Source organism: Spinacia oleracea, chromosome 3 (assembly GCF_020520425.1).
Source record: "Spinacia oleracea cultivar Varoflay chromosome 3, BTI_SOV_V1, whole genome shotgun sequence".
Taxonomy (NCBI): Eukaryota; Viridiplantae; Streptophyta; class Magnoliopsida; order Caryophyllales; family Amaranthaceae; genus Spinacia; species Spinacia oleracea.
Genome location: NC_079489.1, coordinates 133,221,973 through 133,294,061, shown reverse-complemented (window position 1 = coordinate 133,294,061; position 72,089 = coordinate 133,221,973). Strand labels below are relative to the sequence as shown.

The window sequence follows — 72,089 nt, the reverse complement described above, 5'->3', positions numbered from 1 at the left end:
TTCCTCTACGAACTCAAGTTCCTAAGAGTTGTTCCCTCAAATAACTACACTCTCACTGACTTCCCTAGAAGTCTATCTTGACTCTTTGGCTTCACTCAAAGCCTTCCTGTTTCTCTATTATAGACTTCACTCAAAGCCTAACCAAATACAACAAGAACTCACTCAAGTTCCTACCCCATACACATCAGGAACTCACTCAAGTTCCTACCCCGTACACATCAGGAACTCACTCAAGTTCCTGCTCAAAACATGATATAAGAATTCACTCAAACCCTTGACCAATTCCCATTTACAATAGCTCACTCAAACCCTTTACCAACTCTTAAAATAAACACTTAAAGATTGGTATCCCTCTAATATGTAGAACATGAAAGAACAATGAGGAACAAGGAACTTTAAGGAACTTGGAACTAATAAACTAACTCAAGCACGTGGAAACCAAAACATATTGCTTTTAAAACTATTTTCCTTTTAAAACAGACTTACTAGAATGACTGCAAGAGTTAGACAATTTGGAATAAATAAGGAAACAACCTTTTTATTGTTTTAAAACCTAAACCAATTCTTCCACATTTTCATCAACTAGCTGTTAGTGTTCCTAAAACTTAGGAACCCACTAAGACCAAGTTGAAAGAGAAACGCGGGGAAGAAGGGAAAACGTTTATTGGGCAAGTAACGTGAAGTAGTTGCCTAGAAAAAGTGTGAGTATTTTTAGGAGGTGGTTAAATAAAATATTTGGAGAGAGAAAGATTTTATAAAATAAGAATCCAAGGTTTTATTTTCCAAAACTTCTTTTTAATTTAATTTAACACTTATAATTAAGACATCATTCTTTTCAAGTAAAACAAATTTCTAGTTTTAGCGTAATAAAAGTCTTGTTCCAATTAATCCATTATTATGTGCCTTTGTGTTCCTTTCAATACCTTGTTCCAATTATTTCAAATTACTACATACTTACATGAATCCTAGAAAATAACCTCTTATTTTATGTCTTCATGTTCTATGCTGCTCCGCGTATTGGTTGTTCTTCAAGAACTCAGATGTTGGTTGTTCCTCAGGAACTCAACATGTTGGTTGTTCCTCAAGAACTAGACATGTTGGTTGTTCCTCGAGAACTAGACATGTTGGTTGTTCCTCGAGAACTCAACATGTTGGTTGTTCCTCTGGAACTCGGCATGTTGGTTGTTCTTCAAGAACTCGGCATATTGGTTTTTCCTCAAGAACTCGACATGATGGTTGTTCCTCAGGAACTCAACATGTTGGTTGTTTCTCTGGAACTCGGCATGTTGGTTGTTCCTCAAAAACTCCGCATATTGGTTGTTCCTCAGGAACTCGGATGTTGGTTGTTCCTCAGGAACTCAACATGTTGGTTGTTCCTCAAGAACTAGACATGTTGGTTGTTCCTCGAGAACTCAACATGTTAGTTGTTCCTCTGGAACTCGGCATGTTGGTTGTTCCTCAAGAACTCGACATATTGGTTGTTCCTCAAGAACTCGACATGAGGGTTGTTCCTCAGAAACTCGGCATATTGGTTGCTCCTCAGGCACTAGACATGTTAATTGTTCCTCAGGAACTCGACATATTGGTTGTTCTTCAGGAACTCCCAATATTGGTTGTTCTTCAAGAACTCCCAATATTGGTTGTTCCTAAGGAACTCGGCAGTGTTCCCTTCAGGAACTTTCCTATCTTTGTTCCTCAGGAACGCGGTAGTGTTCCCTTCAGGAACTTTCATGTCTTTGTTCCTTAGGAACCCGACAGTGTTCCCTTCAGGAACTTTCTTGTGCTCCAACTTGTATGGAGTTCCTCCATAGGAACTTTTAGACCCTACCAAAAGGCGGGTTGGGCTGGGTTCGTTCTGGGCCGAGGGCATACAAATATTTGTTAGGTTATGATACATATGACAATTCATAAATCATGCGGAAAAACCATATAGCCAGGAAAGCATATTATTTACACATAATCATTTACCATAGTATAGATGCATACATGTTGTAGCGTGCCTTCCCTAGCCGCGCCCGAACCGAACAAGAATAAGTCTTTAGGACTCCAAATGTCGTCCCTCCGTAGATAGTCCACAGTACGTCCGGATCCGCCTCAAGTTAGACCAACTAGAATCGCCCTTAAGGTGCTTAGGAATTTCGGCTATGTGTTTGCAAGTGTATGGCTGATTTTTCTTTCAAAAACTTACCCTTTGAATACTTCAATCGTGCCTGCAAATAATGACCCTAGGCCTTTATTTATAGAGGTATGGAAAAGGAACTGAATCCTTTTAGAATACCAATTAGTTAAACTAGAATCCTCGTAGGACTCTAACTAATTAATTTTATCCTTTTAGGATTAGGAATTTAATCATCAAACAAATCCTATACAATTTAGGTTTCGTATGTGAACACAAACTCTACACGAGCATGACCCACGAGCGTGCAGGCCATGCCCGCACACAGCCCACACGGCCGCTCAGCCCACGCGAGCCGCAAGCCCACGCGAGCAGCAGCACAGCTCGCAGCCCATTGCTGCGCGCGCTGCCATGGCCTGCTGGGCCTGGCCTTGCGCTGGGCCAGGCGTGGCCTTGGCTGTACGTGTGGCGCGCTTGGCTTGCTGGGCGATGGCCTAGCTTCGTGCTGGGCCCTCGTCCGGCAGGCCTCGTCTGATGCTTATTCGTACGATACGCTTCCGATTAAATTCCCGGTTCCGGAATTCATTTCCGATACGAACAATATTTAATATTTCCGATTCCAGAATTAATTTCCGTTTCGAACAAATATTTAATATTTCCGTTTCCGGAATTATTTTCCGATTCCGATAATATTTCCGATTCTGACAATATTTCCGTTTCCGGCAATATTTCCGATTCCGGCAATATTTCCATTTCCGATAATATTTTCCGATACGTACCATGTTTCCGTTTCCGGCAACATCTTCGACTTGGATAATATTTATATTTTCGATACGATCCATATTTCCGTTTCCGGCAATATCATCGTTTCCGGAGTATTCATTTCTTGCTTGTGACGATCTCAGCTCCCACTGAAACCAAGATCCGTCGATTCCGAATATCCATAGATAGAGTATTTAATGCCATTAAATACTTGATCCGTTTACGTACTATTTGTGTGACCCTACGGGTTCAGTCAAGAGTAAGCTGTGGATTAATATCATTAATTCCACTTGAACTGAAGCGGCCTCTAGCTAGGCATTCAGCTCACTTGATCTCACTGATTTATTAACTTGTTAATTAATACTGAACCGCATTTATTAGACTTAACATTGAATGCATACTTGGACCAAGGGCATTATTTCCTTCAGTCTCCCACTTGTCCTTAGGGGCAAGTGTGCATTTCCTAATTCCTTCGTCGCTCGATGCTTGCTCTTGAACATAAGGTAAGAGTTGTCATCCTTATTATGTCCAGAGGTGTTTCTCGGTTTCAGAGTTCAACTGATCAAACAAGCAGATAATCATAGCCTATGATTCATCTGAGCACGGCCATGCATTTCACAGTTTCTAGCTCTCCGAGTGGCCTTGTACAACTTTTAAGCATCTCATCCCGATTTATGGGAGGATAATCCCAATCTTGCGATCTTGATATTAGACTTCGTTTGATAGGTGATTACCTGAGCGTTGCCTTTATAGCCTTCTTTTACGGTGCGACGGTTGGTCAACGTCAAAGCAACCAGTTCTCAAACAAGTAATCTCAAATCACTCAGGTATTGAGGATTTAGTGTCTAATAATTTTAATGAAATTTACTTATGACAGATTTTCATCTCTTACAGTAAAGTTTCATAGGTCTGTCCGATACTAGTCTTCCCAAAGTAAGTATCTATGCAAATGATTATGACATTGCAATGTCCACATAGTTCAAGAAACAGAACTACTAGTCATCTTGCATTCTAGTCGTCTAACGTTTTCTATTCGCCCAATTTTATAGAAAACTCCGACCAGGGACCATTCTCAACCTTTGACATTCAAGTTCACTTGATAGACATTTCTTAGTCACAGGATTGGTCCTGACAGTCTATCTTGAATATTTCGTCAAATTGAAGGGACTCATCATTTAATACTAAACCAAGATTAAATGGAATATGAAAATACATTTCATATATGATAAATGTTTAACCCTTATGTTTTACAACTATGGGCCTCAAAACCCATCTTTAAAACAGTTTATGGAATTCAAAGCTATGCTTGATTTCCAGTGCTACAATGTGAGTGTTGCTTCTCACTTGTTGCATAAGTTTAGTTATCATGCTTTGCCAATCTTAATATCCTTTTCATCGAATGTTCTTCGAGATATGATGATAAGATCTTTTGAGTTTGTTTATTATGTGATCTAGTCTCTCTCACTTCAATATTGGTTCTACGCATTTTGCAATGAAGAACCATCAAGTTAGCAGACATGTGATCCACCCAAGTTCAGTGAAGAACCTTTTAATGTAAACAACTCAGTTTTATTGCTTCTTAGGTAATAAGTACTTCTACTTCAACTGTATAGGTTGCTAGTGATGCTTTGGTTTGGATTTACTTATCCAAGCAGTTCACGGATATGTGGAAGACTTTCTTGCTGTATCTTAGATTATAGAAATTATTATTTTAATTTCCCACGCAACAACTCATGGTCTCCAATCCATGTTGCCATTTCGAAACACGATGCTCTTCAGCTCGTCCTTGTCAATGGTTAACTCCAAAGGGTCTTGCTTGATCCTTTGCCAGTGTTTATGCGTGTAGCATCAATATTTAGCATATCTTTGTTTCCTTGAATCAAGAACTATTCCTATGTACCTTTTCAAGTGCCATAAGTATTCTTGATCTCAATCTAGTTGATCTTCACTTAGATCAATAGAGACTGGTATATGTTCGTCATGCCTAAAGCCATACGATACGTTTTTGGCGATCCTCATATTATATCATACATGATAAATTCTTTTGCAGAATAATTCCCAATTAAATTCTATTCATGTAATTTTTAGCTTATCTAGTTTCAGTAGATACTAATTCCAGCTAAATTCTTTGACATATAATATTGGATAAGAATCTCATTTGGACTCTTTGATGTTTAACTTAGTAAATACTTATACATAGTTCAAACATTCTTTACTTATATTTATTCATATGGGCCGAATATCTCCAATGGAGTCTTTCGTGTTTGATTTAGTAAATGCCATTACTTAATCCAGAACAATATTATAAGATCTTTGTAAATAAATCTTAATACCCAGTATGTACTAAGTTTCGCCTTGGTCCATCATTGATGAATAATTTCAAACCTAACTTATTAGCATTTGAATGTTATTTCACAATAGAGAGATATGTGTTTGATACACATAGGACCAATTAAGTTTTATGTACTCCCACTAAACTTCTTATATATCTATAAGAATCATGTATATTTTATGAAACTAAAATATTTATTAGCTTCACTAAAATACAATTCCAATTCCCAATTGCTTGCTTAAATCTGTACTTAGATTTTATAAGCTAGCTTCCTTTTCAAGCATTACTTGGATCCACAAATCCTATGACATGTCATGTGCATAGTTTCTTCCAACATTTGATTGAGGAATACGTTTTGTCATCCAATTTCCATATGTACCAATATGCAATTATCGCTTGAATTATAGACTTGAGCATTACGATTATGCATGAGGTTTCAACACAATCCATGCCATGAATTTGCTTGTAACCTTTAGCAACTGATCTAGCTTTGTGTGTGAACACAATTCCATGTTTGATGGTTTTTATCCTTAAAACCAATTTTCAACCAACAGGTGTTGACCTGTTCTTGCAAATCAACAAAATTTCAATTTTGTCATCAAAACATTGGTTATGTTTTATGGCCTCTAACCATTTAAAACATTGAGTCTATTATGGCCTCTAACCATTTTAGGGAATCTGGGTTTCGTCATAGCTTTCTTACAAGTCACAAACTCATTAATCTACATGATAATAGTTTGACTGCAAGTTGTAGGTTTCTTCACTATCTAATAGAAGAATCGCATAGCTTCAGTGACCTGATCTCCATGATTCTTTACTATCTAATAGAAGAATCTCATAGTTTCAGTGACTTGAACTCTATGCCTACTTGGGTATAGAACATCAAACAATAGAATATCAATAGCCACTTGAAAGTCCTTTGAATATTCTGTTCTCCTTGAAGCACTTATAAAGTCTTCTAAGAGATGTCTATTCTTTAAAGCTACTACTAAAGTCTTTAAAGAATAAGTTCGGATTTTCTGAAGCACTTCGAAAAGCCTCCGGAATGTCCGTTTATGTTTGTTGTTCGCCTCGAAAACTTTCGAGGTCTATTTTCTCCCACTTGTCATTTTGGAAACGAATCTCCAAAAGGACATTATTTCGAGCAAACAAACATTATGTTCTCCAAAATTCGTGGTAGAAACAATACCCTTGTGTCTCATTTGAATAAATCACAATGAAACATATATCTATACTTGGGCCTTAGTTTGTCGAATGACAAACACTAAGCTCCCACTGAGTTTTGCAACTCTCTAGATATATTTTATGAAAAGATATTCTGAAATTACTTTTCAATAGCTTTGACGAATTTGGTTTAGTTTGGTGGTAGTTGAGCATTTTGTTGTAGAAATTATAGGAAAAGTCTTTATGATCCACCATTGATCGAATCAAGTACTAATCGACTTCGATCATTCCAACTTAGATATACCATATCTTATGGAGCTAGATTGTGAAATTACAACACACAATCATTGCTGATCATTCTTTGTATAAGTAATCAACAACATGATCTAACCTAGATCTTTATGATTTCTTGCCAAGTGAATTTTACACTTCGGAATCTTTGAACTAGCCAAACAGATTCAACTTATATCACATTTTAGTAAATAAACCTATATTCACTCAAATCCATTTGAAATAATAACGTCATAAAATCTTTCTTTAGCTTTGAACTCTATTGTCTAGGCGTTCTAACAATAGTTCATATCTTTTGTTACTTTCAACAAGTAAGACTAGTTGTCTTAAATTGATCTAGAAATCAATCAACTTTCAAAAGTCCATCAAAATAAAGCTTTTGAATGTTAACTTGTTGATATGGTCTAAGCAACAATGCTAAAGGTTAGTGAAACTCAAATCAAGAGATTGATTTGAACCTAGTAAAGTTTTATTGTTAAAGAGTTGTTTGTTTTTAATCAAGCATATTGACTCAACCCGTAAATGACCATTTCATTCAAATAAACAAACAAACAAGCATTGGTTTCGTTCTTCTGAATGTGAGTCTTTCTGTGTTTGAAGCAGAAATTTAGGTATGTTGATTATGGAACAAAATAGCTATTAAGTTCCAGCCTTTGAAAGGACTTTAAAAACAAACTAGATGACCCTACAACTAATGTAGCATTGCCATGCTTCATTTCCCACTTGTAGGCCATTAGTGTAGCCTAGCTTCCATTGTTTGAGTTATTACCGAAGTAAGAACCTCAAGCGGTATATGATACCAAGGAAGTTTGATTGCTAGGTCACTTCTCTTTAAACATAAACTTATAGGTAGAAACGGAATCGTAAATTCCTTTCATTTGTTCCTTGTTTTCCTATTTCTTGTACCCTTTCTTATAGTCTTAATAATTGAATTCTTTAGTGTTGACTTTTATACTTTGTTAGACATGTCCAATGTCACTCCAACAAGGTTCTTATAATTTAATTTATGTTGAATATTTTGTTTCAACTAGATGATCTTACCAGAAGCTTCTAAAGTTCTCTAAGCATCGATCTATTCGAATGTCTAGGGACTAGACTCATTCGAGAATTAAATGGACAAAGATTTTAGGTTGTTAACCATTGGTAAAGCTGAGCGTTTAAACTCAATGCTTTATGATCTCAAAACTACATTGTATTTTGAATCCACAAGCACCAATCGGTTCGCCATTCGATTTTGATACTCGAAAACAACCATAAAAGTCACTAAAAGAAACGTACATTTAAATTGCTCATTTTCTCTCATTTCCGTGAATCGTTCTTGGATTCATTACCAATCGAGGAAATTTACTGTTACCTTTCTAAAAGGATTTACCGCAGTGCAAGATTTTTAATTATAAACAATAATTAAAAAATACATTGAAGCATGCAAAGTCTAAACATTTATCATGAATAATAAATTGAAAATTAAAGCAATCATGCAATTCAAACAAGTTATTACATTTTATTCGAATTTATTGTTCCGGCAGGTGTGAATAAAATGATTCCAAGATCCTAAAATCATTGAAGAATTAAGCACAGTTTGTCGACTTAATCCTAAAACATCTTAGGTAAGCAAAAACCTTTTGCTAATAGTCTAGAAACTATTCTTGGTTGATAGGCACGTCTAAGAACTTATTAGGTAAACCTATCGATTTTGCCACGACATAAAAGGACTCCTTACTTATATCGTTGAGTTTCACCAAAACTAACATGTACTCACAATTATTTGTGTACCTTGCCCCTTTAGGACCAATAAGTAACACCTCGCTGAGCGAGAACTATTACTAGATTGATGTAAAGGATATCCAAGCAAGTGTATATTTTGGCATGGCACCTTTTAACTCAATTTTTAAGTTTGGAACTTAAGGCTCTTACTATGTTGGTTAGATTTTAAGTGAACTAAAATCCTTAATCATGCAACATAATCAAGCCACAATCTCATGCATATTTAAGACATATTTAAAGCAATAAATAACTTAAAGCATGCATAAGATAAATGTGATCTAGTATGGCCCGACTTCATCTTGAAGCTTCAACTTCAAAGTCCGTCTTGAAAATCTCCGTGGGAAGCACCATTTTCTTCAAATAGGATAAGCTATAATTAAAAATAATTACAACTATTTGATGGCACGCAGACCATATTTGAATTGAAAAACAATTTTGGTACTTTAGACCAATTACATTCAAATTAATGGTACGCAGACCATATTTTCTATCCTATTTGGGCCATACTAGTCACTTCATAACCTGCAAAACAGTACATATAAAATATATACCATTCACCCATTCATTATCATGAATAGCCCACATAGCTGGTTAGTAAAACACATTATGCATCACATAAACATTTGCAGCAATTAATTTAGGGCACCAATAATCTACAAATTATTCAGTCCTTATTAATTCTAATCAAGTTGTTTTAACCTTAAGGATTTGTAGACCTAATCAAGAGTTTATGACTAAAAGGTCTCCCACTTAAACCAATAAATTCATATGCTTTACTAATTTTAAACATAAAAATGTATTTCTAGTCTAACCGGAAACATACAAATTTAATTAAAATTTAAAGCTCATATAAATTTATAATTGAATCCACAAATTTAATTTATTTTCAGTCGTATTTAAATTAATTCATGATTTTAATTTTAGTAAAATAATTAGAATAAATAAAATTTATTATAATTATAATATTCAAAATTAAAATCCAAGAAAACAATTTAAATTATTAATTTTAAAATTAATTAAAATTACGTAAACTGAAAATTTCAAATTAAAATTTTAAAACGATCTAATCGTGACGCAACATCACCACGCAACGCACAGCCATAGGCCACACGCACACAGCCATCGCTGGCCATGTGCGCGCAGCCCATGCGCTGCGTCGCATCGTTGCTGCATTCCATCGCAAGGCATCCGAGGCACGCTTGGCCTCTGGCTCGCTGCGCGCCTGCCCTCGTCGCACGCGAGCTTGCGCTCATCGCAGGAGGCAGTGGCATGCGAGCAGGCGCTCGCTGCGCGCGAGCGATCGATGCTGGGCGTAGCGCTCGTGGCACGCGAGCTTGCGCTCGTTGCGCGCGAGGCAGTGCGCGCTGTGGCGCAGCTCGCTTGCTGCCCACACGCGACTGCTCGTGCCTTGCTTTTGCCCTTGCCCATGCGCCCATTGCACACAGCCCACGACACAAGGCAGGGCTGTTGCCTTGTTCTCGTGCACCATGCCCTTGCTCGCTGCATTCGTACCGCATGGGCGACGAGCTCCCTTGCTCGTCGTCGCATGCCCGCACTATACAACACCCCTTAAGGGTAACACATAGCGTCCATTGCTTTGTGCGTGCAAGTTATATTAGCGAATCGCATAAAAATTAAAAATTTTTATTTTCAAAATTTATGACAAATTAATAAATCATATTAATTTCTTAATTTTAGGGCGAAAAATCGAAAATTTATTATTTAATTGATTTCCGATTGACATGGATTCAAGTCTAGGTCATAAAAAAATTTAAAATTTAACACAAATTTTCAATTTTTATGGTGGTTTTTAATCATGAAAATCAAATTAATTCTAAATTATTCCAATTTTCAACAAATTAATCATAATTACAAATTAGATTGCATAATTAACAAGGCTAGGCATTCAAATTTGTTAAACATATACATTAGGTCAATCAAAAATTCAAGATTTATCAACAAGAATCGCAAATATTTAATTTAACATCTTAAATTTACGAAATTTTGCATTCGAAAAACTAAAACCTCCGAAAAGTCATAGTTAGGCTTCGAATTTGAGAATTCTGGGTTAGGCCGAAAAATACTCTTTTTGTCAAAATTTTAGAATGCCTTTTACATGCGGAATTGACACAAAAATCACTCGATTTGGATGAGTAACGAAGAAACTGCCGAAAAACTGCGTACGTATAATTAAATAAAAGCAATTTGCAATTAATTAACTATTACGAAAATTAATCACCCCTTTTAATTCTTGCAAATTTGTAATATTTAACCATGTTTATGCAATTTAGATTATGAAAATAATAAGAGGCTCGTGATACCACTGTTAGGTTATGATACATATGACAATTCATAAATCATGCGGAAAAACCATATAGCCAGGAAAGCATATTATTTACACATAATCATTTAGCATAGTATAGATGCATACATGTTGTAGCGTGCCTTCCCTAGCTGCGCCCGAACCGAACAAGAACAAGTCTTTAGGACTCCAAATGTCGTCCCTCCGTAGATAGTCCACAGTACGTCCGGATCCGCCTCAAGTTAGACCAACTAGAATCGCCCTTAAGGTGCTTAGGAATTTCGGCTATGTGTTTGCAAGTGTATGGCTGATTTTTCTTTCAAAAACTTACCCTTTGAGTACTTCAATCGTGCCTGCAAATAATGACCCTAGGCCTTTATTTATAGAGGTATGGAAAAGGAACTGGAATCCTATTAGAATACCAATTAGTTAAACTAGAATCCTCGTAGGACTCTAACTAATTAATTTTATCCTTTTAGGATTAGGAATTTAATCATCAAACAAATCCTATACAATTTAGGTTTCGTATGTGAACACAAACTCTACACGAGCATGACCCACGAGCGTGCAGGCCATGCCCGCGCACAGCCCACACGACCGCTCAGCCCACGCGAGCCGCAAGCCCACGCGAGCAGCAGCACAGCTTGCAGCCCATTGCTGCGCGCGCTGCCATGGCCTGCTGGGCCTGGCCTTACGCTGGGCCAGGCGTGGCCTTGGCTGTTCGTGTGGCGCGCTTGGCTTGCTGGGCGATGGCCTGGCTTCGTGCTGGGCCCTCGTCCGGCAGGCCTCGTTCGATGCTTATTCGTAAGATACGCTTCAGATTAAATTCCCGGTTCCGGAATTCATTTCCGATACGAACAATATTTAATATTTCCGATTCCGGAATTAATTTCCGTTTCGAACAAATATTTAATATTTCCGTTTCCGGAATTATTTTCCGAATCCGATAATATTTCTGATTCTGACAATATTTCCGTTTCCGGCAATAGTTCCGATTCCGGCAATATTTCCATTTCCGATAATATTTTCCGATACGTACCATGTTTCCGTTTCCGGCAACATCTACGACTTGGATAATATTTATATTTCTGATACAATCCATATTTCCGTTTCCGGCAATATCATCGTTTCCGGAGTATTCATTTCTTGCTTGTGACGATCTCAGCTCCCACTGAAACCAAGATCCGTCGATTCCGAATATCCATAGATAGAGTATTTAATGCCATTAAATACTTGATCCATTTACGTACTATTTGTGTGACCCTACGGGTTCAGTCAAGAGTAAGCTGTGGATTAATATCATTAATTCCACTTGAACTGAAGCGGCCTCTAGCTAGGCATTCAGCTCACTTGATCTCACTGATTTATTAACTTGTTAATTAATACTGAACCGCATTTATTAGACATAACATTGAATGCATACTTGGACCAAGGGCATTATTTCCTTCAATATTCCCATTACGTCGGTGCCAGGCCTGGCCGGGCCGGGTCAAACTTAGGGCCATTTTTCTGTGCCCAAAAACCGCTACTTCGGGCCATTTTCGGGCTGGGCCAAATTTGTAACTAAAATCGTTGTTTTACGTTTCCCAAAGCCCGCATTTTTTTTAAAAAAAGTTCGGACTGGGCCAGAAAATCGGGTCGAAGCCCATAACCCGGTATTTTTCGGGCCCGGCCAGCGGGCCGTGCCCATGTTGATCAGCTCTAGGAATTGTTGTGCAGTTCCTGCTCTAGAAGTTTATGTGTTATTTAGATGGAACACTACAAGAGGGGTGGTGAATTGTAATATGGAGCTTGCTAGACAATTTTGCGGAATTATAACGGAACTTAAAGCAATTAGAGAACCAATGCAAGAGAGATTTTACGAGGAAAATTTCTAGGCCCAACTAGCTAGAAAGAAAACTTCGACCTACTAGGGATTTCAACTCAAACTCTATTCACTATAGGGCAACAACTCAGTTACAAACATGTAAGGAACTTGGGCATTACTTGAGTTCCTCTACGAACTCAAGTTCCGAATAGTTGTTCCCTCAAACAACTACGCTCTCTCTGACTTCCCTAGAAGTCTATCTTGACTCTTTGGCTTCACTCAAAGCCTCTCTGTTTCTCTCTTATAAACTTCACTCAAATCCTACCCAAATACTCTTAAAATAAACACTTAAAGATTGGTATCCCTCTAATATGTAGAACATGAAAGAACAATGAGGAACAGGGAACTTTAAGGAACTTGGATCTAATAAACTAACTCAAGAACATGGAAACCAAAACATATTGCTTTTTAAACATTTTTCCTTTTAAAACAGACTTACTGGAATGACTGCAAGAGTTAGACAATTTGGAATGAATAAGGAAAAAACCTTTTATATTGTTTTAAAACCTAAACCAATTCTTCCACATTTTCATCAACTAGCTGTTAGTGTTCCTAAAACTTAGGAACCCACTAAGACTAAGTTGACAGAGAAACGTGGGGAAGAAGGGAACATGTTTACTGGGCAAGTAACGTGAAGTAGTTGCCTAGAAAAAGTGTGAGTATTTTTAGGAGGTGGTTAAATCAAATATTTGGAGAAAGAAAGATTTTATAAAATAAGAAACCAAGGTTTTATTTTCCAAAACTTCTTTTTAATTTAATTTAACACTTTAATTAAGAAATCATTCTTTTCAAGTAAAACAATTTTCTAGTTTTAGCGTAATAAAAGTCTTGTTCCAATTAATCCATTATTATGTTCCTTTGTGTTCCTTTTAATACCTTGTTCCCAATTATTTCAAATTACTACATACTTACATGAATCCTAGAAAACAAACTCTTATTTTATGTCTTCATGTTCTATGCTGCTCCGCATATTGGTTGTTCTTCAGGAACTCGGATGTTTGTTGTTCCTCAGGAACTCTACATGTTGGTTGTTCCTCATGAACTAGACCTGTTGGTTGTTTCTCGAGAACTCAACATGTTGATTGTTCCTCTGGAACTCGGCATGTTGGTTGTTCCTCAAGAACTCGAAATGATGGTTGCTCCTCAGGAACTCGGCATATTGGTTTCTCCTCAGGCACTAGACATGTTAATTGTTCCTCAGGAACTCGACATATTGGTTGTTCTTCAGGAACTCCCAATATTGGATATTCTTTAGGAACTCCCAATATTGGTTGTTCCTCAAGATCTCGGCAGTGTTCCCTTCAGGAACTTTCCTATCTTTGTTCCTCAGGAACACGGTAGTGTTCCCTTCAGGAACTTTCATGTCTTTGTTCCTCAAGAACTCGACAGTTTTCCCTTTAGGAACTTTCTTGTGCTCCAGCTTGTATGGAGTTCCGCCTCAGGAACTGTTAGACCTGATCAAAAGGCGGGCCAGGCAGGGTTCGGGTCGGGCCGATGGCATACAAATTTTCCCATTATGTTGGTGTCGGGTCGGGCCGAGCCAAACTTTGTTCCTTTTTTTTGTATCCAAAAACCGCTATTTCGGGCAATTTTCGTGCCCGGCCAAATTTATAACTAAAATCATTGTTTTACGTTGCCCAAAGCCCGCATTGTTTTTAAAAAAGTTCGGACTCGGCCCAAAAATCGGGCTGAAGCCCAAAACCCGGTATTTTTCGGGTCGGGCTAGCGCCGTGCCCATGTTGATCAACTCTAGGAATTGTTGTGCAGTTCCTGCTGTAGACACCTAATTTGTGTCTCCCCTTTGGGATGATGACGATACCATTATTCTTGTTAGGCGATTGGAGTAACTCCAGGCGGAAATCCCAATTGCTAAAAACACCTCCAAAATCCAAGGTCCAAAATCAAATCCCCGAGACCGTTCCCCTCCCGGAACTCGGTACAAAATACAACTTTCAAAATCCAATTTCAAAATCCAAGTTCAATCTCAATTAGTGGACCTTTCCATTGGTCTTACTAGGCCTTTTCCACTCAAAATCATATAAGGCAAGTCAAATTCGGGCGCCAACCCACAAAACCGAGCATGCTGGGCCCCGCCCCGTAAAACCGGAATTCAAAAACCCGAGAAAGGTTTCTTTTTAGACGCAAATTCAAGCCTTAACCTCCAAGCAAACACTACATGCCAAACATCGTACTATTCGTACGAAGGTACACCCATACAAGACAAATCAAGGACGACATCTTTCCGTCCTTTTTGGCGGCATTCAGCCCACGTCAGCAGCGCCCAGCGCTGGCCTGGCGCCAGGCACTGGCGTGTGCTGGCGTTTTGCACCATTTCCCTCCTATAAATACCCCTCATTTCCATCGAAAAAGGGGAGAGCACAACACATACAACGTCGTAATTTCGACATTACTCCTCGCAATACAAACCTCAAAACTCTTCAAATACACATACAAAAATTCCAAAATTCAAGAGCAATTGGGAGCTCGTGCCTAAGCCTAACGAGGTAAATCCGAATCCCATTTCAATCAATCATGCTATTTTGATTTCAAATTATTAGCAAGTTGGTGTTTTTTGCCATAAAAAACACCACTTGCAACAATCATACATGCTTTTTCAAAAATACAAACTTTTTCAAAACAAAATACAAACTTTCAAAATTCAAGGATGTTCAAAATTGTTTACATTCATCTCTTTGGACTAGAATCATCTTCAAGTGTGGAGTAATCAAAGATGACACCTTTTCGCATTTAAAGGTTTAGTCTTTTGAGGTTCAAGACTCCATTTTTCAATATACAAGTTCAAGTTTTCAAATTTCAAAGATCCCACCATGTTTAGGGTTGTTCATAACTACCTCTCTAAACTAGGATCATTTCAAGTTCAAATTTCAATCATTTCAAGTTCAAGATTCAATCTTTTCAAGTTCAAACCTTTCAATATTCAAGCTTTCAATTTCAAGTTCAATATGCAAAATCTAGGACATTTGGGTTGAGCAACCTCTCCCATGTTGAGATTTTTGGCTTTAAATTCGTGTCGGGCGCACTTATTTTTAAGGAGCCGCTTGGCGTTCGAATCTCATGTGCCCAAGTACAAATTTCAATTATGCACCTTTCAATATCGCAATTTCAATATCGCACCTTTCAATATCGCACATTCAATATCGCATTTTCAATACCGCAATTTCAATACCGCAATTTCAATACCGCAATTTCAATTTCGCACTTTCAATTCCGCACCTTTACTTGCCTAGTCCATTTCTATGCAATGTGGACCTACTCCCTAGTCCTTTTCTAGGGGATCTTGTATTTACTAATTCCGCACTTTATTTAGTATTGTGATGTTGCTTTATGTGCTTTATTGCTTTCATCACCAACATGCTAAATACAACAAAATACAAAGGTTACATCACGCTTAACGAAGATATTTTTGGACAAACCGGCCTTAGGTTCCTTAAATCAATATTTAAAGCAAAGTGACCACCGTACAATTAGAAATTCTATTTTGTTCTAAATTTCAAACCCACATAGTCTAATCTTAGGGTTTATTTTCGAAACAATGTTGTGCCGACGTACTTGAATATTTCTAAAGCTCGCCGAATAAGCATTTTCGTTCCTGGCTCGGATCTCACCCATCCGTTTCAAGGATTCAAGGCCTTATCCAAAAATAGAGTCACTGTGCCGTCTTCCCGAACGAGACCTAAAATAAATTTTGGTGGCGACTCCTTCGAGGTGCAAAAACAATTCAACGGTTCTCTAAACGAACCGCCGCGTGCCAACCCCCCATTGTAGGAAACGGGGAAGATAAAAAAAAAAACCCCTACACCTGCTCTGGAAGTTTATGTGTTACTTAGATGGAACACTACAGGAGGGGTGGTGAATTGTAATATGGAGCTTGCTAGACAATTTTGCGGAATTGTAAAGGAACTTAAAGCAATTAGAGAACCAATGCAAGAGAGATTTACGAGGAAAATTTCTTGGCCCAACTAGCTATAAAAGAAAACTTCGACCCACTGGGGATTTCAACTCAAACTCTTTTCACTATAGGGCAACAACTCAGTTACAAACATGTAAGGAACTCGGGCATTACTTGAGTTCCTCTATGAACTCAAGTTCCTAATAGTTGTTTCCTCAAACAACTACGCTCTCACTGACTTCCCTAGAAGTCTATCTTGACTCTTTGACTTCACTCAAAGCCTCCCTTTTAAAACAGACTTACTGGAATGACTGCAAGAATCAGACAATTTGGAATGAATAAGGAAACAACCTTTTATATTGTTTTAAAACCTAAACCAATTCTTTCACATTTTCATCAACTAGCTGTTAGTGTTCCTAAAACTTAGGAACCCACTAAGACCAAGTTGACAAAGAAACGTGGGGAAGAAGGGAACATGTTTACTGGGCAAGTAACGTGAAGTAGTTGCCTAGAAAACGTGTGAGTATTTTTAGGAGGTGGTTAAATCAAATATTTGGAGAAAGAAAGATTTTATAAACTAAGAATCCAAGGTTTTATTTTCCAAAACTTTTTTTTAATTTAATTTAACACTTATAATTAAGACATCATTCTTTTCAAGTAAAACAATTTTCTAGTTTTAGCGTAATAAAAGTCTTGTTCCAATTAATCCATTATTATGTTTCTTTGTGTTCCTTTCAATACCTTGTTCCCAATTATTTCAAATTACTACATACTTATATGAATCCTAGAAAACAAACTCTTATTTTATGTCTTCATGTTCTATGCTGCTCCGCATATTGGTTGTTCTTCAGGAACTCGGATGTTTGTTGTTCCTCAGGAACTCTACATGTTGGTTGTTCCTCAAGTACTAGACTTGTTGGTTGTTCCTCGAGAACTCAACATGTTGGTTGTTCCTCTAGAACTCGGCATGTTGGTTGTTCCTCAAGAACTCGGCATGATGGTTGTTCCTCAGGAACTCGGCATATTGGTTGCTCCTCAGGCACTAGACATGTTAATTGTTCCTCAGGAACTCGACATATTGGTTGTTCTTCAGGAACTTCCAATATTGGTTGTTCTTCAGGAACTCCCAATATTGGTTGTTCTTCAGGAACTCCCAATATTGGTTGTTCCTCAAGATCTCGGCAATGTTCCCTTCAGGAAACTTTCCTGTCTTTGTTCCTCAGGAACACGGTAGTGTTCCCTTCAAGAACTTTCATGTCTTTGTTCCTCAAGAACTCGACAGTGTTCCCTTCTGGAACTTTCTTGTGCTCCAGCTTGTATAGAGTTCTGCCTTAGGAACTGTTAGACCTGATGAAAAGGCGGGCCAGGCCGGGTTCGGGTCGGGCCGAGGGCATACAAATTTTCCCATTATGTTGGTGTCGGGTCGGGCCGAGCCAAACTTTGGTCCATTTTTTTGTACCCAAAAACTGCTATTTCGGCAATTTTCGTGCCCGGCCAAATTTATAACTAAAATCGTTGTTTACGTTGCCCAAAGCCCGCATTGTTTTTAATAAAGTTCGGACTCGGCCCAAAAATCGGGTTGAAGCCCAAACCCCGGTATTTTTCGGGCCGGGCCAGCGCCGTGCCCATGTTGATCAACTCTAGGAATTGGTGTGCAGTTCCTGCTCTGGAAGTTTATGTGTTACTTAGATGAAACACTACAGGAGGGGTGGTGAATTGTAATATGGATCTTGCTAGACAATTTTGCGGAATTATAAAGGAACTTAAAGCAATTAGAGAACTAATGCAAGAGAGATTGTACGAGGAAAATTTCTTGGCCCAACTAGCTAGAAAGAAAACTTCGACCCACTGGGGATTTCAACTCAAACTCTTTTCACTATAGGGAAACAACTCAGTTACAAACATGTAAGGAACTCGGGCATTACTTGAGTTCCTCTATGAACTCAAGTTCCTAATAGTTGTTTCCTCAAACAACTACGCTCTCACTGACTTCCCTAGAAGTCTATCTTGACTCTTTGGCTTCACTCAAAGCCTCCCTATTTCTCTCTTATAAACTTCACTCAAATCCTACCCAAATACTCTTAAAATAAACACTTAAAGATTGGTATCCCGCTAATATGTAGAACATGAAAGAACCATGAGGGACAGGGAAATTTAAGGAACTTGGAACTAATAAACTAACTCAAGAACATGGAAACCAAAACATATTGCTTTTAAAACATTTTTCCTTTTAAAACAGACTTACTGGAATGACTGCAAGAGTCAGACAATTTGGAATGAATAAGGAAAAAACCTTTTATATTGTTTTAAAATCTAAACCAATTCTTCCACATTTTCATCAACTAGCTGTTAGTGTTCCTAAAACTTAGGAACCCACTAAGACCAAGTTGACATAGAAACGTGGGGAAGAAGGGAACATGTTTACTGGGCAAGTAACGTGAAGTAGTTGCCTAGAAAAAGTGTGAGTATTTTTAGGAGGTGGTTAAATCAAATATTTGGAGAAAGAAAGATTTTGTAAACTAAGAATCCAAGGTTTTATTTTCCAAAACTTATTTTAAATTTAATTTAACACTTATAATTAAGACTTCATTCTTTTCAAGTAAAACAATTTTCTAGTTTTAGCGTAATAAAAGTCTTGTTCCAATTAATCCATTATTATGTTCCTTTGTGTTCCTTTCAATACATTGTTCCCAATTATTTCAAATTACTACATACTTACATGAATCCTAGAAAACAAACTATTATATTATGTCTTCATGTTCTATGCTGCTCCGCATATTGGTTGTTCTTCAGGAACTCGGATGTTTGTTGTTCATCAGGAACTCTACATGTTGGTTGTTCCTCAAGAACTAGACCTGTTGGTTGTTCCTCGAGAACTCAACATGTTGGTTGTTCCTCTGGAACTCGACATGTTGGTTGTTCCTCAATAACTCGACATGATGGTTGTTCCTCAGGAACTCGGCATATTGGTTGCTTCTCAGGCACTCCTTCCCTCAAATCAGTCCACATTCATTTGCTTGAGCCCCAAGGCCTTCCCCCTTCTAGAATCCTACCTAAATTACAAATTCCATTCAATTTCAGATGAAATTCAATACCAAAATCAAATTACAAAACTGAAAATAAACTCCCCTTGTTCTTCCTTAATTCGAACCAACGACCACCATCTTCCACCACCATAAACCATACTGTCGACCACCACCAACCGCCCAGCATCACCTGACTGCCACTTTCCACCACCTCACACCCACCGTATCCCTTCCCTGCTCCCTTTTCTCTTCGAACTCCCCTGCTTCTCCCTCTCTTTGCCCCGCTGCACACCAACTCCACACACACCACCACCACCGTCCACCCTCACCAGCTTATTCACCGACCTCCGCCGACCACTTTCCCCGTCGAGCCACGTTGACTCCGCCCAGAACACACCGAAAAACACCCCTCAAACTTCCCCTGCCCCTCGTCTTTTTCCTCTGCCGCACCACCGTACCGCAGCCACCACCACTTCCAGCCACCTCACCACCTCCCAAATAAAATTCCGCCTCCACCCTCACCGTCGGACAATCGCCGCACCTCCCTCAGCCACCCCACTCACACATCCCCTTCTTCTCCTTTTAGTGCACACAACCCCTCCCCTCTCGCTGCTGCACTGCCCAGAAACAACCACCACCGAATTTCTCGGCGCGGTTTCACATCTTTGTGCCGCCCAATCCCAGACCCCGGCCACCTCCGTCCCCTCTCCCCTCTCCTTCCTCTTCGCTGCTTCCCCTGTTCCTTCGAGCCTCCCCTGCTTCGTGCCTCAGTTTCGAAAGAACCAGGTTCCAGTATTGGAACTTTGTTTCTTTTATTCCTCAAATTAAACCGAACCCATTTGTTCTGGCCCAATATCCCAAAGTAAGCTCTTTTTATTTATTTATTTATTTATTTATTTAAACACTCATATTAATCAATTGTTATCATATAAATTCAATGATAATTTCAGATTTATATTTTGACTGAAAATTGGATTTAAATAATATTTTCGTTAATTGATGAAATTAAATAATGTTTCATGTAAATCGATTTATGAAATTTTGATTGAAATTTCATTTAATAATGTTTTCAATAATTTATAAAATTATACTTTTATTAAATTCATTATTTCAAAATTCACTATCTATAAATTTATTATTTATAAAATATTGGTTTTTAAGTATTTATCAATTTAATACTAATTCAATAATTTAATATTTTAAAAGAAATTGGACTCGGGGCTCAGGAAGGACGATCCATCAGACAGGGAGTATAAAAACTACGGTTGAGGTAACGGTTATTGCTAGTACCCGCAATCCCTTCGAAATGTATTTATGAATGATGTTATAAACGATTGATGTTTTATAATGATGTTTTATGATCTGCGGGATTACAAGTATGATTTGATTGAATTGTTTTACGATATTGCAGCTTTATGCAAAGTATTGATATCATGAATTATTATTCCTGAAAGAAATGATTTTATGAAATAACGAGATTTTATGGTTTTATTGAACTATCCTGAATGAATGAGATTTTCCCGATTAATGTTCAACTAAAAGAAATGTAAACATGATAAAGGAAAGTGTAAGAACTGGTCAAGTTCCCCTGATATGGAGCCCAGGCTCCCCCTGATAAGAAGCACTAGCTTCCCCTGAGATGGAACCAAGGTTCCCCCTGATAAGAAGCACTGGCTTCCCCTGTTATGGAGCACTGACTCCCCCTGTTATGAAGCACTGGCTTCCCCTGTTCATAGGAGACGTCCTACCATGTTTTCCTGTAAAGTCCTGACGACCAGAATAATACTATTAAAAGGAAAAAGATTAATGAAATGATATTCCTGAAATGATATTCCTGAAATAATGTTCCTGAAATGATTTCCTGAAATGATGTTTCTAAAATGACGTTTCTAAAATTATGTTTTTGAAATGATGATGCTTCTGAAATGATGATTTATTAAATGTTTTACTATATTCTATTCTCCCTGTTTATTAAATGAAATGAATTGAAATGATGTTACGATTCTAGGGTAACTCATTACTGAGTCTTCAGCTCACCGTTTTGTTTTCCGTTTTAGGTACTGCTGGGGACCACGGAAACGAGTAGTGGCGAGGATTTCACTATTACAATGTTCACTTAAGTTAATGTTAAGTTGTAACAAGTTTAAGTAAAGATTCTTGATTAAGTTACGTACTTTTATTAAGGAATTAAAAACGATTATTATGTTAATTTTGGAGTTTAATGGCTTATGATTGATGGTTGCCTTGTAATTCCCAAGAGGGAGTTACGGCAGGTAATGTCCCGACCGAATTAAGATGTTTCCGCTGCTAAGTATGTTTTAATACTTGAATTAGAGGTCGGGGCGTTACAGTTTGGTATCAGAGCAAAGGTTATGGACCATAAGTGCTAAACCTTACGGGTTTCGCACGAAATAGAATTCATTAGGCTTTAAGAAAAGAGTTTTAAGGAATTAGTTAAAAAGAATATGTTAAAATCAAGTCAAGTTAAAATGAAATGAGTGAGAGCGTAGGAGCGCACGGGATAAAAGGGATTTAATTCTTCTGTTATTTATGTTTTCTTGATTGAATATGTTATGAGAAATACCGACTATCGAGGTTACTAACGATGCCACGAACGAAGCTCACAAGCACAACATTCACGATGGCGCCAACGCTAATATTATTTTAATTTTTCTCTTTCGCTTTGGATCCGAACTCCCCTTGTTATCATGTTATCATGTCATGTTATGAGTTTCCTACCCTAGACAGACTAGGAAAAGTTTAAGCATTACTGTTTTCTTTGAAGAAGTTAAGTTAAGCACAGTTTAAACTCAAAGATTTTGTGGATATGAATTGTTTTGAGGAATTTTTATGGTTATGAAATCTTTAAGGATGGTATAAATGTTAGAGTATCAAACGAGCATAAGGTTGTATTTCATGAGTGGTTGATCACTAATTAAGTTGAGGTTATTCTAGGTTTAAAATGTTCAAATTATGAATGAAATTGATTCTAGGGTTACCTTTCCGTGTTATCCATGATGAATATTTTGGTGTTTATAAGTCCAAAAGTCTAGTACCTAAAAGATGATTAATATGCCTCTATTAAGGAAGCTAAGAAGTTATACATAAATGTTATGAACCACATGAGTTATGATAAAAGACCCATTTGAGTTGACACACGAATAATATCTTGGGAATTTTACCCAAAATAAGTTATCAAGAATTAGTCTGTAGATAAGGTTGAATGATAGAGTACCGAAAGAGCATGAGTTTGTATTTTAAGTGGTGAATCACCGAGTAAATCAAGGTTAATCAAGGCTTAAAGAGTGTGAGTATTATTGATGTTTGGGTTACTATTCCGCACCCTTTATAATGATTGTTTTGTAAGTACCCGAGTGTATTTTCAAATATGTTAAGGAAGCTAAGCTAAATTTTTAAAAGTTATGCAAGAATATGATTTATGGTGAAAATATGGGATTGAGTTTGCATATAAAGCTTTGAGGAACTTACCAAAATAAGTTATCGAGAATTAGTCTGTCTATGAGGTTGATGATATCAATTAATGTTATGAAGTTCGAAAAGAATTATGAATGATTGAGGAATGCAATCACTACTAGAAAAAGGGTTTATAACGACAAACTTTTTCGTCGTTATAAGTCTCAAAAGTCGTCGTTAAAACCTTTAACGAGGAACAAAGTTCGTCGTGAGTTTTGTCGTAATAGCTTCCGACGTTATTAGTAGTAACGTCAACGTTCGTCGTGAATTTTACACGACGAATTTATTGTTCGTCGTTATTTATTAACGACAAAAAGGTTGTTCGTCGTTATTATGTGTTCAATGACGTCGAACAAACAGCAAAATCGCGACCAACAAACTTGACGTAAAAAGAGAATCAAATGGACACAATAATTTTAATTATCGTCCAACGACAAAATATTTCAACGTTAATGTGACTATAAAATAAATATAGTTTGTCGTAAATATGAAAAATATATATAACCTACAATTCATTCAAAACCATAAAAAGTATATAGAATAATACACTAAATTTATATTAATTAAACGTAATCAATCACAAAAAATTTATAATAAACAAATTCAATGTGAGTCAAAACAACCAAACTAATAAGTCACTCATCTACAAGCTGTAATCTCTAAAATTGCTAGTGTTGAAGAAAAAAAAGAACAATATCCCAAACTAACATTCTCCAGCACGCTTGCATCTATGTTTGATGCATCAATAAATTGTTGCTCGAGGGAGCATGCCAAATTAATTGCATTCAACGCAACCTCAGACGTAACAACAGTCACTCTACGAATTCCTTTGGCAATCCCCTGCTAAGATAAAAGAGCAAATGCCTTGGCTTCTCTTAAATTAGATATATGGGTTCCTACATGATCCACAAAGCACGTTTTAGAACAAAGTTAATCAGAAATTCGAAAATGAACAGTTAGAATATCAAGGAGAAATGATACCTCCACAAAGTTCAGCAGAGTATTCTGTCCATTCTTATCTTGATGAGCCAGGACATCTTCCACCTTTTTTCCAACTGATTATATACAGTATAAAAATTAGTAAATTAACAACTCACACAATTAGCAACTTTGATTCTCAGTAAGTGCTAAAGAAAACTTCATATAATGTAAAATTTACTGACCTCTATAGCTCGCTTCCCTCTCCTTCGAGCCTGGACACTAGTAAGCTCAAGAAGCACACTCTTGTATTATACAATGGCACAAGAAGAATGCAGAAGAGACCTCTGGAAAATCTTGGCTACCACACAGCTAAATCATTCATAAGAGAATTAATGATACGACTTTAAAGATTCAAAGATAAGAAAAACCACAAGGTAATCAGTGATCTGCAGATGAAGGAGAAAACAAGGCACAGAGAAAACTGCCTTTCTCAAGCAAATCCTTGCATGTATTTATTTCAAAAGTATTCCTTAGGATATGCTCGGTAACCTTGCCAATGCCTCCAATCTGTTCATAAATCATAAAGAAATTAATTGATGAACACAAGTTAGCATACACCAGACTATTTAATTGGTTTTACATTTCTCAATTACTACCAAACTTGAGGAACCCCTTCTTAGCCTTCTATACAAAAGCAAAGAACAAAGACAAGACTCATAACAGAGGTACCTTTCTTACCGGGAGGGAGGATATGAATGTCATCACAGCCAATCGATCATTTGGCAAAATAAATTGTCCATTTGGCTTGTTTATATCTGACCAAACCTAATTCATACAATCAATATAATACCAAGAATTTAAAGTTTGTAAGTGTGTTATCTACTAGAATCAGGTTATTTCCTGATGGGCAATAAATTCCTGTATCTTTAAACACATCAATGGCTATCAAATAAGGATGGAAGGAGTATCATGGATAAGAATGTCAAGAGGAAAAATAAGCATTGTTCACACAATGACAAATTTGATTTCTCTCATAGACCTATGCCCCACTAGAGCATTGCATTAGTTGCATTTTTATCAGACAAGAGATTTATCCTAGTCCCAAACAAGGATTTATCCTACTGCAAACCCTACCCATACAAGTTTTATTGTCTGTCCACGATTTGATAAAGTTGTTTTCTATTTCAAAGCCCTTCTCTGCTTCTAATCTTCTGAAAAATCTATTACACTATCAATTGCCTAATACTATGGCCTTGAAGAAATGCTTATCACGCCAAAGTTGAATTAATTTCATATGTATGCCAAGAGTTATCATCGATGAGATTTTATCAGTTATTCAGTCTCACTCTCATGGGAATATGGGATAATCTTGCAGCTAAGACACCATCAATGGATAGCCAGGTCAAATGATGGGAAAAAAACATAAAGATGTCGTCAGATTCTTGAAATTATGACGTATATTATAGAAAAGATATTACACATATATCCTAACATGGACCTTATATTCACCAGATTTAAATGCAATACGAAGTAAATGAAAATATATAAGCACCTTAGCCAGTAATCGATTAGGAGCCACACCAGCACTACATGTCAAACCAGTTTCTTCAAAAACACCTCTTCTGATCTCACCAACAACCTTTTGTGAAAAAGTATACGAAAAAGGGAAACAAAAGCATTCAATCATACAGAAACTTGAGTTATGCAAACAGATAAATCAAAGCAGAAGAATAATAGGACAGGAAAGGCAGGAAACATTTGCCAAGAGAAAGAGAAAGATAAAGATAAATTTTGGGAAGCTTTGGGAAGCTTGAATAATACAAGAGAAAGATAAATTTCAGAAGCAGGAAGAAATCGCCAAAATCAGCCAATTCTAAGGGTTTCGATTGCAATTATTCCAACTTCATTAAAAACCGATCAAGGAAAACCCTGTTGATGTAGAACTAAATTAAAGAAAACCAAAATCGCTTTTCGTAATTAATTAAAATTATCAATTAGAACCCTAGAAATTGCAAATCTCTCCCTAATTTTTTTTTTTTTAAAAAAAAATAGAGAAAAAAATTACCTTATTCAGATTATTTTTTTCACCTTGTGATGTTTGTATTTCTTTTGTAAACCTTCATCCAAACTCAAATTCGAGAGGTTAAAGACACCAACGGAAGAGGTTCAATCCGCCTTATAAATATATAATACAGGAGTATAGGGTTAAATTTATAAAATCGTTTTCTTCATTTGAGCATTAACGACGAGCATGATATGGGAATAGCCGCTCTACTTTTGTCTTTAAAATTAATTAGAAAGACGCGCGGCGATTTGGGTTTCATTTTCCAATTTAACGACAATTACTTGCGCTTCGTCGTTATACTATGGTCGTTAAAAGGCCCATTTTTAGTAGTAGAACAACACTCCGGCCAGTGCAACAGAACAGAACAACATCTGAACAACAGAACATCATCAGAACAGAACTGTCTGTTGCTACTAGCAGAGAAAAGAAAATCAGCAAAAAATGTATTGACAACACTAAAAAATGTATTGTATTCCTAGGCTTAGTTTATCATTAATTGTTGATTTTACTAGTTGATACAATCAGTAGTTTGTATAGGAAAAACTTAGTCAAAGTCAGCTGATATCTAGTAAATTTTAGAAACCTTAATACCTTATTGAACAAATGACATAAGATATTGAGATTATTGCCAAATAGGAATACAATACATTTTTGCATCAGAAAGTCCACAGGTGAGAAGGATATCCAAGCAGGCATTAAATCTCTCATAAACTTGCCTAGCTGCATCTTCATGATTGAATGTCACATTATAAGGAACCAACACAACAAGATATCCTTCCTTTGCCAATAGCTCAATTAGATAGCTGAAACAAAAACAAAAAACCACAAAGAACAGCAACACTCAGTATTCATGTTTTCTATCTAAGAAAAAAATATGTGGACTCAAAGTTACTGCCTGTTTATGCTCCGAAACCCACAAATCAAATACACAAACCAAACTTTCAGAACTTATAATAACAAAACCCATACTTAATTCTGCCGCAAGAAACCCAAATTTCTCCCGCAAACAAGATTATGAGAACAAAATAAATTAATTAAAATTAAATAATCCAAACAAAACCATAAACTATACCCAATATCTGATTATTTTGGTATTAATAAACACAAAATTATACAAAAATCAATCAACATAGGAACATACGAATTCGGAGCATACCAGTTCGAAACATCAACAAGCCATAAAAAACGCCCAAAACTAATGTAAAAAACATACCAGTTCGGATGATTAAACCTTCAATGTCGTAGATTTCGTAGCAAACTCCAACAATAGAAGCTTCAATCCTCTGATTTCGTTCCTCTTCTGTCTCGCCTTTTGTTCTTGTGTGAATCGTGAGATTTGTGATCGATTAGAGTTTAGGAAGGAGATGGAATATTAAAGAAATTGAGGAAGAATATCTAGGGTTTAAGCGGATGAATCACGATATTGGTTCTGAGAAAGTTGTGAAAACTTAATTTGTCCGGGCTTTACAAAAATAATCCCGCTGTTGCGCTGTGACTAAATGCAATTAACGACGACTTTGTTTTTTTTTCCTTATTAATTATTTACTTGTTCACAGTAACGACGGTTTTACTAGATCAAGTATCCTTAGTTTTAATCAATTACTACCAACAATTGGGCTTGTCGTAATAATGTAGTGAAAATAGACTATTAACGACAAAATTTTCATTTCGTCGTTAATAGTTTGTCGTTAAAACTGCAAATTCTAGTAGTGAATGGAGTAAAGAAAAGAAATCGACGAAATGACATGTCTGTAAAAACCAGGTAGTCTGAACTAAGTTTCTGGAACCTAGATTGTTTCTGATAAGGGCACGTGTGATGGCTTGGAATTATCCGCAAAATCCGAGGTCTGTCAACTTAAAATACTAAGGATAAGTAACAAAGTCGCATGTTTAACGATGTATTTCCTGTCACATGAATGCACTCGAACCCCTGCAACGAACTTAGTCAACGAAGTTGTTTGACGTAGAAGAAAAGGTCGAAGACCGAAATCAAAACGAATCGAATAACGAAAGTCAACGACAAGATTCCTGCAACAAAGAGGCCAATAGCAAATGAAAGTGAAATGTCTCTAATTATTCGCCCACGAACGATATGATGTATGAATTACTATGTTTTCTATGAATGATTATGTTATGGTCAACCATGCTCGTGTGTTAGATCAAATGATTATGATTGTTATGCTTATGTTGAATATGGAATTTTCAATTTATGAATTATGTCTATATGATATGGATTATGTTTATGCTGACATGAGTATACTGGTAATCTAATTGTTATACATGGAAGCCGTCTCTGATGGAAGTTCTCCTGAGCTCAGAGTACGAGATTGTGTTAATAAATAACTTTTACAAAATATTTGAGTATTGCAACTGATAGTTAAATATTTATTTTAATTATGTATACATATATTTTTCGAATTATAATTTTCCATTAAATGTTACTATTTTTGGTAGAAAATATTTTCAAACAAGATATCACAAAGTAAAATGGGAGCCTAGTCTATGCTAACAAGTTTGCCCCTTTTATGTTCTTTGCTCCTCGATCCTATTATATGAATTCAAGTGGAGATACGAAAGACGATGGCGAAATATAATTGACCTTAAGGACGATTAAGAATCAATATATAATTTTGCCCCTTTTGTATTCTTTACTCTTCGATTCTAGGTCTCGAGTTGAAGCGGAGTCCTAAAAGATGATGGCGGAATGAAGGCTAGACATTGTCGGGACTTAAATAAAATTGTTAGATCTTGGTTTTAAAATAAAACATCATACTTTTATTCGAGCGTTTTCAATTTTCAACAAAAATTTTATAAATCTAATTTTCAAGTTTCGAGGACGAAACTTTTTCTAAGGGGGTAAGAATGTAATACCCCGAATTTTAAAAACTCGATTAATTATGCTTAATTATTTTTACTTAGCTTAAAATTGTTTTAAATCCTAATATTGAACTTTATTTTAATTAACGAAGTTTACTTCACTTGAATTTTTAATATTATTACACGATTTATTATTTTTCAGATTCCATGATTTAATTTCAAATTTACGAGCTTAAGATATTTATGTTAGTTATTTCGTTAATTATTTCGGATTTTTAATAATTTCGAAACGTTCTTATTTATTTTTCGTTAACGATATTTTTATAAAAGATTATTCTGAAACTTAGTTTTAATTAAACATTTCTATTCTAATTAATTTCCTAAAATTAGAAACCAATTTTCAGAATTTTGGCCTAATCTTGTGAAATTACTAAAATGCCCCTAAGGAGCCAAAATTCCAATTGTCTTCTTCCCTTTGCTCTCCGCGTAGAAAAGAATGGAGGACTTCCATCCTTCCTCTCCTTCCCTCAAATCAGTCCACATTCATTTGCTTGAGCCCCAAGGCCTTCCCCCTTCTAGAATCCTACCTAAATTACAAATTCCATTCAATTTCAGATGAAATTCAATACCAAAATCAAATTACAAAACTGAAAATAAACTCCCCTTGTTCTTCCTTAATTCGAACCAACGACCACCATCTTCCACCACCATAAACCATACTGTCGACCACCACCAACCGCCCAGCATCACCTGACTGCCACTTTCCACCACCTCACACCCACCGTATCCCTTCCCTGCTCCCTTTTCTCTTCGAACTCCCCTGCTTCTCCCTCTCTTTGCCCCGCTGCACACCAACTCCACACACACCACCACCACCGTCCACCCTCACCAGCTTATTCATCGACCTCCGCCGACCACTTTCCCCGTCGAGCCACGTTGACTCCGCCCAGAACACACCGAAAAACACCCCTCAAACTTCCCCTGCCCCTCGTCTTTTTCCTCTGCCGCACCACCGTACCGCAGCCACCACCACTTCCAGCCACCTCACCACCTCCCAAATAAAATTCCGCCTCCACCCTCACCGTCGGACAATCGCCGCACCTCCCTCAGCCACCCCACTCACACATCCCCTTCTTCTCCTTTTAGTGCACATAACCCCTCCCCTCTCGCTGCTGCACTGCCCAGAAACAACCACCACCGAATTTCTCGGCGCGGTTTCACATCTTTGTGCCGCCCAATCCCAGACCCCGGCCACCTCCGTCCCCTCTCCCCTCTCCTTCCTCTTCGCTGCTTCCCCTTTTCCTTCGAGCCTCCTCTGCTTCGTGCCTCAGTTTCGAAAGAAACAGGTTCCAGTATTGGAACTTTGTTTCTTTTATTCCTCAAATTAAACCGAACCCCTTTGTTCTGGCCCAATATCCCAAAGTAAGCTCTTTTTATTTATTTATTTATTTATTTATTTAAACACTCATATTAATCAATTGTTATCATATAAATTTAATGATAATTTCTGATTTATATTTTGGCTGAAAATTGGATTTAAATAATATTTTCGTTAATTGATGAAATTAAATAATGTTTCATGTAAATCGATTTATGAAATTTTGATTGAAATTTCATTTAATAATGTTTTCAATAATTTATAAAATTATACTTTTATTAAATTCATTATTTCAAAATTCACTATCTATAAATTTATTATTTATAAAATATTGGTTTTTAAGTATTTATCAATTTAATACTAATTCAATAATTTAATATTTTGAAAGAAATTGGACTCGGGGCTTAGGAAGGACGATCCATCAGACAGGGAGTATAAAAACTACGGTTGAGGTAACGGTTATTGCTAGTACCCGCAATCCCTTCGAAATGTATTTATGAATGATGTTATAAACGATTGATGTTTTATAATGATGTTTTATGATCTGCGGGATTACAAGTATGATTTGATTGAATTGTTTTACGATATTGCAGCTTTATGCAAAGTATTGATTTCATGAATTATTATTCCTGAATGAAATGATTTTATGAAATAACGAGATTTTATGGTTTTATTGAACTATCCTGAATGAATGAGATTTTCCTGATTAATGTTCAACTAAAAGAAATGTAAACATGATAAAGGAAAGTGTAAGAACTGGTCAAGTTCCCCTGATATGGAGCCCAGGCTCCCCCTGATAAGAAGCACTGGCTTCCCCTGATATGGAACCAAGGTTCCCCCTGATAAGAAGCACTGGCTTCCCCTGTTATGGAGCACTGACTCCCCCTATTATGAAGCACTGGCTTCCCCTGTTCGTAGGAGACGTCCTACCATGTTTTCCTGTAAAGTCCTGACGACCAGAATAATACTGTTAAAAGGAAAAAGATTAATGAAATGATATTCCTGAAATGATATTCCTGAAATAATGTTCCTGAAATGATGTTTCTAAAATGACGTTTCTAAAATTATGTTTCTGAAATGATTATGCTTCTGAAATGATGATTTATTAAATGTTTTACTATATTCTATTCTCCCTGTTTATTAAATGAAATGAATTGAAAAGATGTTACGATGCTAGGGTAACTCGTTACTGAGTCTTCGGCTCACCGTTTTGTTTTCCGTTTTAGGTACTGCTGGGGACCACGGAAACGAGTAGTGGCGAGGATTTCACTATTACAATGTTCACCTAAGTTAATGTTAAGTTGTAACAAGTTTAAGTAAAGATTCTTGATTAAGTTACGTACTTTTATTAAGGAATTAAAAACGATTATTATGTTAATTTTGAAGTTTAATGGCTTATGATTGATGGTTGCCTTGTAATTCCCAAGAGGGAGTTACGGCAGGTTATGTCCCGACCGAATTAAGATTTTTCCGCTGCTAAGTATGTTTTAATACTTGAATTAGAGGTCGCGGCGTTACATTGTTCCCTCAAACAACTACGCTCTCACCGACTTCCCTAGAAGTCTATCTTGACTATTTGACTTCGCATATTAGTTGTTCTTCAGGAACTGGGATGTTGCTTGTTCCTCAGGAACTCAACATGTTGGTTGTTCCTAAAGAACTAGACATGTTGGTTGTTCCTTTGGAACTCGGCATGTTGGTTGCTCCCCAAGAACTCGGCATATTGGTTGTTCCTCATCAACTCGACATGATGGTTGTTCCTCAGGAACTCAGCATATTGGTTGCTCCTAAGGCACTAGGCATGTTAATTGTTCCTTAGGAACTCGACATATTGGTTGTTCTTCAGAAACTCCCAATATTGGTTGTTCCTCGGGAACTCGGCAGTGTTCCCTTCACGAACTTTCATGTCTTTGTTCCTCAGGAACGCGGTAGTGTTCCCTTCAGGAACTTTCATGTCTTTGTTCCTCAGGAACTCGACAGTGTTCCCTTCAGGAACTTTCTTGTGCTCCAGCTTGTATGGAGTTCCTCCTTAGGAACTGTTAGACCTGATAAAAAGGCAGGCCGGGGCGAGGGCATTCAAATCTACCCATTATGTCGGTGTCGGGCCGGGTCGGGCCGAACTTTGGGCCATTTTTTTGTGCCCAAAAACCAATATTTCGGGCCATTTTCGTGCCCGGTCAAATTTATAACTAAAATCGTTGTTTTATGTTGCCCAAATCCCGCATTTATTTAAAAAAGAGTTCGGACTGGGCCCTAAAATCGGGCCAAAGCCCAAAACCCGGTATTTTTCGGGCCGGGTCAGCGGGTCGTGCCCATGTTGATCAGCTCTAGGAATTGTTGTGCAGTTTCTGCTCTGAAAGTTTATGTGTTATTTAGATGGAACACTACATGAGGGATGGTGAATTGTAATATGGAGCTTGCTAGACAATTTTGCGTAATTATAAAGAAACTCAAAGCAAGTAGAGAACAAATGCAAGAGAGATTTTACGAGGAAAATTTCTAGGCCCAACTAGCTAGAAAGAAAACTTCGACCCAGTAGGGATTTCAACTCAAACTCTTTTCACTATAGGGCAACAACTCAGTTACAAACATGTATGGAACTCGGGCATTACTTGCGTTCCTCTACGAACTCAAGTTCCTAATAGTTGTTCCCTTAAACAACTACGCTCTCACTGCCTTACTTAGAAGTCTATCTTGACTCTTTGGCTTCAATCAAAGCCTCCGTGTTTCTCTCTTATAAACTTCACTCAAATCCTACCCAAATAGAACATGTACTCACTCAAGTTCCTACCCCATAAACATCAGGAACTCACTCAAGTTCCTGCTCAAAACTTGATATAAGAATTCACTCAAACCATTGACCAATTCCCGTTTACAATAGCTCACTAAAACCCTTTACCAACTCTTAAAATAAACACTTAAAGATTGGTATCCCTCTAATATGTATAACATGAAAGAACAATGAGGAAAAAGGAACTTTAATGAACTTGGAACTAATAAACTAACTCAAGAACGTGGAAACCAAAACATATTGCTTTTAAAACATTTTTCCTTTTAAAACAGACTTGCTGGAATGACTGCAAGAGTCAGACAATTTGGAATGAATAAGGAAACAACCCTTTATATTGTTTTAAAACCTAAACCAATTCTACCACATTTTCATCAACTAGCTGTTAGTGCTCCTAAAACATAGGAACCCACCAAGACCAAGTTGACAGGGAAACGTGGGAAAGAAGAGAACATGTTTACTGGGCAAGTAACATGAAGTAGTTGCCTAGAAAAAGTCTGAGTATTTTTAGGAGGTGGTTAAATCAAATATTTGGAGATAGAAAGATTTTATAAACTAAGAATCCAAGGTTTTATTTTCCAAAACTTTTTTTTTAATTTAATTTAACACTTATAATTAAGTCATCATTCTTTTCAAGTAAAACAATTTTCTAGTTTTAGCGTAAAAAAAGTCTTGTTCAAATTAATCCATTATTATGTTCCTTTGTGTTCCTTTCAATACTTTGTTCCCAATTATTTCAAATTACTACATACTTTTATGAATCCTAAAAAACAAACTCTTATTTTATGTCTTCGTTCTATGCTGCTACGCATATTGGTTGTTCTTCAGGAACTCGGATGTTGGTTGTTCCTCAGTAACTAACCATGTTGGTTGTTCCGCAAGAACTAGACATGTTGGTTGTTCCTCGAGAACTCAACATATTGGTTGTTCCTATGGAACTCGGCATGTTGGTTGTTCCTCAAGAACTCAGCATATTTGTTGTTCCTTAGGAACTCGACATATATGATGGTTGTTCCTCAGGAACTCGTCATATTGGTTGTTCCTCAAGCACTAGAAATGTTAATTGTTCCTCAGGAACTCGACATATTGGTTGTTCTTCAGGAACTCCCAATATTGGTTTTTCTTCAGGAACTCGGCAGTGTTCCCTTCAGGAACTTTCCTATCTTTGTTCCTCAGGAACGCGGTAGTGTTCCCTTCAGGAACTTTCATGTCTTTGTTCCTCAGGAACTCGACAGTGTTCCCTTCAGGAACTTTCTTGTGCTCCAGCTTGTATGGAGTTCCTCCTTAGGAACTGTTAGACCTGATAAAAAGGCGGGACGGGGCGAGGGCATTCAAATCTTCGCATTATGTCGGTGTCGGGCCGGGCCGGGCCGGGCCAAACTTTGGGCCATTGTTTTGTGCCCATAAACCGATATTTCGGGCCATTTTCTGAAGGAAATAATGCCCTTAGTCCAAGTATGCATTCAATGTTAAGTCTAATAAATGCGGTTCAGTATTAATTAAACAAGTTAATAATTCAGTGAGATCAAGTGAGCTGAATGCCTAGCTAGAGGCCGCTTCAGTTCAAGTGGAATTAATGATATTAATCCATAGTTTACTCTTGACTGAACCCGTAGGGTCACACAAATAGTACGTAAACGGATCAAGTATTTAATGGCATTAAATACTCTATCTATGGATATTCGGAATCGACGGATCTTGGTTTCAGTGGGAGCTGAGATCGTCACAAGCAAGTGAATACTCCGGAAATGATGATATTGCCGGAAACGGAAATATGGATCGTATCGGAAATATAAATATTATCCAAGTCATAGATGTTGCCGGAAACGGAAACATGGTACGTATCTGAAAATATTATCGGAAATGGAAATATTGCCGGGATCGGAAATATTGCCGGAAACGGAAATATTGTCAGAATCAGAAATATTACTGGAATCGGAAAATAATTCCGGAAACGGAAATATTAAATATCTGTTCGAAACGGAAATTAATTCCGGAATCGGAAATATTAAATATTGTTCCTATCGGAAATGAATTCCGGATTCGGGAATTTAATCGGAAGCGTATCGTACGAATTAGCATCGGACGAGGCCCGATAGACGAAGGCCCAACACGAAGCCAGGCCATCGCCCAGCGAGCCACACGAACCATCGCACGCCAAGCCTCGACCAGGCCCAGCGCAAGGCCAGGCCCAGCCAAGGCCTAGGGCGCGCGCGCGTGAGCACACCAGCAGTGGGCCGAGCCCTGTGCGCCTAGCGTGGGCCGCAAGGCTTGCACAGGTGCACGATGCTCGTGCAATGCTCGTGCGGGAATCCTAAAGCAATTGGGATTCGAAATATGATTAAATCCTAAAACTATTAGATAATGATTATTTAATAGAGTCATACTTGATCCGTGCAATAATTGATCCGTTTACGTACTATTCGAAGCCTAACTATGACTCTATTAAATAATCATTATCTAATAGTTTTAGGATTTAATCATATTTCGAATCTCAATTGCTTTAGGATTCCCGCACGAGCATTGCACGAGCACCGTACACCCGCGCAAGCCTTGCGGCCCACGCTAGCCGCACAGCGCTCGGCCCACTGCTGGTGTGCTCTCGCGCGCGCGCTCCCAGGCCTTGGCTGGGCCTGGCCTTGCGCTGGGCCTGGTCGAGGCTTGGCGTGCGATGGTGCGTGTTGGCTCGCTGGGCGATGGCCTGGCTTCGTGCTGGGCCTTCGTCTAGCGGGCCTCGTCCGATGCTAATTCGTACGATACGCTTCCGATTAAATTCCCGAATCCGGAATTCATTTCCGATACGAACAATATTTAATATTTCCGATTCCGGAATTAATTTCCGTTTCGAACAAATATTTAATATTTCCGTTTCCGGAATTATTTTCCGATTCCGATAATATTTCCGATTATGACAATATTTCCGTTTCCGGCAATATTTCCGATTCCGGCAATATTTCCATTTCCGATAATATTTTCCGATAGGTACCATGTTTCCGTTTCCGGCAACATCTACGACTTGGATAATATTTATATTTCCGATACGATCCATATTTCCGTTTCCGGCAATATCATCGTTTCCTGAGGATTTACTTGCTTGTGACGATCTCAGCTCCCACTGAAACAAGATCCGTCGATTCCGAATATCCATAGATAGAGTATTTAATGCCATTAAATACTTGATCCGTTTACGTACTATTTGTGTGACCCTACGGGTTCAGTCAAGAGTAAGCTGTGGATTAATATCATTAATTCCACTTGAACTGAAGCGGCCTCTAGCTAGGCATTCAGCTTACTTGATCTCACTGAATTATTAACTTGTTAATTAATACTGAACCGCATTTATTAGACTTAACATTGAATGCATACTTGGACCAAGGGCATTATTTCCTTCAGTCTCCCACTTGTCCTTAGGGACAAGTGTGCATTACCTAATTCCTTTGTCGCTCGATGCTTGCTCTTGAACATAAGGTAAGAGTTGTCATCCTTATTATGTCCAGAGGTGTTTCTCGGTTTTAGAGTTCAATCGATCAAATAAACAGATAATCATAGCCTATGATTCATCCGAGCACGGCCATGCATTTCACAGTTTCTAGCTCTCCGAGTGGCCTTGAACAACTTTTAAGCATCTCATCCCGATTTATGGGAGGACAATCCCAATCTTGCGATCTTGAGATTAGACTTCGTTTGATAGGTGATTACCTGAGCGTTGCCTTTATAGACTCCTTTTACGGTGCGACGGTTGGTCAACGTCAAAGTAACCAGTTCTCAAACAAGTAATCTCAAATCACTCAGGTATTGAGGATTTAGTGTCTAATAATTTTAATGAAATTTACTTATGACAGATTTTCATCTCTTACAGTAAAGTTTCATAGGTCTGTCCGATACTAGTCTTCCCAAAGTAAGTATCTATGCAAATGATTATGACATTGCCATGTCCACATAGTTCAAGAAACAAAACTACTAGTCATCTTGCATTCTAGTCGTCTAACGTTTTCTATGCGTCCAATTTTATAAAAAACTCCGACCAGGGACCATTTTCAACTTTTGACATTCAAGTTCACTTGATAGACATTTCTTAGTCACAGGACTGGTCCTGACAGTCTTTCTTGAATATATTGTCAAATTGAAGGGACTCATCATTTAATAAACCACAAATTAAATGAAAAAATGAATTCTATTCATTTATTGTGAATGATTAACCAATAATGTTTTACAAAGATTTAAACTCTAAAACTTTAAAACATTAAATAAGGACATCAAAGCCATTCTCCAGCATGCTTGATTCCCATAGCTGCAGTGTGCGAGTTGTGCTTCGCCTGCGGCAGAGGTTTAGTCAATGGATCTGATATGTTGTCATCAGTTCCAATCTTTCTTATCTCGACTTCTTTTCTTTCAACGAACTCTCGTAGAAGGTGAAATCTACGAAGTACATGCTTGACTGTTTGGTGGTGTCTAGGCTCCTTTGCCTGTGCAATAGCTCTGTTATTATCACAATACAGGGCTATTGGTCCTTTAATGGAGGGGACTACACCTAGTTCACCTATGAACTTCCTTAGCCATATAGCTTCCTTTGCTGCTTCATGTGCAGCAATGTACTCCGCTTCAGTTGTAGAATCCGCAATGGTGCTTTGCTTAGCACTTTTCTAGCTTACTGCACCTCCGTTGAGGCAGAAGACAAACCCAGACTGTGATCTGAAATCATCTTTGTCGGTTTGGAAACTTGAGTCCGTATAGCCTTTAACAATTAATTCATCATCTCCACCATAGACCAGGAAGTCATCTTTGTGCCTTTTCAGGTACTTCAGAATATTCTTGGCAGCAGTCCAATGTGCCTCTCCTGGGTCTGACTGGTATCTGCTCGTAGCACTGAGTGCGTACGCAACATCCGGGCGTGTACATATCATAGCATACATTATTGAACCAATCAATGATTCATATGGAATCCCATTCATTCGTCTACGCTCATCAAGTGTTTTTGGGCACTGAGTCTTGCTTAGAGTCATTCCATGAGACATGGGTAGGTAGCCTCGCTTGGAGTCTGCCATCTTGAACCTATCAAGCACCTTATTGATATAAGTTCTTTGACTAAGTCCAATCATCTTTTTAGATCTATCTCTGTAAATCTTGATGCCCAATATGTACTGTGCTTCTCCTAGATCCTTCATCGAAAAACATTTCCCAAGCCAAATCTTGACAGAGTTCAACATAGGAATGTCATTTCCGATAAGTAATATGTCGTCGACATATAATACTAGGAAAGCAATTTTTCTCCCACTGGCCTTCTTGTATACACAAGATTCCTCTGCGTTCTTGATGAAACCAAAGTCACTGACTGCTTCATCAAAATGTATATTCCAGCTCCTGGATGCCTGCTTCATTCCGTAGATTGATTTCTTTAGCTTGCATACCTTTTTAGCATTCTTTGGATCCTCAAAACCTCCAGGCTGTGTCATGAACACAATTTCTGTTAAAACGCCGTTAAGAAAGCGGTTTTGACATCCATCTGCCATATTGCGTAATCGTAATATGCAGCGATTGCTAACATTATCCGAATAGAATTTAGCATTGCAACTGGTGAAAAGGTTTCATCGTAATCCACACTGTGGACTTGCCTGTAACCTTTTGCAACCAATCTAGCTTTAAAAACTTCAAGTTTCCCATCCTTGTCCTTTTTCAGTTTGAAAACCCATTTGCTTCCAATGGCTTGGTAGCCATCTGGCAAATCGACCAAATCCCATACTTGGTTTTCAGACATGGAGTCTAATTCAGATTGCATGGCTTCTTGCCATTGCTTGGAGCTAGGGCTCGTCATAGCTTGTTTGTAAGTCGCAGGTTCATCACTTTCAAGTAATAGAACGTCATAGCTCTCGTTCGTCAAAATACCTAAGTACCTTTCCGGTTGAGATCTATATCTTTGCGATCTACGCGGGGTAACATTTCTAGATTGACCATGATTCTCACCAGATTCTTCTAAAGATCTCTGAGTTTCATCCTGATGTCATCTTGAGCATTCTCTAGAGTTTGTTGTTTGACTCGAATTTCTTCGAGGTCTATTTTTTCTCCCACTTGTCATTTTGGAAATGTGATCTTTCTCCAAAAAGACACCATCTCGAGCAACAAACACCTTGTTCTCAGATGTATTGTAGACGTAATACCCCTTTGTTTCCTTTGGATAGCCCACAAGGATACATTTGTCAGATTTCGGATGAAGTTTGTCTGAAATTAATCGTTTGACGTATACTTCACATCCCCAAATCTTAAGAAAAGACACATTTGGAGGCTTTCCAAACCATAACTCATATGGAGTCGTTTCGACAGCTTTAGACGGAGCGCTATTTATAGTGAGTGCAGCTGTATTTAGTGCATGTCCCCAAAATTCTATTGGAAGTTCGGCCTGACCCATCATTGACCTGACCATGTCTAGCAAGGTTATGTTCCTCCGTTCCGACACACCGTTCCATTGTGGTGTTCCAGGAGGAGTCAATTCTGATAGAATTCCACATTCTTTCAGATGGTCATCAAATTCATAGCTCAGATATTCACCGCCTCTATCAGACCGCAGTGCCTTAATCTTCTTTCCTAATTGATTCTCTACTTCACTATGAAATTCCTTGAATTTGTCAAAGGATTCAGACTTATTCTTCATTAGGTAGACATAACCATATCTACTGAAGTCATCAGTGAAAGTGATAAAGTAGCTGAAACCACCTCTAGCATTTGTACTCATTGGTCCACATACATCTGTATGGATTAAACCCAATAGTTCAGTTGCTCTTTCTCCAACTGTAGAGAAAGGTTGCTTTGTCATTTTGCCAAGTAAACATGATTCGCACTTACCATAATCCTCTAAGTCAAATGGTTCTTGAATTCCTTCCTTTTGAAGTCTTTCTAAGCGTTTCAAGTTTATATGGCCTAATCGACAATGCCACAGATAGGTGAGATCTGAATCATCCTTTTTGGCCTTTTTGGTATTTATGTTATAAACTTGTTTGTCGTGATCTAATAAATAAAGTCCATTGACTAATCTAGCAGATCCATAAAACATCTCTTCAAAATAAAACGAACAACTATTGTCTTTTATTAAAAAGGAAAATCCCTTAGCATCTAAGCAAGAAACTGAAATGATGTGTTTAGTAAGACTTGGAACATGGAAACACTCTTCCAGTTCCAAAACTAGCCCAGAGGGCAACGACAAATAATAAGTTCCTACAGCTAATGCAGCAATCCGTGCTCCATTTCCCACTCGTAGGTCGACTTCACCCTTGCTTAACTTTCTACTTCTTCTTAGTCCCTGTGGATAGGAACATAAGTGTGAGCCACAACCTGTATCTAATACCCAAGAAGTTGAATTAGCAAGTATACAGTCTATAACGAAAATACCTGAAGATGGAACGACTGTTCCGTTCTTCTGATCTTCCTTTAGCTTGAACATTCTCTTTTGTAATGGCCTATTCCATTACAATAAAGACAGTTTGATATGGACTTGTCCTGCTTTGATTTAGCATTGCCCTTGGACTTTCCACTTTTCTTGAACGGTCTCCCTCTAGCCTTGAGTAAATCTTTGGCTTCACAGTCCAGTATTATCTCAGCCTTTCTGACAAGGTGAACAAATTCTGCAACTGTTTCTTCTCTTGGTTCACTTAGGTATAGTTGTTGAAGCGACCAAACCCAATGTGTAGTGAATTGAGCAAGATAGATACTGCTATCCTTTCGCTTATTGGTGTTCCTAGTAGACTTAGGCGATCAAAGTATGAACGCATAAGATCCACATGGAACCTCAGTGGGACGCCTACCCTCTGTTTAGTGCGAAGGAGCTGAACATGTGTTTCTTGGACTTCCATCCTATAACACCTGTTGGGAGAACTAACCTTTAGACCATAAATTGATTCAATCAACTCATGGACGTTCAGGTCCCTGTCCTCCGTGCTTCCACGACGGATATCCCTCAGATTCTTGATGAGCGTAAAAGGTTCATAATCTACAAACCTTCTAGCCCATTCATCAGGGATATTGTTCAGCATGAGACTCATAACCTTTTTGAGATCCGCATCCCAGGCGGAAAATCTTTCAGGGGTCATGTCTCTGGCATAGTAGCTTGGCATGGGATGTAATAGTACATACTCAAGTCCATTGAGTCTGATTATTTCAACTAGCTTAGCTTCCCATTCAAGAAAATTCGATAGGTTCAGCTTGACCATAAGCTCAGAACCAATGATGATGTTTTGATTGTTGTTTGCCATAATTAAAACTACAATTGAAAAGAATAAACAAATAAATAACCATTCACAGTTTCTCTTAATAAACTTAAATTCTAGCATACATGCATAATTCAATGTTCATTAAGCATTTTATTCAAGTTATGTGTTCCGGCAGGTGTGAATAAAATGATTCCAGGATCCTAAAATCCATTGAAGAATTAAGCACAGTTTGTCGACTCAATCCTAAAACATCTTAGGTAAGCAAAAACCTTTTGCTAATAGTCTAGAAACTATTCTTGGTTGATAGGCACGTCTAAGAACTTATTAGGTAAACCTATCGATTTTGCCACGCAAGGACTCCTTACTTATATCGTTGAGTTTCACCAAAACTAAAATGTACTCACAATTATTTGTGTACCTTGCCCCTTTAGGACCAATAAGTAACACCTCGCTGAGTGAAAACTATTACTAGATTGATGTAAAGGATATCCAAGCAAGTGTATATTTTGGCATGGCACCTTTTAACTCAATTTTTTTAGTTTGGAACTTAAGGCTCTTACTATGTTGGTTAGATTTTAAGTGAACTAAAATCCTTAATCATGCAACATAATCAAGCCACAATCTCATGCATAATTAAGACATATTTAAAGCAATAAATAACTTAAAGCATGCATAAGATAAATGTGATCTAGTATGGCCCGACTTCATCTTGAAGCTTCAACTTCAAAGTCCGTCTCGAAAATCTCCGTGGGAGGCACCATTTTCATCAAATAGGATAAGCTATAATTAAACTAATTACAACTATTTGATGGTACGCAGACCATATTTGAATTGAAAAACAATTTTGGTACTTTAGACCAATTACATTCAAATTAATGGTACGCAGACCATATTTTCTATCCTATTTGGGCCATACTAGTCACTTCATAACCTGCAAAACAGTACATATACAATTATACCATTCACCCATTCATTATCATGAATGGCCCACATAGCTGGTTAGTAAAACACGTTATGCATCACATAAATATTTGCAGCAATTAATCAAGGGCACCAATAATATGCCCACACGCGACTGCTCGTGCCTTGCTCTCGCCCTTGCCCACTCGCCCATCGCACGCAGCACACGACACAAGGCAGGGCTGCTGCCTTGTGCTCGTGCACCATAGCCTTGCTCATTGCATTCGTACCGCATGGGCGACGAGCTCCCTTGCTCGTCGTCGCATGCCCGCACTATACAACACCCCTTAAGGGTAACACGTAGCGTTCATTGCTTTGTGCGTGCAATTTATATGAGCGAATCGCATAAAAATTAAAAGTTTTATTTTCAAAATTAATAAAAAATTATTAAATCATATTAATTTCATAATTTTAGGGCGAAAAATCGAAAATTTATTAATTAATTGATTTCCGATTATCATGGATTCAAGTCTAGGTCATAAAAAATTTAAAATTTAACACAAATTTACAATTTTTATGGTGGTTTTTAATCATAGGTATTTAATTAAATTATTAACTAATTATGAAAATCAAATTAATTCTAAATTATTCCAATTTTCAACAAATTAATCATAATTACAAATTAGATTTCATAATTAACAAGGCTAGGCATTCAAACTTGTTAAACATATACAGTAGGTCAATCAAAAATTCAAGATTTAACAACAAGAATGGCAAATATTTAATTTAACATCTTAAATTTACAAAATTTTGCGTTCGAAAAACTAAAACCTCCGAAAAGTCATAGTTAGGCTTCGAATTTGAGAATTCTGGGTTCGGCCGAAATTTTAAAATGCCCTTTACATGCGGAATTGACACAAAAATCACTCGATTTGGATGAGTAACGAAGAAACTGCCGAAAAACTGCGTACATATAATTGAATAAACGCAATTTGCAATTAATTAACAATTACGAAAATTAATCACCCCTTTTAATTCTTGCAAATTTGTAATATTTAACCATGTTTATGCAATTTAGATTATGAAAATAATAAGAGGCTCTGATACCACTGTTAGGTTACGATACATATGACAAAACATAAATCATGTGGAAAAACCTTAATGCCAGAAAACATATTATTTACACATAATCATTTAGCATAATTTAGGAGCATACACTTTGTAGCGTGCCCTCCCTAGCTGCGCCCGAACCGAACAAGAACAAATCTTTAGGACTCCAAATGTCGTCCCTCCGTAGATAGTCCACAGTACGTCCGGATCCGCCTCAAGTTAGACCAACTAGAATCGCCCTTAAGGTTACTAGGAATTTCGGCTATTGTGTTCGCAAGTGTATGGCTGATTTTTCTTTCAAAACTTACCCTTTGAATACTTCAATTGTATCTATAAATTATGACCCTAGGCACCTATTTATAGAGGTATGGAAAAGGAATTATAATCCTATTAGGATATTAATTAGTTTAATTAGAATCCTGCTAGGACACTATTAAATAATCATTATCTAATAGTTTTAGGAGTTAATCATATTTCGAATCCCGATTGCTTTAGGATTCCCGCACGAGCATTGCACGAGCACCGTATACCCGCGCAAGCCTTGCGGCCCACGCTAGGCGCACAGCGCTCGGCCCACTGCTGCTGTGCTCTAGCGCGCGCGCCCCTTGGCCTTGGCTGGGCCTGGCCTTGCGCTGGGCCTGGTCGAGGCTTGGCGTGCGATGGTGCGTGTGGCTCGCTGGGCGATGGCCTGGCTTCGTGCTGGGCCTTCGTCTAGCGGGCCTCGTCCGAAGCTAATTCGTACGATACGCTTCCGATTAAATTCCCGAATCCGGAATTCATTTCCGATACGAACAATATTTAATATTTCCTATTCCGGAATTAATTTCCGTTTCGAACAAATATTTAATATTTCCGTTTCGGGAATTATATTCCGATTCCGATAATATTTCCGATTCAGACAATATTTCCGTTTCCGGCAATATTTCCGATTCCGGCAATATTTCCATTTCCGATAATATTTTCCGATACGTACCATGTTTCCATTTCCAGCAACATCTACGACTTGGATAATATTTATATTTCCGATACGATCCATATTTCCGTTTCCGGCAATATCATCGTTTACGGAGTATTCACTTGCTTGTGACGATCTCAGCTCCCACTGAAACCAAGATCCGTCGATTCCGAATATCCATAGATAGAGTATTTAATGCCATTAAATACTTGATCCGTTTACGTACTATTTGTGTGACCCTACGGGTTCAGTCAAGAGTAAGCTGTGGATTAATATCATTAATTCCACTTGAACTGAAGCGGCCTCTAGCTAGGCATTCAGCTCACTTGATCTCACTGAATTATTAACTTGTTAATTAATACTGAACCGCATTTATTAGACTTAACATTGAATGCATACTTGGACCAAGGACATTATTTCCTTCACAATAGTGCTTTTCTTAGCACTTTTCCAGCTTACTGCTCCGCCGTTGAGGCAGAACACAAACCCAGACTGTGATCTAAAATCATCTCTGTCGGTTTGAAAGCTTGCGTCCTGTAGACACCTACTTTTGTCCCCATTCCCGAAAGGGAAGGTTCGATGATGAGAACGTAAATCTCCACTTGACAACGCATCTCCTATAAAATAACGAATCTCCATTCCCCTTTTCATTTCACCCGAAACCTACTATTTATAGAAACCTGCTATTTATGGAAACCTGCTAAAAATAGTAACAGCCGTAACGGGCCCAGATGCCGTAACGGGCAAGTAATAAAAGATAGAAACCTGTCAGAATTAGGTGTTGCACTCCAACATAAATCCTAAATGAGATAGAAATTGCGAGAGAATCCTGTTCCTAATACGATTCGAAAATAAGAGTTACGTATTAATAAAAATCCTAACGAGCCTAGAGTTCGTAACGGGCCCAGATGCATTCCATCATAAAATTAATACGCACTAAAAGACTCGATTAAAGTCTCATACGCTCCGGATTCTATGAATCCTAATCTGACAAAGAAACGGCCCATGCCCTATTTTCAACGCCTGGCTCTGGGCGCTGAAATTACCTGGGATGTGTTCTTTCCTAATTCCTCGTGCATTAGAGTTCTACAATTCTATCTTTCCACGAACTCTTTTCTATAAATAGGGCCCTAAGTTCGACGTGAAGAGGACAACACACAATTCATATTATGAGTATTGACTCCAACCCCTAAGCCTAAGCCTCACGCTGCAAAATTGATCACGCGTTCTGTCGCAATCGATCCATAAATCGAACAGAACGTATCCTGTCCCATAACTTGAGATTCGTTAAATAAAAGGAGAAATAGCAAAGTCAAAGTGGTTAGTTTTCTGAGAACCGTGACGCACCTCTCAAAGGTGCGTCGTAATGTGTCCCTTTTCCATGATTTAATTGCTTTTCTCGCCCTTTTATAAACTGTTAAACTAATCAAATCTAATTGTTATATCACGCCTAATAAAGATAATATGTTGGGAAATTGGATTATCATGCTAGGTCCCTTAAAAAAATCTAAATCAGATAATCGCGATCGATCTAGTATTATATGTTGCATATTGTTAAAATCAACTCAGATTAGTTTAATAGTTAACGCATGTCCCTTCAATTATTTATGCTGAGCTAGTAAGGATATCCTGCCTCTGGAGTTATCGAAGAGCGAGTACTCCTCTCGGTAGTTACAGTCCCCCGAACCTTCAATCTCTACCTTGCGGGTGTATGTTGAGAGATCCCCACACCAGGGATCACAAGGGAACCTACGGCCGTCGTGGTCAAACATAATTGCACTCCCTTTATGTCACGATAACCGGGTTTTGTCAGTTTTTCTCATTGTCGTTAAAAACTGAATGGCGACTTCTATAATACTAGTCAATTGGGTGTAAACTCACAGGAAATCCAATTACACTTGATTTGACAAAAAGAAACATCACACCCACGAGGGACAAGGTCACGCCTTAGCCTCGTGCTTTTTCGACCCCCTCACAGTGGCGACTCCACTGGGGATAGTGAAGGAAATACTCGTGCTTGTAGGTAATCAAAATAGCCGAAGGGTGAAACGATCCTACCCCGCGTTTATTTCCCCATAAAGTTGGGACGACATGAAAATCAGCATATTAATGTGAACGGACAGAACCGCATAACGAATCTTGGCTCCCTCAGGGAGTTAGGACTAAGGATACCCATCGCAACCCGGGGGGTGCATACGCTTCGAATGTTGTCCACTCGGCACTTTCGCTAGTAGTACACCCGTCCCAAACCCAATCGCTCGCCCATTAGGTCCCTCTCATTGGTGCATGCCCCCTTGGGCGAAATTCGTCTGTTGAAGGCACTACCTCGACCGGGGCATGTGTTGGATCTGCGATAGAAGCGGTACCAAGCCAGGCGCAAAAACTACCCATAGAAGCCTATCATAAACTACATGACATATTATTATTGCTTCATGATGTAATGATAGTTATGTGTAGTGAAATATGTGATTGTGTGTGACAAACAATGTTAGAAAACCAACGACCTTAAAAATTACCCAAACATTCATAAACCAATTGGCCAAAGAGTTATACCGAAATACGTGTTCCGCAAACCCGAACGATCGCCACGAAAATAAGCGACATTCGGGATGGCCTGTAACGAATCCCACAAACGCTGCACAACGCGTAAGGACGTTATTAGGCAAGCACGCTAAATCAAAGTCGCATAAACAAAAATAGACGTGAACAGAAAACGAGAACCAACTATGGAAGCATTTTCAACGCCCCTGGCTGGGCGCCATAATTTCTCACGCCTTACGCTGGGCGCTGAAGTTGCTGCCTGGCCTTCTGGTCAGGCGCAGCAGCCTCGGTGCCCGCGCAAAAATATGTAGCAAAAATAAACCGTTCGTAAAAATTGCTGCCAGGGCGTATGAAAAGCACTCAATTCTTAAAGCGACTAAAAAAATATATATATAAATAACTCTTTGTGTCGTTGTTAGGCCTCCTACGACGGCAATGCTCGGCACCAAAGCCGAACATGCTAATAATTATGAATGTCTAACGGGCAAAGATTTTCGAAAATATAAAGAGTTCAAAGTGCACACATAGTAGTCCAAGTATACTAGTCCGACTTAAGGGTAGTAATAAAATGTGTAAAAAAACCGACTCATGAAACAAACTAATGTGTCTCCTACTCCACAACAAAATGCAGGGCCCCTGAGTACCTACCCGTGATAGCCATCAAGGATCGTAATGGAAGAAGCATATCCCGAACATCTATTCCTAGATATCGCCACTCGCCTCAAAGAACCACGCTATGCCAAAAACGCTCCCCAACTCACATGCTTTTGGGCTATTGTTTGGGTTAGAAAGGAAAAAAGCAAGGAACGAAACAGAAATTATGGCATTCGCCCTTCAAGACGAATTGTTCGATCCTACTAAATTGATCGCTTCGTCACCCTCAAAAGATGACCAAATCCAACGAGGGTGACGCAAGACCTTGAAATGGACTAATGCTCGTGGGATGAAGTTCAAGATATCTGCGGGAGAGGGTCCAATGTATGAAGAATAATGTCTGTATTTGAGTCTGACTCCGAGTCCGAACCTAGCAAAATTGTAACCCCTCCCTAAAATAGTTTAGACCCGGAAATATCTACTCCGGGAGATCTTTTTGATGTAATGCGCTACTTCATGACTTTAATAAGATAAACAAAACTTTCGAGTATATGCCGCTTAAAAATACGAGAAATAATGCAGAATGTCTCGCCACTAATGAGCACGAAAAAGAGCCAGAAGAAGAATATACCGAATTAATAAAAGCTGTAAATAAACAAGAATTCGAAACTCCTGTAATTGAGGACACAGAATCAGTAAATATCGGAACAGAGGAAAATCCTAAAATCATCAAAATTGGCCTCACCTTAACTCCCACTGAAAAAATCGATCTAATCTCCACTTTGCAGGAATTCGAGGGTGTCTTTGCTTGGTCCTACAAAGACATGCCAGGAATAGATCGAGAAATTGCTGAGCATAAAATCCCGCTAGATCCCAAAATGACGCCAGTAAAACAAAAGCTACGGCGGCTCAAACCAGAGATAGCCTTGAAAATAAAAGAAGAAGTCACTAAACGATTAGACGCCGGCTTCATAAAAGTCTCCAACTACCTAGAATGGGTGTCCAATATTGTCCCCGTAGCTAAAAAAGATGGACGAGTGCGAATGTGCGTAGACTTTCGAGACCTCAACAAAGCCAGTCCCAAAGATGACTTCCCTCTACCTCACATTGACATATTGGTAGACAACACCGCAGAACACGCGCTTCTCTCCTTTATGGATGGGTGCGCAGGATATAACCAAATACTTATGGCAGAAGAAGACATGGAAAAAACAACCTTCATTACCCCTTGGGGTACATATTGCTACACTGTAATGCCTTTTGGTTTGAAAAACGCGGGGGCCACCTATCAAAGAACAGCCACCACGTTACTCCATGACATGATACACAAAGAAATCGAGGTCTATGTGGACGACATGATCGTCAAATCTAAAGACCGGCACGGTCACCTCCCGGCACTTAGAAAGTTCTTCACCCGAATCTTGAAATATAACATGAGACTAAATCCACAAAAGTGTGTGTTCGGGGTAACCTCTGGAAAATTACTAGGATATGTTGTTAGTATGCGGGGAATCGAGATTGACCCATCCAAGATTAAATCCATTACCGAAATGCCCCCACCAAAAACTGAAAAACAGATAAGGGGCTTCCTAGGAAAGCTGCAATACATTAGTAGGTTCATTTCCAAGCTTCCTAGGTGGCTAGTCATGCTCTCAAAGTTCGACCTAGAATTCATACCAGAAAAAAACAATCAAAGGAAGGGCGGTAGCCGAGTTCCTGGCCGAGCATGCTACGAATGAAGAAACCACAGAAGCTTACCTCCTCCCTGACGAGGAACTTCTGATGATACAAGACGACTATTGGACACTATACTTTGATGGCGCGTCCAATCAGAAGGGATGCGGTGTCGGAGTTCTCCTAGTCAGTCCCGAAGGGACCCATATACCGATTTCCGTCAAACTTGACTTCGAGGCCACAAACAACGCCGCCGAATATGAAGCCTGCATAGTTGGGCTAGAGGCCGCAGTTAGCCTCGGAGTCAAGCATCTACAAGTCTTCGGAGATTCTTCCCTAATAATCAACCATATATCCAAAAGATGGAAGGTCCGAAGCACTAGTCTCTCAAAATATCAAGCCCACTTAGACCAAATAGTCGAGCAATTCGAAAAAATCGAGTATACGTACTTACCAAGAGACGACAACCAATTCGCGGATGCACTAGCAAAGCTAGCTTCAATGCTCAACATCCCGAATGAATGGGACGGAATGACCCTCCGGGTCGAACGAAGAAAAGAGTCGGCTTATTGCTGTGCCATAGACTCCGAACCTGAAAACACCGAAGAAGAACCATGGTATACGAACATCCTTCGTTACAAAACAAGTGGGGAATTCCCCCCAAACACCTCCCCGCGAGCACAAAAGGCCCTACGCCTCCTCGCTTCACAATATAGCATAATCCTGGGGGAACTGTACAAATACACGCCGAATAATATCAAGTTACTTTGTGTTCACCAAAACCAAGCCCAAAGACTAATGGAAGAATACCATAACGGCGTGTGTGGACCTCATATGAACGGTAAAATGCTATCCCGGAAAATATCCCGCCCAGGGTATTATTAAACCACCATGGAAACCGATTGCCATCACTTTGTGAAAACTTGCCCAAAATGCAAAATCTTCACTAACCTTAACCACTTGCCTCCCTCAGAACTATACACCTTCACTTCCCCATGGCCCTTTTCCACCTGGGGTATAGATATAATCGGCAAAGTAACACTAACAGGCGTAGGGGGACACGAGTACGTTTTAGTCGCAATTGACTACTTCACTAAATGGGTAGAGGCAGTCTCCTATGCAAAATTAACGGCCAAGCATGTCGCTCGATTCCTAGAAAAGAACATATTATGTCGATACGGGGTTCCACATGAAATCATAAGCGACCAAGGTTCCCACTTTAGGGCCGAAGTCCAAGACCTGCTCGAAAAATATCATGTCAAACATCATAAATCCTCTCCCTACAGGCCGCAAATGAACGGCGCGGTAGAGGCGGCCAACAAAAACATTAAAGTTATAATCGAGAAAATGGCCGAGAATTATAAGGATTGGCCTAACAAATTACACTTTGCATTTTGGGGTTACCGAACCTCAATCCGCACCTCCATTGGAGTAACACCCTACTCCTTGGTATACGGAATGGAAGCAGTTCAACCGATCGAGTTGGAATTCCCTCCCACCGGATCGTCCTAGAAAGCAAGCTGCCCGAGGCCGATTGGGTTCAAGCTAGGTACGACGAGCTCGTCCTTTTAGACGAACGGAGGTTGAGAGCTTTACATCACGTGCAAGTGTATCAAAAACGCATCGCAAGGCAATTCAACAAAAGAGTCAAACCTCGAAATATCAAAGAAGGCGATTTTGTGTTAAAAGAAGTCCGCGCACCTACTACGGACCCTCGAGGAAAATTCCGGCCTAATTGGACCGGACCATATTTTGTAAAGACCATCCTACCTGGCGGAGCGGTCCAATTAGCCGACATAGATGGAGCGGAATTCACTAACCTCACGAATTTAGACCAATTGAAAAAGTACTATATTTAATGAAATTCAGTCCGGAGTTAAGGCATCTAATGATACACATTAAAAACTCATAAGCAAACATTCTGCACATTACTCTAAACAAAATGGCATAAAACTCGCTAAAGTAGAAAGGGCGAAGACCGCAGTTTCAACGCCCAGGTCCGGGCGCTGTTATTTTCCACGCCCAGGCCTAGGCGCCTAAATTCCCAACGCCCAAGCTTGGGCGTCATTCCCTCTTGCCACTAACTCTCCCACTTATGCAAGTGTTCGTACTCCTTTGATGGATCATCAAAAGAACCACAAACACTGGGGGGGGGGGGGGGGTAGCAGATGTGTAATGAACACCCCTTTCAAAAAAAAAATATATATAGCTAGAACTACGCGCGACCTGATTCTGACAAGATACGTAGGCAATCCTTACGGATTCGGTCCAATAAAAAATAATAATAAAGTCATGGAACACATCAAGAAGAAAGGATATTATAAAGGGCACTATACCCTAACCCATGCACGGGCAAGGCCAAATAGAACGAAAAAACGGAGCCACAAGAGTTTTCAGGAGCAAACCCAACAAAGGAGTATGGCACGAGTCGGCAAAAAACGAAAACCCTAAATACAGACATAAGGAAAACATGCATATGTAATACCCCAAGTAGTCGGCTAGTCTAAAAACATGTGTGCACTCTTGTATGAACTCATTTTTATATATGGAATTCTTTATTTTTTCTTTAAAAAAAATTCGTCGTTGGTTTAGAAAGCTGGTACTGCTATAATATGTCGAGGCCTCATAGCAAAGCCCATGGAAGGCTCAAAACATTCTTGCACCATGAATTCCCAAAAATAAATATAATATATATACACGCGAAATACAAGAATGAATAAATACAAAAGAGGAGGCAGGCCTAAGACTCGTCATCGGCTTCATGTCTCCAAGCCTCGCCGGTCCATCCGCTCCACTCCCCGTGGTATGAGGACCCCCAGCCAGAATCGCCCCAAAAATGAGGTTGTGGCTGCAACTCGGGGCTAGGCTCTCAAGCCACCGACACGGAATGTCGCCTACGCTCCGGCTCGGATCTCTCCCCGAAAGGACTCGCCCCCGCATCAGAACGGCGATGTCGATGGGGCGAGTGCCTTGCCCTCTCCCTCTCCCCAGGACCGCGTCCCCCGCCCGATGGTCCTGCATCGTCAGCCCCGGCTCGTCCGGTCCCCGTCTGCAAAAAAAAGAAGGAAAGTGAGTGACGAAAAGCCAAATAAAAGGTACATATCAAAAGGAAAAACGACACATTACCCGAGTGGAGTGGGGGCTCCTGCAAGAAAATGCAGATCGGGCCCGAACCAATGCGGACTTCAACCGGTTGATCACCCCAACCATCGCATTGGCCGTGCGGGCCGGAACCTGAAACGGGAATGTTAGTAACAAAAGGAAAAACAAAAGATATAAGAAGGATGCATAAATAAAAGGTGCATACTGCCTGTACTCCCTCAGGGAGCGGAGCATATAAAATCCTGCCTTCCGGGACAGTCTCCACAATCTCGGATCCACTCTCCCCGATATACGAGATCCGAGCATCGGGAAGCACCCATATCCCTAACGAAGGGTCAGGAACATCCTGCACAAAACACAGTAAATATAAACACATGGGCACGAACATGAAGACACTGAGAAAAATCAATAAGGAAAAAAGAGTAACTTACAGCGCCGGGCTCCGGGAGACGAAGGGAATCCTGGATGAACTAATGATAGCTAGCTCCCGCTATCACCAACTCTGTCGTCAGCACGCCGGTCCTCGAATGGACCCTCCACGCCTCACCTATCGAACGAGTAGACAGCATGGTCGCATGCGGAGGCTGAGGCACCGAAAAAACCCCGACAGTCTGCATACGTACCCGCTCTCCCAGGTACCAGACAGGGTCGCGGCGGCCAACGAACAAAACCCGCATCTGGCTCAGGGCATAGCTATCCCTGACCGAAGCATAAGCACCCCTAAAGGAGAGCCATGGGGTCCAGACCACCTGTTTTGTGAATACAAACACGATCAGATCTCGCACATAGAAACAAAAATGACGAAATACGAGATAAAGGATAAGGTGCTGCACATGCTCAGGGTTCCCGTCCCGGATAAGATCCCAAACGCTATCGCGCGGCGGACGCGCCGTTAGCTTTTTCTTCCAACCCCAACGACGACCGGCAGGGTACTCCAAAGGCCTCTGCCCCTTTCGGGGAGCCAGCCAAGGCAAGTGCTCAAAGGCCCACAGCTGTAAAAGAAAAAAAAAATAGTACATCAGAAAAGGCCCAGTCAAGGCGAGAGAACAAAAGAAGGGCTAGGAACTCACCTCAATCAAACGCGGCACTCCCGCCAATGCGATGACAAAGTGATGTCTACGCGGCTCCGAATCTCGCACCGCCAAACTCATCTGGCCTACGAGCGTCGCATAACCCAAATCGCCCCAGCAATAGTCACCCAGCGTAGACACGTCCTCCACCAGGCCTATCCAACTCGGGTCAAAGGTGTCAGTAGGACCCGACAGAAAAGTGGAAGTGATGAAATGGAGGTAGAACAGTCGGGCCTGTCTCAAAGACGACTCCTCCACCCCACGCTCCAAGGCCCACATCAGGTCAGCAAAAGGTATCCCACGGGGCTGGTACGAAGGCAATCTCGTACCCAGCCACGAGCCCAGGAGCCTGGTGCCCTCAGCAACGGTCGGCGGTGGGCCATCCGACCTCAGGCAAACGGGGTTCCCTGTAAAGGTCAAGCCCGTCAAAGCTGTGTAGTCCTCGGGAGTGACCGTCATCTCACCCCAAGGAAAGTGGAAAGTGTTGGTGGTATCCCACCACCACCTCATGAATGACCGCAGAAAAGATAGGGAGATGTTGAGTCGCAGTATCTCCCAGAAAGTCTCAACCACCGGAAACAACGAGCTCGCCCTCACCAAAGCCTGGGCGTCCGAGCTCAGGTAACCGAAAACAGTCTCGCTCGCCGCTGCACCGTAACCACGAACTGTAGTGTCCCTGCTCGCGTGAAGGCGGGTAGTCACGTGATGCCCCAGGTCGTAGTGCAGGTCCCGACCGTCGTAGTACTCAGGACCCACCCATAGGGGTCCCGCGCCAGTGGACTGACGCGTCATACCACGCTCCTCGTGGCCGCCAGAGGGAGGTGACAACTCGTCAGACATGCTGATCAACAATACAACAAGGCATTATACCTTTGACAAAATCGGCACTCACGCCAATCCCTAAAAAGAGTGCATTCCACTCATGAAATGGAGTCATACAATTTTTGTTCCCTAAAAACATGATACTAAGTTCATACTTAGCAAAAATTCCATAAGTAAAAGTTAACTCCAGCAAAATCATAATTCTTCCATAATTTGTCACTCGTGAATTATGAGGAACGCAAGCAATATACCAAGAACACCTTTATTGCAAGAAAATACTAGAATCGTAGGTATACTTGGGGGCTATTATAAACATGCCTAAAATCAACAAAAACCAAACATATTTGCGAAAATCAACATGCACAAACTGATTAACATGTCATACAGAACATTTCCAACTATCTAATTGAAGGAAAGGGGCACAAAATCAAAAACCCCCAAATCAATTTCATGCACAAAAATACTTGACAAAAATACTGAAATTGAAAAGAAAAGCTCAAAAGTACTGAAAATTACTTACATTGGGAAGATTCCGGAGTCGAATTCGTGAAGAAAAGTGAAGAAAACGAGCAAAAATCAGTAGAATGAAGTGAAGAAGCGAGAACGAAAATGGTGGAAATGGGAAAGGAGGGAGACGGTCTGCGTCTTTTAAAGACGAGTTTACTCTTTGCATTTTCAACGCCCAGCCCTGGGCGTTAGAAATTCTGGCGCCCAGAGCTGGGCGCTGATAGTGCTTCCCAGAAAGCGAATATTCGCTGTTGGGCACGCACGATTCCCCTATTTGTGTAAGATATCCGTTATCTTGATATTTCTTTCCCAAAGTAAAAAAACGGTATTTTAAAAATATCAGAAATATACACAGTGTGGGCCCACTTATAGGACACACTTAATCAGGAAATATTGCGACCCACCAACAGGTTGCAAACACAGAAGCCCTTCTACATAGGCAAAATGAAAAGAAAAAAAGAAATTCAAAATGAGCTCGCCCACCTTCAACGGGCGGGGTCTGCGTTACTAGCCGCGCAGGTCCTCAGTTTTCGAAAAATAAAGTCTTCAAATTCAAAATAGGCTCGCCATCTTCAGCCGGCGGGGTCTACGTCACAAACCACGTAGGTCCTTATTTTAAAAAAGCACAAACAAATTTCAAAACAGATTCGTCCACTTCTATCGGACGGGGTGTCCACCCTTAGTGGACAGGCTCGCCATATTCAGCCGGCGGGGTCTGCGTCACTAACCGCGCAGGTCCTTAGTCGCTGCAGCGATAAATTTTTCTGGTTTCCCCTTTTTCCAAAAATTAAAGGATCGATTTTCCCTTTTTCCAAAAATTTAAGGATTGGTTTTCCGTTTTTCCAAAAAAGAACGATGTGCTGGATTTTCCTTCGTTTTACGTCCCATAAAAACAAGGGGGTTTTCTCGTTTAGCTAGCTCTGAAAATGAGAATCTTTAAAAACATTTTTACCTCGTGGTTGGGCTTGGCCAGGCCCAATTACACTTTATAGCTTTAATTTCGAAAACATCTGTAGCTACTCCCAATGACAAAGTGAGGGAGTTTCTACGTCTCTTTAGATACTTCCAATGACAAAGTGAGGGAGTTTCTATACTATCCGTTGACAAATCCCAATGACACGTGAGGGATATGTCGACACTTCAAGTGATGACCCTTAAGTCAAATGTTATCACTCGGGGGCTCGTGAGACCCTCGCAAAAGCAGGTCACCATGACTTGTGTGACGCACTCCGTCTAATACTGTAAACACCTACTTTTGTCCCCATTCCCCAAAGGGAAGGTTCGATGATGAGAACGTAAATCTCCACTTGACAACGCATCTCCTATAAAATAACGAATCTCAATTCCCCTTTTAATTTCACCCGAAACCTGCTATTTATAGAAACCTGCTATTTATGGAAACCTGCTAAAAATAGTAACTACCGTAACGGGTAGTTTTTAAAAGTGGCAAGTCATAAAAGATAGAAACCTGTCAGAATTAGGTGTTGCACTCCAACATAAATCCTAAATGAGATAGAAATTGCGAGAGAATCCTGTTCCTAATACGATTCGAAAATAAGAGTTACGTATTAATTAAAATCCTAACGAGCCTAGAGTTCGTAACGGGCCCAGATGCATTCCATCATAAAATTAATACGCACTAAAAGACTCGATTAAAGTCTCATACACTCCGGATTCTAAGAATCCTAATCTGACAAAGAAACGCGCTGAAATTACCTGGGACGTGTTCTTTCCTAATTACTCGTGGATTAGAGTTCTACAATTCTATCTTTCCACGAAATCTTTTCTATAAATAGGGCCATAAGTTTGAAGTGAAGAGGACAACACACAATTCATATTATGAGTATTGACTCCAACCCCTAAGCCTAAGCCTCACGCTGCGAAATTGATCACGCGTTCTGTCGCAATCGATCCATAAATCGAACAGAACGTATCCTGTCCCATAACTTGAGATTCGTTAAATAAAAGGAGAAATAGGAAAGTCAAAGTGGTTAGTTTTCTGAGAACCGTGACGCACCTCTCAAGGGTGCGTCGTAATGTGTCCCTTTTCCATGATATAATTGCTTTTCTCGCCCTTTTATAAACTGTTAAACTAATCAAATCCAATTGTTCTATCACGCCTAATAAAGATAATATGTTCGGAAATTGGATTATCATGCTAGGTCCCTTAAAACAATCTAAATCAGATAATTGCGATCGATCTAGTATTATATGTTGCATATTGTTAAAATCAACTCAGATTAGTTTAATAGTTAACGCATGTCCCTTCAATTATTTATGCTGAGCTAGTAAGGATATCCTGCCTCTGGAGTTATCGAAGAGCGAGTGCTCCTCTCGGTAGTTACAGTCCCCCGAACCCTCAATCTCTACCTTGCTGGTGTATGTTGAGAGATCCCCACACCAGGGATCACAAGGGAACCTACGGCCGTCGTGGTCAAACATAATTGCACTCCCTTTATGTCACGATAACCGGGTTTTGTCAGTTTTTCTCATTGTCGTTAAAAACTGAATGGCGACTCCTATATTACTAGTCAATTGGGTGTAAACTCATAGGAAATCCAATTACACTTGATTTGATAAAAAGAAACATCACACCCACGAGGGACAAGGTCACGCATTAGCCTCGTGCTTTTTCGACCCCCTCACAGTGGCGACTCCACTGGGGATAGTGAAGGAAATACTCGTGCTTGTAGGTAATCAAAATAGCCGAAGGGTGAAACGATCCTACCCCGCGTTTATTTCCCCATCAAGTTGGGACGACCTGAAAATCAGCATATTAATGTGAACGGACATAACCGCATAACGAATCTTGGCTCCCTCAGGGAGTTAGGACTAAGGATACCCATCGCCAACTGGGGGGTGCATACGCTTCGAATGTTGTCCACTCGGCACTTTTGCTAGTAGTACACCCATCGCAAACCCAATCGCTCGCCCATTAGGTCCCTCTCATTGGTGCATGCCCCCATGCTTACATCGTGATTGGCACTACCTCGACCGGGGCATGTGTTGGATCTGCGATAGAAGCGGTACCAAGCCAGGTGCAAAAACTACCCATAGAAGCCTATCATAAACTACATGACATATTATTATTGCTTCATGATGTAATGATAGTTATGTGTAGCGAAATATGTGATTGTGTGTGACAAACAATGTTTGAAAACCAACGACCTTAAAAATTACCCAAACATTCATAAACCAATTGGCCAAAGAGTTATACCGAAATACGTGTTCCGCAAACCCGAACGATCTCCACGAAAATAAGCGACATTCGATATGGCCTGTAACGAATCCCATAAACGCTGCACAACGCGTAAGGACGTTATTAGGCAAGCACGCTAAATCAAAGTCGCATAAACAAAAATTGACGTGAACAGAAAACGAGAACCAACCAGGGACGCATTTTCAACGCCCCTGGCTGGGCGCCATAATTTCTCACGCCCTACGCTGGGCGCTGAAATTGCTGCGTGGCCTTCTGGTTAGGCGCAGCAGCCTCGGTGCCCGCGCAAAAATATGTAGCAAAAATAAACCGTTCGTAAAAATTGCTGCCAGGGCGTATGAAAACTCACAGGAAATCCAATTACACTTGATTTGACAAAAAGAAACGTCACACCCACGAGGGACAAGGTCACGCATTAGCCTCGTGCTTTTTCGACCCCCTCACACGTCCGTATAGACCTTAACAATCAACTCATCTGTACTACCATAAACCAAAAACTGATCCTTAGTCCTTTTCAGGTACTTTAGGATGTTCTTGGAAGCAGTCCAATGCGCCTCACCTGGTTCTGACTGGTACCTGCTTGTTGCACTGAGTGCAAACGAAACATCCGGCCTTGTACAAATCATAGCATACATGATGGATCCAATAGCCAAAGCATATGGAATTCCACTCATCTTTCTACGCTCATCAGATGTTTTGGGACACTGATTCTTGCTTAGATATACGCCATATGACATGGGTAGATGGCCACTATTGGCTTCCATCATATTGAACCTAGCTAACACTTTGTCAATGTAAGTGCTTTGGCTTAGTCCAATCATCCTCTTAGATCTATCCCTATAGATCTTGATGCCCAATATGTACTGTGCCTCTCCTAAGTCCGTCATTGAGAAACACTTCCCGAGCCAAGTCTTTACAGACTCTAACATAGGAATGTCGTTTCCAATAAGTAGTATGTCGTCAACATACAAGACTAGGAATGCAATTTTACTCCCACTGACCTTCTTGTATACACAAGATTCGTCCTGATTCTTGATGAAGCCAAACTTATTGACTGCTTCATCAAATCGTTCATTCCCACTCCTTGATGCCTGCTTTAGTCTGTAGATGGACTTCTTAAGCTTGCATACCTATCCTTGGTTCTTTTGATCGACAAAATCCTCTGGTTGTGTCATGAACACAGTCTCTTCAAGAACACCGTTCAAGAAGGCAGTTTTGACATCCATTTGCCATATTTCATAGTCATGAAAAGCGGCAATCGCAAGGATTATCCGAATAGACTTAAGCATCGCGACTGGAGAAAAGGTTTCATCGTAGTCAACGCCGTGAACTTGCCTGTAACCTTTTGCTACCAATCTATCCTTGTATATGTATACAATTCCATCTTTGTCTTTCTTCAACTTGAAGACCCATTTGCATCCGATATGTGTGAACCCATCCGGCAAATCAACCAAATCCCAGACTTGATTTTCAGACATGGAGTCTATTTCAGATTGCATGGCCTCTAACCATTTAATGGAGCTTGGGCTCGTCATAGCTTGCTTGTAAGTCAAAGGTTCATCACTATCCAATATGAGAACGTCTATGTTTTCAGTCAAGTGGACGCCTGTCCATCTGTCCGGCTGAAAAATAGTTATATTTGACCTACGAGGGGCAACAACGTTTTGAGGAACTACTCCCACTGGCTCTTCTAAAGACCTTGGAGGTTCATAAACATGAACTGCTTCTAAAGAGTTCTGAGTTCGTTGTTCGTCTCGAATCTCTTCGAGGTCTATTATTCTCCCACTTGTCAATTTGGAAATATGATTTCTTTCCAAAAAGACACCGTCACGAGCAACGAATACTTTATTGTCTGACTTGTTGTAGAAGTAATACCCCATAGTTTCTTTTGGATACCCAACGAACAAACATTTGTCAGATTTAGGTTGTAGCTTGTCCGAAATTAATCGCTTGACATATGCTTCGTAACCCCAAATCTTCAGAAAAGACGACTTTGGAAGTTTCCCATTCTATAATTCGTATGGAGTCTTTTCAACAGCTTTTGACGGAGCACGATTCAGTGTGAGTGCTGCAGTTTGCAACGCATGTCCCCAGAACTGTAAAGGAAGTTCGGCCTGACCCATCATTGACCTTACCATATCGAGTAAGGTCCTATTTCTCCGTTCCGACACTCCATTCCATTGAGGTGTCCCCGGAGCAGTCAATTCAGAAAGAATACCGCATTCTTTTAGATGGCCATCAAACTTGTGGCTAAGATATTCACCTCCTCGATCCGATCTTAGAGCTTTGATTTTCTTGCCATGTTGATTCTCTACTTCATTTTGTAATTCTCTGAATTTCTCAAACGATTCAGACTTGTGCTTCATTAAGTAAATATAGCCATATCTAATGAAGTCGTCCGTAAACGTTATGAAATAGCTGAAGTCACCTCTAACTTTCGTACTCATAGGCCCACATACGTCCGTATGTATTAGCCCTAGTAGTTCGCTTACTCTTTCTCCCACCTTTGAGAAAGGTTGCTTTGTCATTTTGCCAAGTAAACAAGATTCGCATTGATGAATCTTCTCTAAGTCGAATGATTCTAGAATTCCTTTCCGTTGAAGTAATTCCATGCGCTTTATGTTTATATGGCCTAATCGATAATGCCACAGAAATGTGAGATTTGAATCACCAGTTTTAGCCTTTTTGGTATTTATGTTATAAATGTGTTTGCTCGTATCTAGCACATAAAGACCGTTTTCTTGTTGTGCTGAACCATAAAACATTTCATTCAAAGAAAAAGAACAACTATTGTCTTTAAATTGAAAACTAAAACCTTTAGAATCCAAACTTGAAACGGAAATGATGTTTCTGGTGATACTAGGAACATAGTAACAGTTTTCTAGTTCCAAAACAAACCCACTAGGCAAAGAAATAAAATAAGATTCTACGGCTAATGCAGCAATCCGTGCTTCATTTCCTACGCGTAGATCCATCTCGCCTTTATCAAGCCTTCTACTTCTCCTTAGTCCCTGTGAATTGGAACATAAGTGTGAGCCACAACCAGTATCTAATACCCAAGAAGTAGAATTAGCAAGATTACAATGTATAACATACATACCTGAAGTAGAAGCAACGTTCCCGTTCTTCTCATCTTCCTTCTTCTTCAAGCAATCCCTCTTCCAATGCCCCTTCTTCTTGCAGTAGAAGCATTAAGAGTCGGCAGGAGAACGAGTCGCCCTTTTCTATTTACCAGAACTGGCGCCGTTGGACTTGGATGAGGGCGAAGCCTTGCCCTTACCCTTCTTGCCCTTATTCTTGCCTGATTTCTTGAAGTTCTTGCCCTTACGCACCATAAGCATATCGTGCTTGTTCTCTTGCTTGAGCGTCTTTTCAGCGGTTTTCAGCATACCATGAAGCTCAGTAAGAGATTTCTCAATGCTGTTCATGTTGTAATTCAACTTGAACTGATCATAGCCATTATGAAGCGAATGGAGAATGATGTCAATAGCCATTTCATTTGAGACGTCAGAATCTAGAGCTCTCATGTTCTCAAAGAGTCCAATCATTTTAAGAACATGTGGGCTCACTGGTTCTCCTTTCTTGAGCTTAGTCTCAAGGATCAACCTCTGAGTCTCGAATCTTTCGATTCTGGCTTGGTCCTGAAACATGTTCTTCAACTCCGAGATGATTTGGTAAGCATCCGAGTTAATGAACGTTTTCTGAAGTTCAGGACTCATGGATGCAAGCATCACATATTTGACATCCCTGTTGGCCTGAATCCAACGATTAAGGGCAGCTTGATTTACCTCCGGCCCAGCCTCTTGCGGTAACTCTTCCTCAAGGACATATTCTTTTTCCTCATGCATAAGAACTATTTGTAAGTTTCTTTGCCAGTCGAGGAAATTGTTGTCATTCAACTTCTCCTTGTCGAGAATTGAACGCAGATTGAAAGTGTTATTGTTTGCGGCCATTTGATTACTACAATCGAAAAGAATTCGCAATAAATAACCATTCATACAATTTAATAACTTTGAAATAAAAGCAAAAACATGCAATCATTAAAGCTATTAAAACCTTTCATTCATGCAAAAAGCAAAAACATGGTCCAAAATGAATGAAACGATTCCAAGACCCCACAAGTCCTAAATACTTAAGCAGCTTTAGCATGTCTTAAGTAGTTTAAGATTTTAGGTAAGCAAAATCTATTGCTAGTAATCTCCAAATTACTCTTGGTTAATAAATTAATGCCATAATTTATCCCATTGCCACAACTTAATGCCATTGTTGTTTGAGTTGTAACCACAATCAACGTGCTCCTTTAGGACGCCTTACCACCTAAGTCAACTAAAATAGCACCTCGCTTTAGCGTAAACCTACTATCTTAGATCCCTAGATTTTTGTAAGTGTTGATTTGGAAGGCAATTTTTTTTAAACTCAATATTACTTGGACCTAGTTGTTTCTATGTTGGTTCGATTATTAAGTGAACTTAAAACTAATCAATTCATAGGAAACTACCTGTTCATGCAAAGCATACATAAATTCATACATTCACGCATAATATATATATTGAAGTGCATAAATAAATGGTGATCTAGTATGACCCAAAACTTTTGTCTTGAAGCATCCAATCTTCATCACCTCCTTGTTAGCTTGGCATCGTCTTGAATCTTCGTTCAAATGCTAAATTAAAGTTCTAAACTTAGAAATAATTGAAAATAATAAATTACATCAAAATTTCCATGGTACGCAGACCATATTTAAAACTTTACATTCAAAGATAGAACGGTACGCAGACCGTATTTAACTATCCTAAATTGGCCATACTAGTCACTTGGAGTACCTGCATTACATAAAATATATATTCTATGCATTCACCCATTCGTATGCTAAAACGAATGGCCCATATTAATATGCAAGTATTTACGTGAAGTAGTTAAAATTCACGTTCACATAAACGCGTCCTAAAAGATTAATCAAATTCCAAATTATTAATTCTTAGACTTTATTCTAATTAAAATTGAATTTAATTAAAATAATGCGACCTACGAAAATAATTATTTCATTTTAATTTCATTTAGTGGCTCCCACTCAAACCAATAATTATTCCGGATAATTAATTATGAAATATTATATTAAAACTCACGGCCCGGCCCAAGCAAATAAAATATTAAATTAAATATCCCGTTAGCCCAAATTAATGCAAATATACGAAGCCCAACGAATTAAACGATTTTTAACAAAAAAGTCCAATTACTTAGTCGGGCTAGGCTTGCGCCCAGCCCCGTGCCTTGCGTGAGGCCCAAGAGCGCACGAGCAAGGCTCGCACACCCCCAGCCCCATCGCGCGCGCGCACCGCGTCCCCGCAGCGTAGCTGCCCCTGCCTGCGTGTTGTGCATCGTGTGTGTGCTGGACGTCGCAAGGCTTGCGCCTCGCTTCGTCGCAGCCCCGCAAGCTCACCCGCCTGCCCCTTCCTTGCCCAGCGTGCACGAGGCACGCAGCGTAGCTGCTGCTGCCCGTGTCGCATGCGGCTCGGTCCAAGCAGAATGGCCTCGTATGGCTCGACGAGCCATACGTCCACCATGCTCATGTTCGTGCCTTTGGTTCGTAATACGGACCAACTTAATTAAAATTTAATTTAATTCACGAACTTGCATTAATTTTATTTTTCAAAAAAGTTACGATTTGATTTTCGAAAAACAACGATTTTTAACGATTTAATAAACTTTAACGACAATCCAATTTCGTAAAATTAATAAATCAAGGGCTAACAATATTCAAACTTTTAAGAACGATCGAATTAACATTAAAGTTTTAACTTTTAATTAATAAAATCTGAAGCTTTAAATCGTTCATAAACAATTAAATTTCAGATTTTTTAATAATTTGGTTTAAGTGCGATTAAAATTAACGAAACCATTCAAAATTTTAATCCAATAATTTTTAAAATTAGCCACTGACCCATGAAATTATATCCCCTTTCCCAATTAACCGAATTATTAAACCAAAAATAATTAAAATTCAATTAGGGTTTCAAATTTTACGAATTGGGGAAAGGTAAAATTAGGGTTTATACTTATCGGAAAAATCTGAAATTTTACCTTAGATCAAGCATGTACCCAGAAATATTGTGTCAAAATTTCAAGCAATTACGAGTACTTTAGGTCGACCTTTTAATTGGATTACTGTCCGACACTTTTAATTTTTAATGAAAAATTAACAAAAACGCCCAAAAAAATACTTCGAGGCCTGTTTTTGCAATTCTATTCTCATGAGTTGATCTTAGAAAATCGTTTTCCATCAGATTAGGGTTTTAAAAATCGAAAAAGCGAAGATTTTTGATTTCGGACCTGATTATTACGCAATTCATCCAATAATTCGTAAAAATTCCGAAAAAACAACAAAAATTCCAAATATTTCGACAGATGCAAAAACAATAATAATCATGCTAATTCATGTTTTGAATACATAAGGCTCATGATACCACTGTAGGGGAATACAGTTAAACATAATAACATGTGCGGAACAATCCCCAAAGCCAGGAAACATGTATAAAGCGCAGATTAAGCAAACTTACATTCGAAGCGTGTTTTTCACAATAATCTGTCAACGAACACGAACAAAGAACTCCACTTGTCGTTGCTCTACTTGGTTCACCGACACGATCAGATCCGTCTTGATTATCGTAGCTTAGACAATTGATTAAGATACTTTGCTTTTGGGAAGAACTCACTTTGGAGGCACAGAGAGAATTAGGGTTCTCTGTGTCTCTAGGGTTTGAGTAATGAATTGTGTGTTGTTGGAAAATACAATATGCCTATTGTATTAATGGTGTAACCGGCCAAGAACCAAAGGCCTTGACCGGCCACATCACGCAAGCACACACGGACCGCACGCCCGCGCCCAGCGACACACTGCAGGCCGAAGCCCACAGCGCGCGCGCCGAGCAGCTGGGCCGTGGGCCTGCTCGCTCGTTGCTGCGATGCGCTGTTGCGTGCTGTTGCGTGCTCGCGCCCAATGGGCTGGCCTTGCTCGCCTTTGCTCGCGAGGTTGCTGGCTCGTTGGGCCTTGCACGCTTACGTGCTTGGCTCGACGGGCCGGCAACTCCGATGCCCTTCGTATTCGCGATTTAATATATTTTCGATATATTATTTATCGTTTCGTATACGACAAATCACCGTCGTACGATACGATTTTATTCGCGTCGCCCAGTTTACGAATATTCGCGATACGATATACGATTCCGACAAAGGTCGTATCGTATAATACGTTTCCAACTAAATCCCGAAAAGCTATTAAATGAATTTCCGATTCATTTAATCCGGTGATCTGTTACGTGTAGTTGGTGTGACCTTGTAGGTTCAGTCAAGAGTAAGTTGTGAGTTCAATATCCATTAGAACTCACTAATCGGAAGCATTGCTCCAGCTAGCTGTTCCGATCACTTGATCTCACTGAATTAATTGTTCGCAATTAATCTGAACCTTGGTATTAGACTTAATGCACCTTGGGTGAAGGACATATTTCCTTCAGATGGTTGTTCCTCAGGAACTCGGCATATTGGTTGTTCCTCAGGAACTCGGCATATTGGTTGCTCCTAAGGCACTAGACATGTTAATTGTTCCTTAGGAACTCGACATATTGGTTGTTCTTCAGAAACTGCCAATATTGGTTGTTCCTCGGGAACTCGGGAGTGTTCCCTTCACGAACTTTCCTGTCTTTGTTCCTTAGGTAGTGTTCCCTTCAGGAACTTTCATGTCTTTGTTCCTCAGGAACTCGACAGTGTTCCCTTCAGGAACTTTCTTGTGCTCCAGCTTGTATGGAGTTCCTCCTTAGGAACTGTTAGACCTGATAAAAAGGCGGGACGGGGCGAGGGCATTCAAATCTTCCCATTATGTCGGTGTCGGGCCGGGCCGGGACAAACTTTGGGCCATTTTTTTGTGCCCGAAAACCGATATTTCGGGCCATTTTCGTGCCCGGCCAAATTTATAACTAAAATCGTTGTTTTATGTTGCCCAAAGCCCGCATTTTTTTAAAAAAAAGTTCGGACTGGGCCCCAAAATCGGACCGAAGCCCAAAACCCGGTATTTTTCGAGCCGGGCCAGCGGGGCGTGCCCATGTTGATCAGCTCTAGGAATTGTTGTGCAGTTCCTGCTCTGGAAGTTTATGTGTTATTTAGATGGAACACTACAGGAGGGATGGTGAATTGTAATATGGAGCTTGCTAGACAATTTTGCGTAATTATAAAGAAACTCAAAGCAAGTAGAGAACAAATGCAAGAGAGATTTTACGAGGAAAATTTATAGGCCCAACTAGCTAGAAAGAAAACTTCGACCCACTAGGGATTTCAACTCAAACTCTTTTCACCATAGGGCAACAACTCAGTTACAAACATGTAAGGAACTTGGGCATTACTTGAGTTCCTCTACAAACTCAAGTTCCTAATAGTTGTTCCCTCAAACAACTACGCTCTCACTGACTTCCCTAGAAGTCTATCTTGACTCTTTGGCTTCACACAAAGCCTCCCTTTTAAAGCAGACTTACTGGAATGATTGCAAGAGTCAGACAATTTGGAATAAAAAAGGAAACAACCTTTTATATTGTTTTAAAACCTAAACCAATTCTTCCGCATTTTCATCAACTAGCTGTTAGTGTTCCTAAAACTTAGGAACCCACGAAGACCAAGTTGACATGTTTACTGGGCAAGTAACGTGAAGTAGTTTCCTAGAAAAAGTGTGAGTATTTTTAGGAGGTGGTTAAATCAAATATTTGGAGAAAGAAAGATTTTATAAACTAAGAATCCAAGGTTTTATTTTCCAAAACTTTTTTTTTAATTTAATTTAACACTTATAATTAAGACATCATTCTTTTCAAGTAAAACAATTTTCTAGTTTTAGCGTAATAAAAGTCTTGTTTCAATTAAACCATTATTATGTTCCTTTGTGTTCCTTTCAATACCTTGTTCCCAATTATTTCAAATTACTACATACTTATATGAATCCTAGAAAACAAACTCTTATTTTATGTCTGGTTCTATGCTGCTACGCATATTGGTTGTTCTTTAGGAACTCGGATGTTGGTTGTTCCTCAGTAACTCACCATGTTGGTTGTTCCGCAACAACTAGACATGTTGGTTGTTCCTCGAGAACTCAACATGTTGGTTGTTCCTCTGGAACTTGGCATGTTGGTTGTTCCTCAAGAACTCGGCATATTGGTTGTTCCTTAGGAACTCGACATGATGGTTGTTCCTCAGGAACTCGTCATATTGGTTGCTCCTCAAGCACTAGACATGTTAATTATTCCTCAGGAACTCGACATATTGGTTGTTCTTCAGGAACTCCCAACATTGGTATTTCTTCAGGAACTTCCAATATTGGTTGTTCCTAAGGAACTCGGCAGTGTTCCCTTCAGGAACTTTCCTATCTTTGTTCCTCAGGAACGCGATAGTGTTCCCTTCAGGAACTTTCTTGTCTTTGTTCCTTAGGAACTCGACAGTGTTCCCTTTAGGAACTTTCTTATGCTCCAGCTTGTATGGAGTTCCTCCTTAGGAACGGTTAGACCTGATCAAAAGGCGGGCTGGGCATAGCCGAGGGCATACAAATCTTCCCATTATGTCGGTGTCGGGTCGGGTCGGGCCAAACTTTGCTCCATTTTTTTGTGCCCAAAAACCGCTATTTCGGGCCATTTTCGTGCCGGGCTAAATTTATAACTAAAATCGTGGTTTTACGTTGCCCAAAGCCCGCATGCTTTTAAAAAAAGTTCGGACTGGGCCCGAAAATCGGCCGAATCCCAAAACCCGGTATTTTTCGGGCCAGGCCAGAGGGCCGTGCCCCTGTTGATCATCTCTAGGAATTGTTGGCAGTTCTTACTCTGGAAGTTTATGTGTTATTTACATGGAACACTACAGGAGGAGTAGTTAATTGTAATATGGAGCTTGCTAGACAATTTTGCGGAATTATAAAGGAACTTAAAGCAAGTAGAGAACCAATGCAAGAGAGATTTTACGAGGAAAATTTCTAGGCCCAACTAGCTAGAAAGAAAATTTCGACCCACTAGGGATTTCAACTCAATCTCTTTTCACTATAGGGCAACAACTCAGTTACAAACATGTAAGGAACTCGGGCATTACTTGAGTTCCTCTACGAACTCAAGTTCCTAATAGTTGTTCCCTCAAACAACTACGCTCTCACTGCCTTACTTAGAAGTCTATCTTGACTCTTTGGCTTCACTCAAAGCCTCCCTGTTTCTCTCTGATAAACTTCACTCAAATCCTACCCAAATACAACATGTACTCACTCAAGTTCCTACCCCATAAACAACAGGAACTCACTCAAGTTCCTGCTCAAAACTTGATATAAGAATTCACTCAAACCATTGACCAATTCTCCTTTACAATAGCTCACTAAAACCCTTTACCAACTCTTAAAATAAACACTTAAAGATTGGTATCCCTCTAATATGTATAACATGAAAGAACAATGAGGAAAAAGGAACTTTAATGAACTTGGAATAAAAAAACTAACTCAAGAACGTGGAAACCAAAACATATTGCTTTTAAAACATCTTTCCTTTTAAAACAGACTTGCTGGAATGACTGCAAGAGTCTGACAATTTGGAATGAATAAGGAAACAACCTTTTATATTGTTTTAAAACCTAAACCAATTCTTCCACATTTTCATCAACTAGCTGTTAGTGTTCCTAAAACATAGGAACCCACCAAGACCAAGTTGACAGAGAAACGTGGGAAAGAAGTGAACATGTTTACTGGGCAAGTAACATGAAGTAGTTGCCTAGAAAAAGGGTGAGTATTTTTAGGAGGTGGTTAAATCAAATATTTGGAGATAGAAAGATTTTAAACTAAGAATCCAAGGTTTTATTTTCCAAAACTTCTTTTTAATTTAATTTAACACATATAATTAAGACATCATTCTTTTCAAGTTCAACAATTTTCTAGTTTTAGGGTAATAAAAGTCTTGTTCCAATTAATCTATTATTATGTTCCTTTGTGTTCCTATCTCTACCTTGTTCCCAATTATTTCAAATTACTACATACTTATATGAATCCTAGAAAACAAACTCTTATGTTATGTCTTCGTTCTATGCTGCTCCGCATATTGGTTGTTTTTCAGGAACTCGGATGTTGGTTGTTCCTCAGGAACTCAACATGTTGGTTGTTCCTCAAGAACTAGACATGTTGGTTGTTCCTTAAGAACTCAACATGTTGTTTGTTCCTCTGGAACTCGGCATGTTGGTTGTTCCTCAAGAACTCGGTATATTGGTTGTTCCTCAGGAACTCGAGATGATGGTTGTTCCTCAGGAACTCGGCATATTGGTTGTTCCTCAGGAACTCGGCATATTGGTTGCTCCTAAGGAACTAGACATGTTAATTGTTCCTTAGGAACTCGACATATTGGTTGTTCTTCAGAAACTCCCAATATTGGTTGTTCCTCGGAAACTCGGGAGTGTTCCCTTCGCGAACTTTCCTGTCTTTGTTCCTTAGGAACGTGGTAGTGTTCCCTTCGGGAACTTTCATGTCTTTGTTCCTCAGGAACTCGACAGTGTTCCCTTCAGGAACTTTCTTGTGCTCCAGCTTGTATGGAGTTCCTCCTTAAGAACTGTTAGACCTGATAAAAAGGCGGGACGGGGCGAGGGCATTCAAATCTTCCCATTATGTCGGTGTTGGTCCGGGCCGGGACAAACTTTGGGCCATTTTTTTGTGCACAAAAACATATATTTCGGCCATTTTCGTGCCCGGCCAAATTTATAACTAAAATCGTTGTTTTATGTTGCCCAAAGCCCGCATTTTTTTAAAAAAAAGTTCGGACTGGGCCCCAAAATCGGACCGAAGCCCAAAACTCGGTATTTTTCGAGTCGGGCCAGCGGGGCGTGCCCATGTTGATCAACTCTAGGAATTGTTGTGCAGTCCCTGCGGTGGAAGTTTATGTGTTATTTAGATGGAACACTACAGAAGGGATGGTGAATTGTAATATGGAGCTTGCTAGACAATTTTGCGTAATTATAAAGGAACTCAAAGCAAGTAGAGAACAAATGCAAGAGAGATTTTACGAGGAAAAATTCTAGGCCCAACTAGCTAGAAAGAAAACTTCGACCCACTAGGGATTTCAACTCAAACTCTTTTCACTATAGGGCAACAACTCAGTTCCAAACATGTAAGCAACTTCGGCATTACTTGAGTTCCTCTACGAACTCAAGTTCCTAATAGTTGTTCCCTCAAACAACTACGCTCTCACTGACTTCCCTAGAAGTCTATCTTGACTCTTTGGATTCACACAAAGCCTCCCTTTTAAAGGAGACTTACTGAAATGAGTGCAAGAGTCAGACAATTTGGAATGAAAAAGGAAACAACCTTTTATATTGTTTTAAAACCTAAACCAATTGTTCCACATTTTCATCAAGTAGCTGTTAGTGTTCCTAAAACTTAGGAACCCACTAAGACCAAGTTGACATGTTTACTGGGCAAGTAACGTGAAGTAGTTGCCTCGAAAAAGTGTGAGTATTTTTAGGAGGTGGTTAAATCAAATATCTGGAGAAAGAAAGATTTTATAAACTAAGAATCCAAGGTTTTATTTTCCAAAACTTTTTTTTAATTTAATTAATACATCATTCTTTTCAAGTAAAACAATTTTCAAGTTTTAGCGTAATAAAAGTCTTGTTCCAATTAATCCATTATTATGTTCTTTTGTGTTCCTTTCAATACCTTGTTCCCAATTATTTCAAAGTACTACATACTTATATGAATCCTAGAAAACAAACTCTTATTTTATGTCCTCGTTCTATGCTGCTACGCATATTGGTTGTTCTTCAGGAACTCGGATGTTGGTTGTTCCTCAATAACTCACCATGTTGGTTGTTCCGCAAGAACTAGACATGTTTGTTGTTCCTCGAGAACTCAACATGTTGGTTGTTCCTCTGGAACTCGGCATGTTGGTTGTTCCTCAAGAACTCGGCATATTGGTTGTTCCTCAAGAACTCGGTATATTGGTTGTTCCTCAGGAACTCGACATGATGGTGTAGGGGAATACAGTTAAACATAATAACATGTGCGGAAAAATCCCCAAAGCGAGGAAACATGTATAAATCACAGATTAAGCAAACTTACATTCGAAGCGTGTTTTCCACAATAATCTGTCAACGACCACGAACAAAGAACTCCACTTGTCGTTCCTCTACTTGGTTCACCGACACGATCAGATCCGTCTTGATTATCGTAGCTTAGACAATTGATCAAGATACTTTGCTTTTGGGAAGAACTCACTTTGGAGGCACAGAGAGAATTAGGGTTCTCTGTATATTGGGAGTTCCTAAACTCGACATGATGGTTGTTCCTCAGGAACTCGTCATATTGGTTGCTCCTCAAGCACTAAAAATGTTAATTGTTCCTCAGGAACTCCACATATTGGTTGTTCTTCAGGAACTCCCAATATTGGTTTTTCTTCAGGAACTCCCAATATTGGTTGTTCCTAAGGAACTCGGCAGTGTTCCCTTCAGTAACTTTCCTACCTTTGTTCCTCAGGAACGCGGTAGTGTTCCCTTCAGGAACTTTCTTGTCTTTGTTCCTTAGGAAATCGACAGTGTTCCCTTCAGGAACTTTCTTATGCTCCAGCTTGTATGGAGTTCCTCCTTAGGAACGGTTAGACCTGATTAAAAGGCGGGCTGGGCCGGGCCGAGGGCATACAAATCTTCCCATTATGTCGGTGTCGGGCCGGGCCGGGCCGGGCCAATTTTTGCTCCATTTTTTTTGTTCCCAAAAACCGCTATTTCGGGCCATTTTCGTGCTGCGCCAAATTTATAACTAAAATCGTTGTTTTACGTTGCCCAAAGCCCGCATTCTTTTTAAAAAAAGTTTGGACTAGGCCCGAAAATCGGCCGAAGCCCAAAACCCGGTAATTTAGCTCTAGGAATTGTTGTGCAGTTCTTGCTCTGGAAGTTTATGTGTTATTTACATGGAACACTACAGGAGGAGTGGTGAATTGTAATATGGAGCTTGCTAGACAGTTTTGCGGAATTATAAAGGAAGTTAAAGCAAGTAGAGAACCAATGCAAGAGAGATTTTACGAGGAAAATTTCTAGGCCCAACTAGCTAGAAAGAAAACTTCGACCCACTAGGGATTTCAACTCAAACTCTTTTCACTATAGGGCAACAACTCAGTTACAAACATGTAAGGAACTCGGGCATTACTTGAGTTCATCTACGAACTCAAGTTCCTAATAGTTGTTCCCTTAAACAACTACGCTCTCACTGCCTTACTTAGAAGTCTAGCTTGACTCTTTGGCTTCACTCAAAGCCTCCCTGGTTCTCTCTTATAATATTCACTCAAAGCCTATCCAAATAGAACATGTACTCACTCAAGTTCCTACCCCATACACATCAGGAACTCACTCAAGTTCCTGCTCAAAACTTGATATAAGAATTCACTCAAAC

At 39.5% G+C, this 72,089-nt stretch overlaps 1 long non-coding RNA gene across 2 annotated transcripts; it reads right to left on the bottom strand.

Annotated features, from left to right (window-relative positions):
* Positions 1–24,035: 24,035 nt before the first annotated feature.
* LOC130469413 (uncharacterized) lies at positions 24,036–27,477 on the bottom strand. 2 transcript variants are annotated; one of them, XR_008929942.1, is made up of 5 exons: positions 27,208–27,477; positions 26,642–26,797; positions 25,482–25,568; positions 24,172–24,496; positions 24,036–24,063 (listed from the first exon to the last, which is right to left on the bottom strand). It is a non-coding gene; the product is annotated as an uncharacterized lncRNA (long non-coding RNA). The 2 variants fall into 2 exon arrangements; XR_008929941.1 differs by lacking the exons at positions 24,036–24,063; positions 24,172–24,496 and adding an exon at positions 24,659–24,754.
* Positions 27,478–72,089: the final 44,612 nt, after the last annotated feature.